The sequence below is a fragment of the Mesocricetus auratus genome, unplaced genomic scaffold (assembly GCF_017639785.1).
Source record: "Mesocricetus auratus isolate SY011 unplaced genomic scaffold, BCM_Maur_2.0 Super-Scaffold_100011, whole genome shotgun sequence".
Taxonomy (NCBI): Eukaryota; Metazoa; Chordata; class Mammalia; order Rodentia; family Cricetidae; genus Mesocricetus; species Mesocricetus auratus.
Window position 1 is genome coordinate 6,290,046 of NW_024429195.1, and position 72,089 is coordinate 6,362,134.

Below are 72,089 nucleotides of genomic sequence, written 5' to 3' on the forward strand. Positions count from 1 at the left end.
CCCAATTTATTCAGGAAATCTTGTCCTTTTCTCCTTCTCAAAGGTCCATGTATGTCTCTCTTATGTTCCTCCTTATTTCCTAGCTTCTCTGGAGGTGTGGATTGTAGGCTGGTTATCCTTTGTTCTATGTCTAATATCAACTTATGAGTGACTACATACCATGTTTCTCTTTCTGAGTCTTGATTACTCTCCCAGGATGGTTTCTTCTAGTTCCATCCATTTGCCTGAGATTTTCAAGATATGTTTTTTTTCCTCTGAGAAGCACTCAATTGTGCAAATGTATCCATTCTTTGGTTGACAGGAATCTAGGTTGATTTCAGGTTCTCGCTAGTACAAATTAATGCTGCCATGAATATAGTTGAACAGGTGTCTTTGTGGTATGAATGTGCATCATTTGGGTATATGCCTAAGAGTGGAACTGCTGGATCCTGAGGTAGACTGATTCCCATTTTCCTAAGTAACCTCCATACTGATTTCCAAAGTGGCAATACAAGTTTGTATTTCCACCAGTAATAGAGGAGTCTTCCCCTTTCTCCACATTCTCTCCAGCATAAACTGTCATTGGTGTTTTTAATTCTAGTCATTCTGACTAGTGTAAGATGGTATCTCAGAGTTATTTTGATTTGCATTTCCCTGATGGCTAAGGGTGTTGAGCAATTTCTTAAGTGCCTTTCAGCCATTTGAGATTCCTCTATTGAGAATTCTCTATTTACCTCTGTATCCCACTTTTTAATTAGATTGTTTGGTGTTTTGGTGACTGGCTTTTTGAGTTCTTTATATATTTTGGAGACCAACCCTCTTTCAGATGTGGGGTTAGTGAACATCTTTTCAAATTCTGTGGGCTGCCATTTTATCTTATTGACTGTGTCCTTTGCCTTACAGAAGCTTCTCAGTTTCAGGTGGTCCCATTTATTAATCATCAATCTCAGTGTCTGTGCTACTGGTGTTATGTTCAGGGAGTAGTCTCCTATACCAATTCATTCAAGGGTGCTTCCCACTTTCTCTTCTAAAAGGTTCAATGTGACTGGATTTATGTTGAGGTCTTTGATCCAGTTGGACTTAAGTTTTGGGCAGGATGAAAGACATGGATCTATCTGCATTCTTCTATACACTAGCATCCAGTTATGCCAGAACCATTTGTTGAAGATGCTTTCTTTTTCCACTGTATAATTTTATCTTGTTTGTCAAAGATCAGATATTCATATATGTATGTATGGGTTAATATCAGTATTTTCAATTCAATTGGTCTATTCGTCCATTTTGTGCTAAAACTAAGCTGTTTTCCGGACTATAGCTCTTTAAAAGAGCTTGAAGTCAGGGATGGTGATACCTCTGGAAGTTCCTTTATTTTACATGGTTGTTTGGGCTATCCTAGGTCTTTTGTTTTTCCATATAAAGTTGAGTATTATTCGTTCAAGGTTTGTGAAAAGTTGTGCTGGTATTTTGATTGGGGATTGCATTGAATCTGTAGACTGCTTTTGGCAAGATTGCCATGTTTCCTATGTTGGTCCTACCTATCCAAGAGCATTGGAGATCTTTCCATCTTCTGGCATCTTCTTTAATTTCTTTCTTTAAAGACTCACAGCTCTTGCTATACAGGTCTTTCACTTGTTTGGTTAGCATTACCCCAAGATATTTTATGTTGTTTGTGACTGTTATAAAGGATGATGTTTCTCTGATTTCTTCCTCAGCCCATTTATTGTCTGTATATAGTAAGGCTACTGAGTTTTTTGAGTTAATCTTGTATCCTGCCACTTTGCTGAAGGTGTTTATCAGTTGTAGGAGTTCCCTGGTAGAATTCTTCATATCATCTGCAAATAGTGAAAGTTTGACTTCTTCCTTTCCAATTTGTATCCTCTTGATCTTCCTTTGTTGCCTAATTGCTCTAGCTAGAACTTCACGTACAATAATGAAGAGATATGAAGAGAGTAGAGAGCCTTGTCTTGTTTCTGATTTTAGGGGAATTACATTGGGTTTCTCTCCATTTAGTTTGATGTTGGCTGTTGGTTTACTGCATATTGCTTTTATTATGTTTAGGTGTGTTCCTGTTATCCCTTATCTCTCCAAGACCTTCATCATGAAGGGGTGTTGGATTTTGTCAAAAGCTTTTTCAGCGTCTAGTGAGATGATCGCATGGTTTTACTTTTGCAGTTTTTCAATATGGTGGATTACACTGATGGACTTTCATATGTTGAACCATCCCTGAATTCCTGGAATAAAGCTTGCTTGATTATGGTAGATGATTTCTCTAATGTACTCTTGGATTTGATTTGCCAATATTTATTGAGTATTTTTGCAACAATGTTCATGAGTGATATTGGTCTGTAGTTCTCTTTCTTAGTTGTGTCTTTATGTGGCTTGGGTACCTAGAATTTTCCTTTTATACAGTACTATTTCTTTTATTCTGCTGACAATACGTAGTCGTTATTTTCATATTTACATATGCAGTAAGAATAATGTCTCCCTCTGTTTTGTGCATATTCAGTAACTATATTAATTATTAGCTTAATAAGCATCAGTCTAATCAATTGCCTATAGCTAGGGATGGGAACTTTGGAGAGTCCCTTTATTCTTGTTAGCATCTCAACTGGTGTTTTCATTGTGCAAGTCTTCTCTAGGTGATTTTATTGTTAAGATTTCAAGATTGCAGCTTCCCTATCATATGTAGAAGATAATATCTTTGCACCAGAGGTCCTGTCCTCTAACTCCTACAGTCTTGATACTTCCTGTTCTGTGATGTTTCATAAGCTTGTATGGCTTGTTATGGTAGATATATCAGTTGGGGGTAGGCACTTCACAGTCAGTTGTTCTGTGTATTTTGACCAGTTTTGGATTCATATGGCTTTCTCCATCTGTGAAACATAACTTTCTTTGATGCAGGGTAAGAACTTCACTTTTTTGTAGATATAAAACAGCTATTTAGAATACAATTAGGAATTGCAGTGGTTTAAGAAAGTGCCAATAGTAGGTTCCACTCTAGAGTCTGTGACCTCACCAGTCATGGGTATTTGGCTGGGTTTACAATGCCAGACATGAATCTCCTATTGAACATCTCTTAGATCCCCAAGAGTTTTTTTTCAGAGAATTAAAATCTACACTCTCAGCTGAGCTTTAGATAAGAAAAGAAACAGAGTCCTCATCCAAAATGACATAAACTTAAAATCTGTAAATCCATATACTTATACAATCTTGAGAAAAAATCTGCACTCATTAAGCAAATATTTGTTGCATCGTTGTGTTTCCTGTGTTCAGAAAAAGAAAACTAGAAACTGCAATGAAACCTGATGTGTACCCATTTCTTTGTGGAGCCTCCACAGACTTTCTGTTATCTCAGGTTCTAATGTACTTTCTGAATATTTTGTCAATGGACTGTTTTATCACTTGAAGTCGTTACTGCCATTCTTAATTGTTCTGAATTAATCCGTGCCATAACTTTTTTGCAATTATATGTTTTATTTATCTGAACATTCCAGTGCCAAGATAAAAGATCATTCTCCAAATGTTGCTTATCACTCTATAAGAATAGCTACATACAAATAAAGTTGTATTTGTAGAAATAGAATTACATAGATACAATTGAATAAAAGGATACAGAGGTAAAGACATCCAAACATACAAGGCAATCCTTAGCAAAAATAAAGTAATATTGGATATATGACAGTGTCTGATACTACAAAATCATAGTAAACAGCATGGTTCAAAAACAACACTTAGTTTAATTTAATAGGACTAAGAAAGTAATCCATGAAACTACAATCACAGGACTTTTCAACAAAGATGTCAAAAAATGTACATTCAATAAAAGATAATCTCTTCAATAACAAATGATACTGGGAAAACTGGATATCCAAGTGTAGAAGAATGACACTACCCCCTGCATAAATGAAACCAATCCCATATCAAAAGAGAATGACTAAACCGTTATCTGTTATGGAAATGAACATCAGCCTAGAAAACTGTCATTGCCCGAAGCTTTGGATTGCTTCTAGACTCAACACAAGAGGGCCAGAATGGGCTTCCAAAATCTCAACTAGGAAAACTTGAACTAATTTAATAAATAATTAAGAAAAACCTATCCAACCATTTGGCAAACTGAAGTAATAGAACTGCATATTCAAGACCAGCCAGGAATTCATTTGGAGAGTTGAAGGAAACCTAAGCAACTTAGAATGAATCTGTCTCAGAATAAAAGTAAAAATCCCTCCCTCCAGATAGGGATTCAACAACAGAATTTTAAAAAACGAAACAAAACCTCTATTCCACCAAGTTCAAATTAAATCTACAAACGAATTTATTAGCTTTACTTGCAGAACACTGGAGAGACTTCACTTAACAATAGTATGGGCTACTTTGGAATAGTGTGTCCCTCCCCAGTACAGACTTAACCAGAGCTGCACAGATGAAGTTCCCCATTAAGCTAACCTTCCATACTGTTTACATTTTAGCACATCCCCGAGGCTTTATGTCCAACACAGGAGAGTAAGCCACACATCTGGCTGGGAACTGAGAGAAGAGAAGTGGGAGTCTCAGGTGAGGAGGTCAGTGACTCCCCCACCTCCTCCTACAATGAGAAAACGTCAGCAATCAATGGGCCCCATCTTGAGGGTCTCTCAAACAAGTAATCACTGCATCTCAGATGAGGTGATGTCTGCTCTGTTCAGAGGATAACTCCCCACCACAAACTTGTGATAAAAATTCAAATAAAACTCATTATGGGCAATCAAATGTTGATTTCTAAACTCATACCATCCTCTATAGAGGGAAAATTTCCAATTCAGCTTCCTCTCTAACACTAAATTTCATCTGATGTATACTAATGATTTATCAAGAATTTCATTACATCACACAAAATTTGATAGCTGCTGTACTCACATTCTTGAGGTGTTGGTATATACTGTACAGTTTTGGTGTTTTGGTATTACAGCTTGAGTCTAAAACAATCCCAAAAGGGGACACTGAAGACTTCAAACTGTCTGCTGGCAGTATCAGGAGGTGATGGGAATACGAAGAGATGAATCTTAGCTGTCAAGATTAAGCCAGTGGGAGCACATCTGTGAAGGGGGAGCCTGCGTCACACCTGTGCTTCCTAGACACCATACGGTGAGCAGCTTTGCCTAACCATGGATTTCCTGTTTAACTATACACCAGAAACAACAAAGCCAACTGACCATGACCTAAAACTTTTGGGATCATGGGCCAGAATAAGCTTCTCCTCCTTTCAGATAGTATCCGTGAGTCTTTGTCACCACGACAGAAAACTCATTGCCACAGACAGTATTTCATGACAAATTTTATTTAAACGTATTTGTTAAATTCTTGTGATAACAACACAACTCTGAATTTTAACAGAAAATTCCAGTCTTAAAAATTCTCTCTCCATAGAAGGAATATGGGGGAAAAACAGCTAAAATTCAGGACCATTTGAGGAGTAATATGGAACCTAATAAAGTAGAAGCTTCCTAAAACACACACACACGTAACTAGAAACATGGCTAAGTTTTTGTTTTTTGTAGTCCTTAAGGCTGTATCATCTCAGCTGTTTTAGTTGTCTGACTGTTTGAGACATTGTTTTAGGAGGCCTTGTTTCATCAAACCACAGAAACCTAGAAGGAATTCACAGTTTTTTATTTTTTGTGGAAATATAAACAAAAACTCATTTTTAAAGTAACTGTCCTTATATTTAAATTTAGAAGTTAAAGTATTTTTAAAATATGTAAGTTGGATTAACTTTGTAGCATTTATAATCAAGTATACTTTAGCAGTCGTTTCTTTTTTAGCAACTGAACAACTGAAAAACACAATAGCATACAGTATCCAGACTCTTTATGTATTTTTTTTATCTTTACGTGGCCTATTCTTTCTTCATCTATTATTATCATTACTCTGTTTTTTATTTCTATTAATTTATTTTTTTCTGAGACAGAGTTTATATGGAAATCTGCCTGCCTCTACCTCTGGAGCAAATCCTACCAGTGTGTGCCACCACAACTGGCTTCTCTATTTTTTTTTACCATTACCCTGTTTCTTTTTCTCTCTCAAGCCTACATATAGTTTCAAACACATTGTCAAATTTTAATGTTTTTCTTCATCTGAATCTGACTTTACTGTAAACCTTTATATTTTTCTGGCCATGTGTCTGTTATCTGCTAAACAACATTGCTAATCAAGACTGCAACTGTTTAACTACGTTTTTTTCCAAGATGGTGGGTGTAAGTTTACCACCAGTGTTGGCCGGCAGTCTTTGCTTGTCTCGATCAAAACAGAGCTCACCCGAGAAAAATACTGTTAACAAGTATCCGTGCTTCTCTCTGCTCTTTTTTTTTTCTATAATCTCTTTTAAGCTTTTGTTGTTCTACATGGAAATCTATAATCCCTCTTCTGACACCCATATGTAATATGCTGTCTTCCCCGCCAGCTGCCTGGGCCCTGTCGAGCTGTCTGAACCCCCAAATAATACACAAGGCACTATATTAATTATGAAGCTGTGGCCATTTGCTTGGTTTCTTATCGGCTATGTCCGACTTGATTATTAACCCATAATTACTAATATGTATCTCACAAGAACTTATCTTTGCCAGGAGGCACTCCTGCCTTGTCTGTTCCTCCCAGGAGTCACATGGCAACCAGCTTCTTCACTACATTTCCCAGAATCCTCCTAGACTCCTAGTCCCACCTATCTTGCTTCCCTATTGGCCAACAGTCCTTTATTGACATATATACATGACTCTCCCATCACACACATACATATGAAGATGATCTAAATGAAATCACCAACAAATGGGGGATACAGAGCCCCAATATGCCACCTTTTATTGCCAAATGAAGCTTCCAGTCACAGGACTGGGTTACATCTAACAGTTGTTAGTAAAAAGGGTCCCATGGGAACCCCCAAACCACACAGGCTGTTGCCAAGATTATAGGTTGCTCTTTGGCCTTCATAAACTAAAAACAAAGCCCTATTGCTGAAGACAGCAACTACATAACTCATTGAACATAAAAAAGTTGAGCTGGTAGCTACACAGAATCTTCACCCTACATTCTTGGAAAATAATCTGTGAGTTTGAGTCCATTCTGAGCTACATGGCAATACCTTGCCTCAAAATAAGAATAAATAAGCAAAGTGAAAAATAAAAAAATGCATATGAAAGGTCAGTCATATTAAATTGTAATAGGATTTATAATAAAACATATTTTATATGTCACATGAAAACCAAAGCTTTTACTAACATAATCCATGGCAAATGAAAATATGGCTAAGGTATACAATGCACTGAGAGTTTTTAATTTAATTGAGGTGATGTTATTTATTATTTTAAGCAAAACCTCCATAGAGTTGGCATTCCCAGTCTACAATTCTGGTTAATTGCTAAACACTTCATATAAAATTGGGAAACTATACTATGAATATCCCATCTGTTTCAATATAATAAATGCTCCCAGAAGATGACAGAGACAGAAAGATCACTGTTGTATATGAAAGATTCCACTCTGTGCCAGCAAGATGTCTCAGCTCATACAGCACTTCCTATAGTCCACCAACTTGAGTTCAATCCCAGAATCCACATAAAGGTGGAATGAAAAACATCAATTTCACCAGCTTATTGTCTGTTTCTATGCAAGTACCAGGGCACACTCATGTTCACATACATATATCAGGCCCACGCAATAAAAATAAATAAGTAGATACATTTTTAGATCAATAAAACCAGGAAGTTCCAACCAGTCATTCTGATCTTTGAAGATGGAGAGAGACCATAAGCAATTCAAGAAGCCTCTAAAAATCTGGAAATTGGTGAAGCAGCCACTGATAACCATTCTCTAGAGACCCAAGAAAACCTGAGAGTCCTGTAAGCACTTTGTTTTAGCCCAGAAAGACCTACTTCAGAGCTCTAATCTAAGCAACTGTGAGATAATGAATTTGTGGTTTTTCATGTCACCATCTGTAGTCACTTGTTCCAACATTAACACTTCACTCTCTTCTCATTCCCAAGAAACCAGATCAGCACCAAACGCTTGCTGTGTAAAATATAAACAGTGTGACGACTGATCTAAATGAATCAAATCATTGGCATCTGGCACATAAACAGCACTTGGTGACTCGTGTGTTTCATCATTAGTATATGTAATAGCGTTCACTTATAAATTTGATAGTAAGGGAGATAATTTGGTAGCCTGAGTCCCTTGATGAGGTTTCTTGACTACGTCTACTATTAGTGGAGGAGTTTAACACTCCAGAGAGCAGTCAAAGATCATAAGAATCTGGGGTGAAGGCCAAGAAAAGATAAACAAAAGGCCGTGTCCAACTTTCAGCCGGAAACTGGTGAGAATCTGAGATTTTCTCTTACTCTGGAAATGACATGTGACCCTCTGCTCAATGAGAAAGTTTATCTGGGAGAGTTCATCAACTGTGTGAAATAAGGGAACAATGCATCTGTCTCCTTCCACTCTAGAAATGTTTCCCATGGGCTGCTAACTATGCGACTCTCCAAAATAAACCTTACTTCTTTCTACTCAAAAGAAAGAAGAGCAAGATTTGCAAAAGGCAGCACTTCACTGTCCCTATTTTTTCTTTTGGTCTATGGTTGCTTTGATGATTTTGTTGTTTCATATTTGGGGCTGGGGGCATCTATCAAGGTCATCCATCACCCCCAAATTAATTCTGCTCCTTTGCTTTTAGAACCTTTAAAAAATCGTAAATATTTTTAGATTAAAAAAAGTATACACAGTACAAAGAGATCCCATGCACTGCACCCTAGTAACCATTTTTATTAGCAATTACTATGATATATTTACTTCAAGATAACGATTTGTCTGTCATTTAATGGCTTAAGGTCTTAAAGACAATTACGTTTTATCCACTTCTGCCTTCTCACATAGACATTAAATTCATTGATAAAAAGTATTATGGATGATTTTACCTTCTAACATAAATTGGTGACATTTTACGTATATTAAAAATTAATGCTGATTTGAGGTCTCCACATCATTTTTCTCACTTTTTATTTAACATCCTCAAATATTGTTCAAGAAATAACATTAGCCTCTTACATACACTACATAGGTATCTCTAGTTCTCTCTTAGCAGAGGCATTTTCTCCAACTTTTAAAAACGTCAAAATTTTTAATTTTCATGTTTAAAAGTTTACACTGTCCAATCATAAAATGACCATATCTTATGCAAATTAAATAGATGTAGAATATAGCTGTATCTCAATGAAGCATAAAATGTTTTGGTGAACATGGCTGTGTGCAAATGTTTACACATCTACCTAACCACAACCCCCTAGAATGAAAATGCAGGTATCAGCAGATCATATTCAATAAACGTTATTGCTAAGATGTTCTGCTGAAAGAACATAACCTTCAGAAGTTATGCACATATACATCTGCTTTTCAATACAACTTTGACATTCATACCTTTTATATAAACCTTTGTATTAGTGCATACACTAATTTCCATTTGGAGAATTCATACAAGTAAACTAATAAACTGAGACTCTACTTTCTACGATGAGGAAAATGAGCATTGACGAAGGGATGGTGGAGTGATGGGACACAAGCAACGTGAGAGGTGGCTAAGGTGACTGACACGTGGAAGGCCACAAGTAGGGTCAGGGGGATGGGAAGGAAGAGTCGGGAAGTCAGCAAACAGTTTCTGTTGGAAAGTGTTAAAATTAAATATAGTATTGCATAGGCAAATTACATTTTAAAAATATAATCATGTCTAGGAACTAACTATGAGAACTACAATAAGAGAGTCAAGTTTGATCTCTCTAAAAAAATGACTAAGACTATGAAACTGTATAACAAGTGTTGGCTGTTGTTCATAAAACTTGGATGCTCTGGTAGTTTCTATAAAGCTTCTACTGATCATCGTAGCGAACACGCTCATGAATTTTTGAGTACTTTTTCGGGTTTCCAAGAATGTCTCTCAGCTGGGGTTAATTTGGGTGTCCTCTAGACAAACAATCTAAGAGTGCCGGCATCCAGGGAACTAGAGAGAGGAATGTCCCATGTTTCAGCTCTCTAGACCCAGCCCTAAGATCTATGAAGATAATCAATTCTGTCAATGACACATACCCTTCCAAACACCCAAGTTAAAAATGGTCATTTACATGCCCTGAAATGTACAAAGCCAATTCCATGTCCTAGTCAAGAAGGGGGGGGCATTTTCCCAAACTCAAGTAGGAGCGATTAGCATCATTGGTCGGTCCATTAGCATCGTTGGTTGGTCTTTAGCTGGTCAAAACTTTAGTTTGCTTTCCTCATGGAAGTGAGAAAAAGAAAGGGGCTTTCTGCAATGAAAATTTTATTTTGTATTTTGGTTTTTATGTTTTGTTTTTGCAACTTTACATGACAATGTGAAAATTGCTTGAAGCAGTGGTAATTGTTTCATCCTTCCCTGGAGGTTTCGTCATCCAGAATCCATGCCAAAGGAAATGTCCTTGGAGGTTTTGGCACGGTTCCATGTCAGGCCATAGTTTTTTGAGAAAAATGTCCTACAGATGCGTTTATAAAGTGACTAATATTTTCACCACAATAAGTAAAATTCCAAATTAACACTTTAGCCGAGTCCACCCTGAGTCCCGCTTCATAAGACAGATCAGACTGGACCTCTGACTTCCTTCAAACTTGACCTCCCAAGAACTTTGAAGTTCTTACCGCATCTGTTAAAACGAATTCCCTCATGTTCTCACTCCGCATCTCTCGCCCTTTCTGGAAGTCCACAGTCTTGACTCATCCTCTGTTTGTCACGTGCAAGAAATGCCAGGCTACTCAGACATCCATCCCAATTCTAACCTCCCTCTCCCAAGACGTTGCTGTATCCCAGCCCCCAACCCTAGAAGGCATGCCTTGCTAAACCGCGGACCACACCTGCCAGAAATCTTCTCTCAGAGCTTCCTCCTGTCTTAGCCAGTGCTCCCCCAGTCCTACCCCAGCCCCACAGAACACCAGACGCATCCATCCTCTCCCCACTGCCCACATCTCCTGGAGATTGCACAGACCCATCTGCCCTAAATTCTATCCCTACCATTTATCACTGTATCTCAGACCCCAACTCAGCATGCTCCCCCTCCTAACCCAAGGGTCTAAAATCCCAGGGCAACAAATAGATTGAAGGCAGAGCCACACCTAGCTCTATAGCAGGAAACCTGTTGTGATATCCCGTCCCCTCCAACCCCATCCTTAACCAATCAAAAAGATCTTCTTCTCCAACTTCCTTTCCCTCAGCTCCTCCCAGTCACCCGATTCCAACACACATTGAATCCAGTCTAGACAACACATAGAAAAAATAACACATGGAAAAAATAACGGAGATTAGTTCTGCCAGGGAGGATTTATCCTGGAAAAGCAATGTACACCAATGGCTTGGAAATCTACGAGGGAAGGTTGACTCCTGCCGATGCCCAGGCAGAAAACAACCCAACAAGTAGTCTGCTGGAATAAGGCACTGCCTTCTCACTAACATGGCTTAACAAGTTTGAATACATCCCTACATCTCACTAAATGAGAACACTAAGTATTCAGAACAAACAACAGAAAAAACAGAACAAAAGTACCAACACACAAACACACATATACATACACACATATATACATACATATATACATACATACATACACACATATAAAATAAAACCCAAGAGCAGATTTCTCATTAGAAACCAAGGGCCAAGGGAGCTCGGAACGAGATACTCCATCTGAATGATAGTAAGTGTCAACTCTGATTACCATCTCTATCAAAGCTACCCTTCATAACTGGAAGAGAGAGAGAGAGAAAATTTCCACGTTAAACATAACTGAAGAAGCTCATGGCCGTTAAGCCAGCTCTACTGAACTAGGTCCATGATTGAAAAGGGGACTCAAACTATTCTCATCTCTTCCCCTAAGAGGAGTGATACAGCTTTGTTTGTAAGTGGATACTTTACAGTAAACTTCCCTCCTTGGATGACCCCAGACTTGGTCCCTCCCCCTGCTAATTTGGGTAAATGGGAAACTATGGAAGTAAAATGGACTCCACAAAGCATGAGACAGTCATTCATCTGAGGTCTGTCTGTAGCCCATTTCTTTCTATTTGAAAGGTAGTTTTGGATACAAAACTGTATTAAATTTTATTTGGATATTTTTGTTTTCTTGATGTCATTTTCAGTTCCTCATGTATTTCAGATATTATAGCTCTCTTTAAGATGTGCAGTTGGTAAAGATCTCTTCCAGTTCTACAACCTGTCACTTTGTCCAAACAATGGTGTCCTTTGTCATAAAGAAGCTTTTCAGTTTTGTGAAGCCCCATTTTTAATTGATGGTCTTAGTGCCTGTGCTATTGGTATACTGTTTAGACAGTCTCTTCCTGTCTTGTGCTAAAGAGATCAAGAATATTCTCCACTTTCTCCTCTACCAGCTTCAGACTATCTGAAGTGTAGGGAGGAGAAGTATATGGGAAGGTTCGGATGGAGGAGAAATGTTGTAATTAACTTACAATCTCAAAAGAAATTTAAGAATCAGGAAAAATAAAAGTTCATAGAATCAAATGAAACTAAAAACAAAACATAAAAAACTGAACAAGACAAAGAGTTATAAATAGCTTTAAATGCACACACTAAGAAACTAGAAGTACCACAAATAAATAATTTGATGATGTACTTTGGAAACCTGGATTAAGAAGAGCAAGTAGTTCCAGCATTTGGAAGGCAGAGGCAGGCAGATTGATGAATTTGAGGCCAGCCTGGTCTACGGAAAGAGTTCCAGCATTGCCAGAGCTACACAAGAAATCCTGTCTCCAAGATACAAAATCCCAACACCCCAATTAGTAAATGGAACTACTATAATTGGGGCAAATTCTAGCCTATGCAAACAAAAGCAAAACAAAACCTAAATACCAAGAACATAAACAACCCACTGAAAACTTGGTCCTGTAACTAAATAGAGCTCCCAAGAGAAAAAACACAAATGGATTGTAATGTTTAGTCTTCCTGCCCACTGCCTGGGACCTATTGCTGCTTTCAGGCCCCAAATAACACACAAGACACTATATTAATTATGAAGCTGTTGGCCATTTGCTTGGTTTCTTATCAGCTAGCTCTGACTTGATTATTAACACATAATTACTAATATATATTTTATAAGGACTTATCTTTTTGAGGACGCACTCCTGCATGGGGATTACTCTCTTCACTACATTTCCCAGAATTCTCCTAGATTCCTAGTCCCTCCTACCTTGCTTCCCTATTGGCCAACAGTGCTTCCTTGACATATACAAAGAATGACTTTCCCCATCAATGGATGGAACTTTTTTCTCAACATCCTTGTCTGTGAGGAATACTCAAAATAAGAAATATTTTGAGACTTCACATTACCCCAGTAAGAATGGCTAATATCAGAGGTCCTGAGTTCAATTCCTAGCAACCACATGGTGGCTCACAACCATCTTGAGTGAAATCTGGTACCCTCTGCTAGCCTGCAGGCAGAAGGCTGTATACACAATAAAAAAAAAAGAATCGCTAAGATCAGCCAAACAAACAAACAAACAAACAAAAAAAGAAATGCTGGCATTGGAATGGAGAAAAATGAAAATACTTATTCACTGTTGGAGCAAGTGCCAGCTTGTACAAGCACAATGGTTTTCAGCATGAAGTTCCCTCAAAGTTCTAAAAGTTTATCTGCCATGTGATCCATCTACTCCACTCCTGTGCAAATCCCCAAAGGATTCTATACCCTACCCAACATACACTTGTGCATCCATTTTCATTGCTACTCTACCCTCAGTACCACAGAAAAGGAAACCACCCAGATAAGCACTAACTGATGAGTGGATAATGAAATGTGCACAAAGGAATTGAAGGAAAAATAAAACTGTGAGATTCTCGAGAAAATGGATGGATCTGGAAATAATGGTTCCAAGTGAGGTGACGACTTCTGCCTGTTCTCTCTCAAATGTGCATGTTATTCTTGGATCTTTAGGTGAATGTGTTCAAGCTGCTGTACACACGGGGAACCAGAACACTGGTGTGGCTATGGGAGGCTTTAAAGAAAACGGATGTTATAAAGTAACAATGGAATAGGAAGGGTTTGTGGGGTGAAGGATGGAAGGGCAGCATAAGGAGAGGTATGAGGAGATATAACAAGAAAAACCCTTTTAAATCCTCATAGAAATCTACTATTATAGATGCCTCCTAAAATATGTACAGATGATGTAAAGAATTTAAATTTAAAAAGATAATTTAGAAAGCAGTTTTCGTATATCAGGGGATGAATGCTTCTTCCAGACACCACCATCTATGAATGAAAAGAATCAGTGCCAAGTAGGGGAGGACTCTTTCCAAGTTGTCAGTCAGGGGATCCTGCAGTTCACCTCCAAGCCTTAAAGGCTATTGCAATTGCTCATGGATACACTCCAGAACTTGATGGTAAGACTCTATGGCTGAAGACATTTGAGTCATAGGCGTGAAGAAATGAAGCTGGTACTGACCTAGAAGCTTCCGCCCCGCTAGTTAAGATTTCACCATGCCTCCAGGTGCCATACACATCACAGGAAAGAATCACTGATCAATCAAGATATGCCTCCTGGTGTAATAGTGTGTGTGTGTATGTGTGTGTCTGTGTGTGTGTGTCTGTGTGTGTGAGTGTGTGTGTGTCTGTGTGTGTGAGAGTGTGTGTGTGTGTCTGTGTGTGTCTGTGTGTGTGTGTGTGTCTGTGTGTGTGTGTGTGTGTGTTTGTCTGTCTGTCTGTGTGTGTCTTATCTTTGAGGAAAGTCACCCCGAGCACTCTAGACAGGAACCTGGAGGCTGGAACTGAATGAGAGACCATGGAGGAGTGTTGATTACTGAATTGCTTTCTGTGATTTTTCTTGTCTTGCTTTCTTATATGACTCATGGCTATCTGACTGGGGATAGCATGACCCACAGCCGTCTGCCCCTCCACCAATCGTTAACTAAGATAATCTCTTAAAGGCATGGCCACAGGCTAATGCTATAGAACCAATTCCTCAGTCTAGGGTTCCTCTTCCACGGTGGCTCTTGATTGTGTCAAGGTGACAAAAAATGAAGTAGCATACTGGTGTTGTCATGATACCAAAACCAGTTACAAATTACATGAAAAAGAGAAAATGACAAACTGATATCCATGATTAAATATTTCCAAAATACTTGTAAACCAAATTCAAGAACACATGAAAATGTTCAGTTCATTGTGGAGGTGAACACATAAATCAATATATGCTGTAAATAATATAAATAAGCTTGAGGGAAAAAATCATAGGATTTTCTTAATAGGTATTGCCATTCTTTTGTTTAAGATTAAAATTAGAAGGCGCGAGACGGACCTCACATGAGCCCTAGAGAGTACATTAACATAGAGTTTATGGATCCAGAGAAGGATCCCCTTGTATCCTGCAGCTACCAGCAGTGGCAGGCAACAGGAGAGAACATGCAGAAGTGAGCCTCCCGGGTTTCACAGCATCAACATTGTTCTTTTGTTTAAGTTTACTGTGTCGAGATAGAACATGAGATACGAGAGATACATTAACCCCAGTTTATTATAGTGCAGGAGAGCGAGAGGGGGAGAGGGGGGACACGAGAGAGACGAAGAAGGTAAGAGGAGAAAGGGGCGTGCGAAGGTCAAGAAAGAAAGCAAGAAGGGGGGTAGACAGGAGAGAGAGAGAGGGAGAGAGAACGAGAGAGAGAGAGACAGACAGACAGACAGACAGACAGACAGACAGACAGAACGAAAGAGGGAGGGATTTACATCAGCAGCTGGGATGCCCTCCTAACCACAACGGAAAAGCCAGACAGAGAGCCCTGAAGCTTCAGCTTTAAAAATCTGGAAATCCCAAGGACATTTTTCCAGCGTCGGTGGTAGCAACCAAAGCCAGCGACAGATGAGGAGTGAAAGCCAACTAGCAGAAGTGGGCTGCTAGGTGCAGACTGTGGATGTTATACTGTAGTCTTCTATGGCTGTAGGAAAAGGCACCGTGATGTCTAAGGACTTTTGCTAATTTCCCTCTTCTTCTCCCCATCCCTCACCTCTCCTTCCTTCCCCTCTCCTCCTCTTTCCTCCTACTCCTCCCTCTCTCCTTCCTCCATCTCCCTCTGCCCCTGTCTCCATCCTTGCCTCATTTATGTTTTGGGAAAAGGTCTTGTCCCACAGTCAGACTGCCCTGGAACTGACGGCCCGGGTTCACTGTGATCTCAGGATTCTTCCCTTAACTCCCAGTTGCTGGGATTTCAGCTGTGCCCCACCACGCCTGACTTAGTTTAGTTTAGTTTTGTTATTTTGTTTCTTTCAGTTATTTGATTGGGAACCACTCTCCCCTTTAAAGGCTGCCATGTGACCCAATTGAGAGCATCTCACATGGCCTCCCGTTTTTCCTCTCTCAGGATTGTCTCATGTGTCTAAGTGGGAAAAGACTCCTTGGTTTAAGGGGTCATGTGACTGGTTAGGCTAACCCACCTGGCCACTTTCTCTGAAGGCTTTTGTTGTTTGACTAGGGTCTGCCCTTGTGTCTGCCAGCGACTAGGAACCTTGTAGAGTTGCAGAGCTGTCTTGCAGTCCTGCTTACTGAATGGTTTTGGCTTTGTTTCGCCGGCGGCTGTTGAGTCTGCTGTAGATTCGTCTGTGTTTACACTGCTTGCAGTTCACTGAGCTACTGGAGCGAGCGTGGGTTTGTGTCTTCAGTCAGTGCGTGGGTTTGTGTCTTCAGTCAGTGCGTGGGTTTGTGTCTTCAGTCAGTGCGTGGGTTTGTGTCTTCAGTCAGTTTGGAACTAAGTCTTGCTCGGTGCCTGCCAGCTCCTCCCTGGCCTCTTGTGTTTGCGACAATGTCAGCTAGGCACGCGCCATGAATGAAGTAAAACGGACAAAAGCATTGTCTCTTATGTCTCGTTACCTTTTCCTTTATTTTTTTTCTCTGATTCTCCTGAGATAAGTTTTGTTGGCGTGCCCTTCATGCCTTCATGTTTATGGTTTTAAATAAAACCTCTGAACAAATCATCTTATGGCTTCATTATATTCTTTCCTATTAGAAAAAAAAAAGATGGGGGGGGGAATGCCAGAAGCCAGTTAAAACCTGATTTTCTTTCTTATTGATTATAAATTCTTTTTTTGAAAATTTGAGGGTAAATGGAGGATGCATGACTGGATGGAAAGGGAGGATAATGTCCATCGGATTCCATGAGAGTTCTATGCCGTTCACGGGGGTTGGGGGAGCACATGCAAATGTGCCCTAATATTTTAGTAGTGGATTGCTGCTTCCGGGCCGCGCAGGTGGGATTGTTCGTTTGCAGCTCCTTAGCCCTCTTCCGTCCACAGTCCGTGTAGTTCTACCTCCCAAAACTGGAGAACGACTTTTTACCGACATTCTGGCATTTAGATAGGTATCAAAGCAGGCTTGAGTTGGGGTTACGACATGAAACAATTAAGAGTGCCAGGAAACAGCTTCTGCCCACATGTTATTGGGGACGGTGGGAGAGCTCTCATCCAAGGAAACCATTCTGTGGCAAAGCTGGATAAGAGAGGAATTTTCACAAAGGAACAGATGAAAGCCATGCTATACTCAAGTTTCAAAAGTCTTTTTATCTGATCTGACTATATGGAATACCAGGGTTTGACAAATATTCCTTTAGTCAATATGTAGTTTCCCATGATTATACTAGTAACTATATGGATCTACAAATTTTAAGTTGCACAGATGGTGAATCACATATAAAATTTAACCTTAAATGAATTTATTTGTAATTTGGAAAAGAATAGGAATTTCGTCTCTAATTGCCACTAAAGATCACTGACAGAGTAGATTTGAGTGTTCTGCAGTTTATTTTATCAATTAAAAATTTTCATTTATTTTACATCCTGATTAGTTTTCCCTCCCTCCTCTCCTCCTGCCACCCTGTCCCTACCCCGACACACACACCCCTCCCCCACCCTGTCTCTGTCCATTTCTCCTTAGATTCAGAAAGGGGCAGGCCTCCCATAGGCACCAACAGAGCATGGCACTTCAAGTTAAGACAGGACCAAACTCCTCCCCTGCATCAAGGCTGGGCAAGGCAATCCAGCATAGGGAATAGGTGTCCAAAAGCCAGCTCAAGTTCCAGGGACAGGTGCTGACCCACTACTAGGAGCCCCACAAGCTATACAACTATCACACATGCCTCTAGAGTGTCTAGCACGGTCCCGTGCACGCTCCCTATATGCTGGTCCAGAGTCCTTGAGTCCCCAGGAGCTCACAGCTGCCTCTGTGGGTTCCCCAGTCACGACCATGACCCCTCTGTCTCATACAGTCCTTCCTCCCTCTCTTTGGCTTGACTCAATGCTTGACTGTGAATCTCTGCATCTGCTACCATCAGTTACTGGGTGAAGGCTCTCTGATGACAGCTAGAGTCGTCACCAATCTGATTACAGGAGATGATCAGTTAAGACACCCTCTCCACTGTTGCTAGGAGTCTTAGCTGAGGTTATCCTTGTGGGTTCTTGGTGGTTTCCCTGCCACTAGGTTTCTCCCTAACCCCGGAAATGCCCCCCATCAAGAAGTCTCTTTCATTACTCTCCCTTTCCACCCTTCCCCCAAACCATGGAACCCCATCACTCATGTTTCCGTCCCCACCCGACCCCCACCACCCCCAGTTTACCCAGGAAATCTCTTCTTTTTCCCCTTCCCAGGGAAATCCATGCATCCCTCTTTGGGCCCTCCCTGTTACCCAGCCTTTCTGCAGCTGTGGATTGTAGCCAGGTTATCCTTTACTTTACAGCTAGTGTCCACTTCCTAGTGAGTACACAGCATGTTTTTCTTTTTAGCTCTGGGTCACCTCACTCAGGATGACCTTTTTCTAGTTTCATCCATTGGCCTGCAGGTTTCATGATGTCATGGTTTTTGACAGCTGGGTAATACTCCATTGTGTTGAACTACCACATTTTCTTTATCCATTCTTCGGTTGAGAGGCATGTAGAGTTTTTCCAGGTCCTGGCTATTACAAATAACTCTGCTATGAAGATAGTTGAGCAAGTGTCCTTGTGGTGCGATTGGGTATCTTTTGGGTATGTGCCAAGATTGATATAGCTGGATCTTCATGACCTCTGGTGTAGGTGTTAGCCTCAAGGTTGATTAAACATTGCCTAACATTCTATCTTGCTTTTAAACTCTTATTACTGCTCTTTGCAAAGGAGTAAGAAAAAAAGGAATCCCTTGGTTCTTTTTTCTGCATGGTCTAACTAGGGTCCTCAGCGCTTCTGATCTTCTGATGTTATGTGGTGGAAGAGGAGTTCACTGCCCTTATGTATTGTTTCTCATTGCTGCACACTTTATTAGACAGTTTGTAACAAATGTTATTCCACAAAGCTGTGCAGTTGCATAACCAGTTTTTCCACTGTGACTTAGTCAGAGAAGTGACTGTGAAGTCACTGCTGCTAAAAGCATCATTTTACCTCAGAGAATTCACCAACCTTTGCCTTACTGCTCCGTAGTCTATATATGAGATGCTGTCGACTATCACCACACACAAGTTCGGTAAAGATTTATCATGGGGCACAAAGCCCTGTGCTTTGGATTCTCCTGTGTTCTACTTGCTTATTGTGTGTATTCACCTGTTCCGGAGAACATTGAAGAACCCTGGAAAGTGAGACTCATGGATGCTCTTATAAAAATGACTTCACTTGTGGTAATATTGTTTTTTACTAGGGAATTGGGATGCCGTGTTATAAGTATATTTGGAACTTCTGTTACTTCAAAGTGTTTGAAAGAGATTTCAGTTTTCTTTCTTATTTTGTTTCTGTTTGTTTTGTTGATTGGTTTGTTTTGGTTTTGATTTTAGGTGTGGGGTTTTCAAGAAAGAGTTTCCCTGTGTAGCCCTGTTTGTCCTGAAACTTGTTCTATTGACAAGGCTGGCCTTGAACTCAGAGATCTGTTTCCCTCTGCCTCCTGAATGCTGGCATCAAAGATGTTCCCTGCCACCTGACTTTCTTTTTGACATGTAAACCAGATCATGTTGATATACATTTAATTAATCACTGATAGGTTTAAGTGATTACCGACAAACAGGGGGACTAACACTGTTTGCTTAACCACACATACAGTAACCACATATCAACATTAGAATAAAAGAAATAGTATTATCTGAAAAGAATACTTGGGATTTGTTAGGAGGATTGGATATGTTTGATGCTTTCAACAATACCCAAGGTCATACAGTCTTTGAAAACTCACTTGTGTATGTTCATTAAGTTCATGAAGTTCAAAATTTTGATGTATTTAATTGCTAATTGTTATAGATATTTTCTTTTTTTAAGGTAGTTTTCAAACTTTCTGTTCACAAAAACTTTGTGTTACTGAGGCCACCATATAAATTTTGATTTGGGTACATTTGTCAGTATTAACTAAGTGAAGAGTTTTCCCCATGGTGATAATGATATCATTATCAGTTAATACAGCTAATATATTTACAATTAGATGAAATGTGTTTTAATGACATGCAGAAGTGATAGGGGCGTTTATTCTGTTTTCTCAGATCTCTTTACTATAAATTCACTTTGAAATTATATTTTATACATGACTATAAAGAGTCAGCAAATGGGATTGAAAGGACAGCTCAGTGGTTAAGGGCACTGACTACTCTTCCAGAGAACTTGGGTTCAGCTTCCAGCACCCACCTGGAAGCTGAAAACTGTTTGTAACTCCAGTTCCAAGGGACCTGACACCCATTGCAAAACACCAATGCACATAAAATAAAACTAAATAAATTACAAAAACTCACAATTTTAAAAAGTCAGCATATGGAATTAAAGAATAATTTGATATCAGTCTAGTGTTTTGAATTTGTACACCTTGAAACACAATCATATTTTCCCTTTTTATTTAAATTAGAAACAAGCTATTTTACATGTCAATCCCAGTTCACTCTCTCTCTCCTCATTCCCTGCCACCCGTCGACCCCCTATCCCATTCCTTTTCTTCTCCCCAAGGAGGGTGAGATCTTCCATGGGGGATCTTCAAAGTCTGTCATATCATTTGGAGTAGGGCCTAGACCCTCCCCCATGTGTCTAGGCTGAGAGAGTATCCCTCTATGTGGAGTGGGCTCCCAAAGACCATTCATATACTAGGGATAAATACTGATCCACTACCAGAGACCCCATAGATTAACCAAACCTCCAAACTGACATCCTCGTTGAGGGGGTCCGGAATAGTCCTATGCTGGTTTCCCAGCTGTCAGTCTGGGGTTCTTGAGCTCCCCCTTGCTCAGGTCAGCTGTTTCTGTGGGTTTCTCCAGCCTGGTCTTGACCCCTTTGCTCATCAATCTTCCCTCTCTGCAACTGGATTCCAGAGTTCAGCTCAGTGTTTAGCTGTGGGTGTCTGCTTCTGCTTCCATCAGCTACTGGATGAAGGCTATAGATAAGGTAGTTATCAATCTCATTATCAGAGAAGGGCTTTTAAGAAAGCCTCTCAGACGATTGCTTAGACTGTTAGTTGGGGTCAACCATATAGATCTCTGGACATCTCCCTAGTGTCAGATTTCTCTCTAAACCTATAATGGATCCCTCTGTTATGGTGTCTCTTTTCTTGCTCTCCCCTATTCTTCCCCTGACTCAATCTTCCTGCTCTCTCTTGTCCTCCTCTCCCCTCCTCTTTTCCTCTTCTCTTTTTTCTAATTCCCTCTCCCCTCACCCAATACTCCCAATTTGCTCAGGAGATCTTGTCCCTTGCCCCTTCTCTGGGGAACCACATATGTCTGTCCTCCTTGTTTCCTAGTTTCTCTGGTGGTGTGGATTGTAGGCTTGTACTCCTTTGCTCTATGTCTAAAATCCATATATGAGTGAGTACATACCATGTTTGTCTTTTTGTGACTGGGTTACGTCGCTCAGGAGGGTTTCTTCTAGTGCCATCCATTTACCTGCAAATTTAAAGGTTCCATTGTTATTTTCTGCTGAGTAGTACTCCATTGTGTAAATGTACCACAGTTTTTTTATCCACTCTTCAATTGAGGGGCATCTAGGTTGCTTCCAGGTTCTGACTATTACAAATAGTGCTGCTATAAACATAGTGGAACAGACGTCCTTGTTGTATGAATGTGCATCTATTGGGTATATGCCTAAGAATGGAATTGCTGAATCTTGTGGTACACTGATTCCCATTTTCCTGAGGAATCTCCATACTGATTTCCACAGTGGCTGTATGAGTTGGCACTCCCATCAGCAATGGTGGAGTGTTCCCCTTTCTCCACATCCTCTCCAGCATAAACTGTCCTTGGTGTTTTGATTTTAGCCATTCTGACAGTAGTAAGATGGTATCTCAGAGTTGTTTTGATTTGCATTTCCCTGATAGCTAGGGATGCTTAAGTTTCTGTCAGCCATTTTAGACTCCTCTATTGAGAATTCTTTACCTAGTTCTGTACCCCACTTTTAATTGGATTATTTGGTGTTTTGGAGACTAACTTCTTGAGTTCTTTATAAATTTTGGAGATCAGCCTAATGTCAGATGTGGGGTTGGTGAATACTTTTTCCCATTCTGTGGGTTGTCGTTTTGTCTTGTTGACTGTGTACTTTGCCTTTCAGAAGCTTCTCAGTTTCAGGAAGTCTCATTTATTAATTGTCAATCTCAGTGTCTGTGCTACTGGTGTTATGTATAGGAAACAGTTTCCTGTAACAATTCTTTTGGGGGTATCACCTACCTTCTCTTCTAAGAGGTTCAGTGTGGCTGGATTTATGTTGAGGTCTTTGATCCATTTGGACTTAAGTTTTGTGCATGGTGATAGATATGGATCTATCTGCAGTTTTCTACACATTCAGTTAAGTCAGCACCATTTGCTAAAGATGCTTTCTCTTTCCCATTGTATAATTTTAGCTTCTTTGTTAAAAATCAGGTGTTTGTAGGTGTGTGGGTTAAAATCAGGGTTTTCAATTCAGTTCCATTGGTCTACCTGTCCATTTTTGTTCCAAAACCATGCTGTTTTCTGGACTATAGCTCTTTAAAAGAGCTTGAAGTCAGGTATGGTGATGCCTCCGGACATTTCTTTATTGTATACTGTTGATACTGTTGTCTTGGCTATCCTGGGTTTTTTATTTTTTCATGAAATTTGAGAATTGTTCTTTCAAGGTCTGTGAAGAACTGTGCTGGTATTTTGATGGGAATTGCATTGAATCTATAGATTGCTTTTGGCAAGATTGCCATTTTTACTACATTGATCCTTCCTATTCAAGAACATGGGAGACCTTTCCATTTTATGGTATCTTCTTTAATTTTTTTCTTTAAATACTCAAAGTTCTTGTAATACACGTTTTTCAGTTGTTTGGTTAGTGTTAACCCAAGGTATTTTATGTTGTTTGTGATAACTGTAAAGGGTGAAGTGTCTCTGATTCCTTTCTCAGCCCTTTTATCGTCTGTATATAGTAGGACTACTGATTTTTGTGTGTTGATATTATATCCTGCCCCTTTGCTGAAGGTGATATTTTTATTGAAAATTCACATACTGTATTCTGCTCATAGTTTCTCCTCTCCTATCTCCTTCCAGACAAACAGAAAAGCACAATACACATGCACACACAGCTATAAAAGCACAAAATTAGAAGCCATAAATTACAATGAAAACCCCAGTAAGATTTTTTAAATGCCAAAAAAGACCAGTGTTAGACAAAAACTACAAAACACTATTGAGTTCATTTTGTGCTGGCCATCTGTGATGGGTGTGGGCACACCCTTTAGTGTGCTTTATATGCCCAGTGAGACACCACTGGGGAAAACTAATTTTTTGCATTGCAAGCAGTGATTTGACGATAGCTTCTTGCTTAGTGATAGGAGCTCCTGTCCACTTCCCCCTCTCAGCTCTGGGACCACATCTGGTTTGAACTTGTGTAGGTCCTGTGCACGTTGCACAGTCTCTGAGTCCCCATGTGTGTCAGTCTCGCTATGTTCGGAAGACACTGTCATCTATTTCCTCTGCCTCTTCCTGTCTTCCCACCTCCTGTTCTACATAGCTCATTGGGCCTTGAAGGGAGGGGTTTGATGAAGACATCCCGTCCAAGAATGAATATAGAAGTCTCTCACTTCCTGCACATTGTCCATTGTCCATTTGTAGGTTTCTGTATTAGTTCTCACCTACCACAGGGAGAAGCGTCTCTGATGATGGGTGAGCAAGACGCTGAGCTGTGTGTATAACACAATTTCTTAGGAGTCATTTATGATGCTTTAGATGGTCAATAATATTTGGTTTTGATCCTAGGCCCATGATCTATCCAGTCTCAGAGTCTTAGCCAACTGAGCAGAGTCAGGCATGGGCTCCGTCACATAGAGTAGACCTTAAATCCAGTCAGGGAGGAGTTGGTTACTCCCACAATAATTGTACAACTACTGAGTGAGGATGTCATACAGGAAAGTCATCACTGTAAACCACAGGGTTTGTAGTTGGGTTGGCATTTACCTTTTTCACCTGGTAGTGAGCAGAGTATACCTTCCAGTACCATGAGCAGGGGTCATCAGGAGGAAGGACTCTAGTTATGCAACAATTCAACTGTTTTGTCTTGAATGAGACATGTAGGTGATAGTTTCTTACATAAGTTTGCAGGCCCATTTGGCTTGATGTATTGGGAGGTTTTCTAGGAACCCTTTTGGCCCATTTTTATCACTGAACTTTAGGGTTGGTGGCAAAAGATGTCCAGTTTGGGTGTTGTCTACTTTGTTATTTGGTAACCCCATCTATATTTCTTTCATATATGTGCAAATTTTAAGAATCTTCTATAATAGTGGATTTCCAATGACCCCTCGAGTGTTTGTTCCTCCCAGTATTCCCTCCTTTAACCCACTCATCCTTCCTCCTTGCCATTTAATCCGCTTGCCCCAGTTTCTCAATCATCACTCCATAACAAGATAATGTATTTCCTCTCCCTTGAGATATCCTCTACTTCCCCATAGTTACTTACTCCAGACTAATTTCTATGGTTAAACAGATTGTAGTATGTCGCCTGAAAGCTTAAAAACTAACTTCCACATATAAGAGAATACATGCAATATTTGAGTTAGTTCATTCAGGATGATTTGTTTCTAGCTGCATCAATTTACCTACAAATTCCATGACTTCAGTTTTAGAATTGAATGATATCCCAGTAAAAAAATGTATCACATTTTCATTATCCATTCATCTGCTGGTGAACATCTAAACTGTTTTCCAATTTCTGGCTACTATAAAGACAGAAGTGCTGAAAATGATGGAGCAAGTCTCCGTAGTAGGTGTTTGCTCAAGAGTTATTTAGATGTCCAGCTTCTAAGGAACTACCACAAAGATTTCCGTAGTGGCTACGCATGTCTGCACTCCCACCGTTAATGCACAAGTGTTCCTCGTTTCCCATTCCCTCACCAGCAGGAAGCTGTCATTTGTTTTATTGACTTCTCCATCCCAACAGATATAAGAAGGAATCTCAAAGTAGTTTTGATTTTCATTCCCCTGATGACTGAACAGGAGCATTTCTCAAAGTGTTTCTCAGCCATTTGTGTTCCATCCTGTGAGAACCCTCTTTTTAGTTCAGTACCCCATACTAAGTGGGGTTCTTTCTTGATGCCCAGAGTTTTTAATTCTTTATATAGTTTAAATACTAGCCCTCTATTGGACATATATTTGGTAAAGAACTTTTCCCATCCGGTAGCCGGATGCTTTGTCCAAATGATGTCCTTAGCCCTACAGAACCCTTTCGGTTTCATGAGGTCGCATTTATTAATTCTTGTTCTTAGTGTCCATGCCGATGATGCCTTGTTTAGAACACCACTTCCTGCACCAATGTGTTCAAGCCTATTCCCCACTTTGCCTTCTATCAAATTCAGGTATCTGGCATTATGTGGCAATCCTTGGTCCATCTAGAGTTTTGTGCAGGGTGAAAAATATGGACCTATTTGAACCCTTCTATGTGCAGCAAACCACTTTGACCAGCACCATTGCTGGAGACACTGTCTTTTTCCAGTGCATATTACTGTCTTCTTTGTCGAAAGCCAGATTGCCACAGGTGTGTGGATTTATGTCTGAGTCTTCAGTTTGATTCCATTGACCAGTATGTATGTTTTTGTGCCAATACCATGTAGTGTTTAGCAGCACAGCTTTGTCATGCAATTTGAGATTGGGGATGGTGCTACCTATAGCAGTCCTTTCATTGGTTAGGATTGTTTTAGCTATCATGACTATTTTGTGTTTTCATATGAAGCTGAAAATTATCATTCTGACTTCTATGAAGAACTGTGTTGGAATTTTGGTAAGGATTGCATTGAATCTATAGATTGATTTTGGTGGGGTTGACATTTTTACTGATCCATGAGCATCCTCCGATATCTTCTTCAATGTCTTAAAGCCTTTGATCACAAAAGTCTTTCATTTGCTTGGTTATACTTACTCCAAGATATTTTAATTTTTTTGAGACTACTGTGAAAGGTAGAATTTCCCTGATTTTTTTCCACAAACTATTCTTCAATTATATATAGGAAGGCTACTGATTTTTGTGAGTTAATTTTTGTAAACTATTACGTTGTTGGAAGTATTCATTTACCACAAAAAAAAATCCCTGGTGGAGTTTTTAGGATCATCTATGTATACAATCTTATCATCTGCAAGTAAGTATACTTTTATTTCTTTCTACTTATATCCACTTAACCTCCTTCAGTTGTCTTATTGCTCTAGCTAAATCTTCACATTCTATATCGAATATATGGAGAGAGTGGACATCATTGTCTTGCTCCTGATCTTAGTGGAAATGCTTTTATTTGTTTTTTTTTTCAATTCAGTTGATGCTGGCTGAGGTCTTGCAAGAAATTGCCTTTGTAAGTTGAGGTAGATCCCTGTATCCCTACTTTCTCTGGGACTTTTATTATGAAAGGGTATTGAATTGTGTCAAAAACTTTTTCTGCATCTAATAAGATGTGGGGTTTTTTTTTTTGGTTTTGGGGTTTTTTTGTGGATTTTGTTCCTTAGCCTGTTTATATGGCAGATTACAGGTATTGATTTTTATATGTTGAACTATTCATGCATCCCTTTAAGAAATACTACTTGGGTATGGTGGATGATTTTTATGTGTTTTATTAATTTGGTTTGTAATTTTATTGGAAATTTTTGTATCTAGGTGTAAAGGAAATTGGTCTGTAATTTTCTTTCTTTGTTGGAACTTTCTGTGGTTTGGGTGTCAGGGTAATTGTGGTCTTACAAAAAGAACTGAGTTGTGTTCCTTTTGTTTCCATTTTGTGGAATAATTTGAGGAAAATGGCATTAAATCTACTTTGAAGTTTGGTAAAATTCTATGCTGATGCTCTCTGACCCTAGGATTTTTTTTAGGGAGGCAGGGTTGAGAGATTTTTCATTATATACTCTATTCTATTAAGAGTTATGGATCTGTTTAAATTACTTATCTGATATTGGTTTAGCCTTGGATGGTTGTTATATATCAGGAAATTAATAATTTGTTTTAGATTTTCATTTTGGTGGAGTACAAATTTTTTTAAAGTCCTTGTGATTCTATGGATTTGTTCAGTGTCTGTTCTGATGTATCTCTTTTCATCCACAATTTTGGGGTGATTTTACTTACAACAACTTATTTTTGACAATTATATATCTCTATAATATATTCCAGTAACACTTACTCCTTCACCTTTTAAATCCTTCTCCTTCCCTTACCAATCCTATAGACCTGAGGTCAGGCAGATAATTTTCACTCTCCTTGGAGTACTCCACTGCAAGCCTTCTGATCTCACCCTCATCCCTGCATCATCTGGTCTACAAATACCTTTTCTGTGGTGATATATAATAAAACTTGCCTGGAGATCAGAATTCAAAGCTGGCTACAACCCCAGAGGCCAGGCACTGGAGGTACGCAATTTTAATCCCATGAGCCAGACTAGTTACACAGAGTCCAGACATTGGTGGCACACACCCTGAACCCCACGACTCATGAGACAGAGGCAGATGGATCTCTGTGAGCTCAAGGCCACCCTGGGGCTACACAAGAGTGAATCAGTCTAAAAGAGAAACAGAGCTTGCACAAAGATCTCAGCACTTGGGATACCATGCCTTTAATCCCAGCACTAGAGAGATACATAAGACAGGAGCAGAGTCTCAGGGCTGGCATGCAGTATTCAGTCTCACAGAAATGTGTGTGTGTGTCTGTCTGTCTGTCTGTCTGTCTGTCTTCCTCTCCCTCACTTGCTCTCTCTGTCTCTCTCTCTCTCTGTCTCTCTGTCTCTGTCCCTGTCTCTGTCTGTCCCTCTCTCTCTCCCTCCTCCCTCCCTCCCTCCCTCCCTCCCTCCCTCCTCTCTCCCTCCCTCTCTCCTCCCTCCCTCCCTCCCTCCCTCCCTCCCTCCTCCCTCCCTCCCTCCCTCTCTCTCTCTCTCTCTCTCTCTCTCTCTCTCTCTCTCTCTCTCTCCCCCCTGCACTGTGGTTTTAAGGCTTTCCCTACAGCCCCTCAGGCCACTGCTCTCAGCTCACAGTTGCAAGCTAGTTCTCAGATCAGATGTGCTGTGCCTCACAGTTCACTGACATTGTCTGCAGATTTAGTAAGAAAATTGGGAATTCTTAAAAGGGGGAATTAGTTAAGAGTGAGTTTTTCTCACGTTAAAAAATGGACACTGTTACAGTGAGGTAGTTAGGTCTCTGTATGACCAAGCAATGCATGATTTAAAATTGGAAAATTAAAGCCACATGTTGCTAACACAGCAATGAATTTGTGGGGGATGTGATTTGTGACAAAAAAGGTATACTCAGATTACCATGCCCCTAATCTTAGAAACTAATCATAAATTAACATATGTTTCTGGGGAAAAAATTAGAAGATATTATAAGGAACAGTCACAGGTCATTTAGGTTGTACAAGAACAGGACACAACAGCTGGTAAACTTCCCAGCCACCCATGGCCCTACCTTTAAGATGGCTGGCAGACAAACCTGTATGGATTGTACAATGGCCTTTAACAACAGAGAAATTGCAGGCTTTAGAAGAGCTGGCACAGGAGCAACTGAATGCTCAGCATTCTGAGGAATCAATCAGCCCTTGGAATTCTCCTGTATTTGTTATTAAAGAGAAATCTGGAAAAAAAAATGAAGAATGGTAACAGATATGAGAGCTGTTAATAAGGTGATTCAGCCAATAGATTGTCTACAGTCTGGAACTTCTTTGCCTTTCCTGTTGCCTAAAGGATGGCCCCTCATAATTATTCATTCAAAAGATTGTCTTTTCATCATACCTTTACAAAAAAAAAGACAGAAAAATTTGCCTTCATAGTGCCTACTTATTATAATAATTATCATCCTACTAAGAGACTATCAGTGGAAGGTTCTCCCACAGGGAATGCTAAATAGCGCCACCCTGTGCTAATACTTTGTATGATGGCCATTGGAAATAATAAACAAGCAATTTCCTCAATCTATAGCTTACCATTACATGGATGACATTTTACTGTCTGATTCAAATGTAGATAGTTTAGAAAGAATGTTTGATGAAGGAAAGAAAATTTTGCCTTGTTGGAGATTATAAATTGGACCTGAAAAAATGAACAGGAAATTCTATTAATTATTTATGCTATAAAATAAGTTTACAAAAAAAGTATACCGCAAAAGGTGTAAATTAAGAGAGACTGATTGCAGACTCTGAATCACTGTCAAAGATTGCCAGGAGACATTTTCCATCTATGTCAAACTAGGGATAAAAACTGATGAAGTGACTAATTTAAATAAAAGTATAGATGGTGACAAGCACTTAAACAGTCCCAGGGAATTATCAGCTGAAGCTGAGAGAGAATTGGCTTTGGTGAAAGAGAAATTACAGTTTGCATACAAGGATCCAAAGCTTAACTGCATTCTGGTGATATTATCCTCTAAGAATTCCCCTACAGGAATTTTAATGCTAAGGTACGATATTGTCTTAGAATTTCTCTTTTTTACCATAAAAACCAAGTAAAAAATTAAAAACTTATGTGGAAAAAAATCTCTGAGTTGATTCTAAAAGGAAAATTTGAACTTCTTCGATTATCAGGGATAGCCCAACAGAAATTACAGTACCTTTTACTAATAATGAAATTAATAAATTGTGGTCAAAAAGTGAGCCCTGCCAAAGAGCTTGTAGTAATTTTCTGGGGGAGAGCTTAACAACAATTGTCTCAAAGGCAAAACAATTAAACTTATAAAGAGAGCTAACTAGATCCTTAACAACAATTGTCTCAAAGGCAAGACAATTAAACTTGTAAAGAGAACTAACTAGATCCTTAACAACAATTGTCTCAAAGGCAAGACAATTAAACTTGTAAAGAGAACTAACTAGATCCTTAACAACAATTGTCTCAAAGGCAAGACAATTAGACTTATAAAGAGAACTAACTAGATCCTTAACAACAATTGTCTCAAAGGCAAGACAATTAAACTTGTAAAGAGAACTAACTAGATCCTTAACAACAATTGTCTCAAAGGCAAGACAATTAGACTTATAAAGAGAACTAACTAGATCCTTAACAACAATTGTCTCAAAGGCAAGACAATTAGACTTGTAAAGAGAACTAACTAGATCCTTAACAACAATTGTCACAAAGGCAAGACAATTAAACTTGTAAAGAGAACTAACTAGATCCTTAACAACAATTGTCTCAAAGGCAAGACAATTAAACTTATAAAGAGAACTAACTAGATCCTTCTTCATATTGTATGGGAAACACCAGTATCTGGAAGCCCTACTTTCTGTACTGAAGCAAATAAATCAGGAAAAGCAGGTTGCAAATCAGAAAATTTAAGTAGAGTGGATCCAAATCTGTAACATGTACTCTTTTTTTGCCAGCTGTCTGGGTCCCGCCACTGTCTCTGCCCCTAAAATAACACACGAGACACTATATTAATTATGAAGTTGTTGGCCATTTGCTATGGTTTCTTAATGGCTAACTCTGACTTAATTATTAACCCATAATTACTAATGTATATTTTTATAAGGTCTTATCTTAACGAGGATGCAGCTTCATGTGTACTCTCTTCCAGGGATCACATGGCAACGCTCTACTCTTGAGGACATCTCCCAGAATCCTCCTATCTTGCTTCCATATTGGCCAACAGTGCTTTATTTATCAACCAACAGGACAACATATACACAGAAAGACTTCTCCCATCACAAGTCCTTAAAATTCCATCCAAAAGTCAGAATTATATGCTATTCTCCTGGTATTAATAGATCATATATAACATCTCAACTTAGTTACTGTTGTTGATTCACAATCTGCATATTGAAACCACTGAATTTATACCAAATGATACAGAATTAACTTTATTATGTATTCAGTAAGAAACAATCAGGAATAGGAATCATTCCTTATATATAATTCACATATGGATGTGTTCCATTTTGTAGAATTTGGAAGAGTAAAACATGTATACCACACCATTGATACCTAATCAAGTTTGCAATGGGCAACTGCTTTGAGTTTGGAAAAGGCTGATTTGGCAATCACACATTTGCTAGAAGTTATGGACATCATGGTTATACCTACACAAGTAAAGACAGACAATGCTCCAGCATATGACTCTAAGAAAATGAAACATCTTTCTGCTTATTATATTATAAAGCATATTACAGGTATAGCACACAGTCCCACAGGTCAGGCAATTAAAGAAAGATCAAACTGAACTGTAAAGGATATGCTAAATAAACAGAAAAGGATGATAAAGATCCCTAGAGATAGATTGCATAGTACTTTATTAACTCTGAATGCTACTGAGAAAGGAATAACAGCGGCATAGAGACTTTGGGTAATAGAAAAAAACTACATAGTTAAATCAGCTGGTATACTTCAAAGATATATTGACCTCCGAATGGAAACCAGGCTATGTGTTACATTGGGAAAGAGGTGTTGGTTTTGTTTCCAGAGAAGAAGAAAATCTACAGATACCAACAAATTGATAAAGATTCAATTTAAACAAGAGACAACTCTTAATTAGGAGAGATGACAGTTCATCAAGCAACATGCCCATTTAATCTAAACTAGGCTACAAAACTAATAAATGCTTTTTATTTGATCAGATATAACTTGCCAAAAGAGAACCTCCCACCCCAAAATTAGGGTTGGGGAAGGGTTTTGTTTTTGTCTTTTCAGGAGAATAAGGCCATCCAGCTAAGGAATTCAAAGACCACTAGACAAATGAGACATCTAAAAAAAAAACATTTTATCTAGAAAAAAGAGTAAAGTGGCCTATTGGTATATCATGTTTCCAACAGGATAAAAATTTCAAAAATCTTCCCAGATGCTTGTTTCTGCTTTTCTCTACAGACATATAATACAAATCGTCATTATGTAGTTCCAGTCCAATTAAAGATTAAAGCTAGCATTTGGAATTGGAGAGGGGCTCCCTCTTTCTCTAAACTCAAGCATGCTTGTTAAACTGAAATCCAAAATCTCTGTCTCATGTCAGAAGGGCCACCTGATATGGGACAGAAGCAAAACAAAAATCAGGGACTACTGTATTTCTACTAATCTCATAGTCCTTTGATTTCGTATTGAATTTTAAACAGGGAATGGTAGGAAGAAGAAATTCTAACAAAAGATTTTACTAAGGTAATGTAACCTGAAGAGACAAGGATGAAAGTGATAAGGAGAAGCCAGGTCTGAACTGAGAGTTGTGGTCTCCAGTGAATGGATTTGAAATGGGAGGAAGGACATCTGTAAGCCAGTTACTACCTGGCTGAGGCTGAGGATGGAAATATATAATGGAAGAGAAGAAGGACACAGCAAAAATACTTACATGAGTCACTGCCCAGTACATACACTTGGGAGACCTGGGTAGAGAGTATTTCTAAGTGCCAGGGGCTGACACAAAGGAACATGGATGGGCTAGAAGGAATGGCAGAGAAGGTTCATGAGACAGAATAAAACTATGTATGCACCAGATTTATTGGAGTACCCTGGGAATAGAGATAGGGTAGGAGAAAAGTGTAGTATGAATAATAGAAAAACAGAGAAAGATAATGGGGTTCAAACTACAACAGAAAAATCTCAAACTTGCACAGAATCTTGGTTCAAAAAAACAAAAGAAAGCCTACCTAGCCAGGTAGGGACCCCAGTGGAAACCCTGTGTGTAGCTCCAGCCTAGACCGGTGGCTTCAAAGCCACAGGCAGGTGACTTTTCTCTGAATTCATACATTTTCATTGTGTGCCAACTTATAGTACAAATAATAAAAATGCAGAGACAGATGTTGTGTTTCAAGCTGAAGATCAGAGAAGCAAAGCAGTCAGCCACTAGCTCTTACCTCTCCCTCAGACTGGGATGATCCTGTCTCCATAAATCCTCAGTATGGCTAGAGACTAATTGCCCTGAGACTGAGTACTGAATGCCAGGGGCTGGAGACTGAATACTCAATGTCAGCTCCGAGACCCTGCTCCTGTCTCATATACCCCTCTAGTGCTGGGACTAAAGGCGTGGGATCCCAAGTGCTGAGATCTCCTTTGTGTGAACTCTGTTTCACTCTTGTGTAGCCCATGGTAGCCTTGAACTCACAGAGATCCATCTGCCTCTGTCTCATGAGCCCTGGGTTTAAAGGTGTATGTCACCATGGCCCATCCTCTATGGCTGTGGCTAGCTTTACATTCTGATCTCCAGGCAAGTTTTATTAGATCATAAACAACATATCGACACACAATTTCCCTTTTTTGTCTAATACAAAAAGGAAGGTTATAGGTAATATGCCTGAGATTATATGACAGACTCTGAAAATCCATCATGGAAGGCCTTACCCTTCCTGAGGAGCAGAAGGGATATGGAGTGGCGTGGGGGTTGGGAGAAGTGGGGGCATGGGGAAGGAGGGGAGGGAGAGGGAACTGAGAATAACATGTGCAAAAAGTTAAATAAAAACTATCATATATATAAGAAAAAGAAAAACTATATACAATAAGTACAATAGCCATATACAATATATATAGGGAGTAAGTATATAGCAATGCCAAATCCACTTGCATTTGGCAAATTCAGGGACAATACCCCATATCTATCCTATATTGGGGACTCCAAAAGGTTGTACCTAATTAACTTTCTATTCTAACTTTTATTGCCAACTCAAAAATATCTTTTTACGTCTATCAACCTTTTACACTTTACACCTCCTTAATGAGTTTCTTTTCTGAGTCTGGTAAACAAGGAACACTATAACTATAACTATCTAGTCTTCAACTCCCTTAGAGACTCAAATAGGAAATAATAGTAACTTAGTAATCAGGAAGTGCAAGCAAGCGACTTCCAAAAAATTTGAGAAATGACAAAAACAGCTGGCTGCCTGGACAGTCACCCAAGGTTGAGGCATCCATCTTTGGCCTACAGGCCTAGAACATCTGACAGACTTTTCTGTGAAGCAGGGTTTTTTGAAAAGCTGCCCTACCTTGTCTTGGCAAGGTTTGGCAGTCACTTTCTTTTGTGTCCTGCTTGTCCAATTAGGACACCACACTGTCATCAGTTAAGGCAAGGGCATTTTCTTGTCCATGGATTACTTTTGCCACAAAGAAAGTAAAGTTCACATATAGATCCTTCGATGCCCTCATCTTCTCTGAAGTAGATTGATGCTGCCAGAAGCAGACATGTCTCATTGTCATAAAAAGGAATTTATATCATTAAAACATCTTAACTACCATATTCTAAAGATTTCTGAAGTGATTGAAGATGGCCTGTATATTTAAAATATACCTCATTTTGACCTTGAAAACATACTTAATGTGATTACAAGTTCAATTAAAATAGGTGACTGATTACTAACCTACATAGTTGACAATAATAACTTTCAAGAACTAGAAATTTTCATTACATTTTTAATGAACTTTATAAGTACAATACCTTGAAGAAGATTAGAAATGTATGTTCAGTATGTTTTAACAAATTAATCTCAAATTTGTATCAATATACAAAATTTGATACAATTTACAAAAGTTCAACCCATTGTAAAATATTTAAAACTAATACTTGCTTCTTAAAAGTATGTTCAATAATTCACATTTTATCATATCATATCTATATCCTTCCTGTTTTCTTTTCATAGTAGATTGCATGATATACCCCTTTGATCCTATACTATCTGTATCCTCTTTTTCAAAACAAGAACTCTGAAACTAATACCCTTTGTTTGACTTTTTGCTTGACCATAACCAATAACAACTTGCAATCAATTCCCCTAAACAATGACAAATATCTGTAATCTGATGAATGATCAAAACTATGCATCCCACCTCTTGGGAATGTGGCCATCCTGTTCTTGAAGTTACTTCCTGCTCTCTGGAGGTGATGGCATCTTTAGGGAATCCTGAAAAGAAATTTTGGGTTAACTGTCAAGTCCTGGTAGAGGCAGATATAACATTGGTTGTCCAGTCTCTGTGTAATGGGAAAGTCCAGGGCTTGTCTGAAGTCCTGACTAGAGCAGCCTATGAGGCTGTATCATCTCAGCTATCCAACTTGAAATTCTTCTGAGAAGTTTATAGTTCAGAGCTGATCTTCAGCTGATATTTTTCAGCATAGTGGTGTTATCATAGTCTTGGTAGAATTGTTGTTGTGGGACCCCATCCTCCTTTTGGAGACTTCAAAGTTCTCTGTTAGGCATGATCATGGTTCATAGTAGAAAACTGATAGAAATTCAAACCCAAAATCATGTGCAGGAAGGCAGATGAAACCTTTTTCACAAAACTTTAAATATATATGTATAAAACTTTAAATATATATATAAATGCATTAATCTTATACATTTGAGATAATATTCATACCTTAAGAAAAGCTGTTAAAGAGTCAATATAAAACCAAAGGATTATGAGATTAGTGGTAATAAAATAATCCCTAAATTTTATTTTTTTTCTTCTGTCCCATATCAGGTAGCTCTTCTGACATGAAACAGAGGTTTTTGATTTAGTTTAATAAGCATGCTTGGGTTTAGAGAAGGACTGAGCCACTCAACAACTCCAATGCTAGCTTTAATCTTTAATTGGACTGGGACTGCAAAAAGACCATTCGTATTATATGTCTGTATGGAACAGCAGAAACAAACATTTGGGAAAACTTATGAAATTTTGTTCTGTTGGAAATATGATAGGCCAATTTGTTCTTTTTCTTGGAACATTTTATCTGGATGGTATGTCCTTTGACTTCAGGCTTCTCATTTGTCCAGTGGTCTTTGGATTCTTTAGCTAGATGATTGATGATTCTATTCTCCTGAAAAGACAAAAAAAACCCTTCCCCAACCCTAATTTTGGGGTGGGATGTTCTCTTTTGGCAAGTTATATCTGATCAAATAAAAAGCATTTGTTAGTTTTATAGATTAGTTACTAGATTAAATGGCCATGGTCCTTGATGAACTGTCATCTCTTCTAATTAGGTTTTCCTTGTTCAAATCTGATCTTTCAAGTTGCTCTGGGAAGGATATTCCCCCACAATAACAGGGAACAACTGAATTTGGCATGGGGTCCTGTGAGAGGCCCCTGAAGGAATCTCCTGATGGCAATTGGTTACCTTAACTGTCCTTTGTTGGTCTACATTCCTTAGTCCTAAACCTGCCTTTGCCACACCTTCTGTATAATTCAGAAGGGAGGTGCATTCTTTTGGATTGTGCTTAGAGAAAATATTGCTTCTAGGAATGCCACATTTATAGTCCCTTTTAAGGTGACCTGTTTGCCACAATTAAAACACTGGGCATTTCAATTTTTCTTCAAATCTCTGCAAAGCATCATCATGGTCATGAGATTCATTATTGATTGTATCTTGGATCCATTCCTCCAAAGATGCTGACTTTTCTTTTAAAGGCCTAATTATGCTTTTTGCATTGTGCATCAGTGTTTTCAAAAGCCAGACATCCAATTATTATTTGTCTAGCTTCTGAATTTGGTAGCATTCCACTTACTGCTGAAGTCAGTCTATGTAAGAAATCCATGGAGGCTCCATTTGGGTACTGTGTAACTTTAATACGTGACTCAATTTTCTTTACTGCTTCTCCAATTCTGTCTCAAGCATTCTAAGCTGCTGCATGGCATAAAGCCAGGGCACAGTCATCATATAGAAATCGCCTTTCTAAAGTAGCAGAATCTCTTTCTCCGAGAAGTTGATCTTGGTAGATTTCCATATCTCTAGCTCTACTTCATTGTCCATGGTCTTTTTTTCTTCTTTTTTTCTTTTTATTCAAATTAGAAACAAGCTTGCTTCACATGTCAATCCCAGCTCCCTCTCCCTCCCCTCTGCCCCCACCCCCAAAATTTTGCTTATTTTTATTTCGCGTACTTTGGTGCTTTAGCCTACATGTCTGTCTGTCTGTATGGAGAGTGTCAGATCCCCCAGAACTGGGGTTACCAACAGTTGTGAGCTGCCATGCAGGTGCTGGGAATTGAACCCGGGTCCTCCAGAAGAGCAACTGGTGCTCTTAACTACTGAGCCATCTCCCTAGCCCTGTCTGTGGTCTTAGCATATTTTCTCAACCAGGCACTCCATTGTACTTGTTGGCCATGCTCTAAAACAGCTTTCACCAAGTGTGTCCCATCTCTAGGGAAAATTCTACTACAAACTGACCAGGAGTTTAACTTCTGTTTCACAAATGGTGAATGCGTGTCACACAAGACCATTATTTCCTTGAATCTCCTTTAATGTGATATTGCCATAGGAGTCCAATCAGCTCTTATAGAACCTCTACCATCTGGCAATTCCTGTAAGGTTACTGGATAAATTAAGGTCCGTCGTTTGAAAACCTTAGGCTGTTCCTGTCTCACCTCTTACTGCAACACTGAAGTTGGTTCTCCTTTAAATGCCTCTGTCTAGGTTTGAATATCTCTGTGATCCATTTTATTAAGTTATCCTAAGGCCTGTATCTTAGCACTCATACAAAACAACATCTTAAAATATAAACCAGGAATTATTAAATTGACAACAAGGATTATCAAAATGATAAAAAAAAACCAGCTTGTTAATCCCAGTTGATTATCCCTTCATTTAATTGTCCCATTTTTAAGTCACGCATTTCATGATCATAAAGAGACCTGACTCTCTCCATTTGTAATAGGGTTTCCCATTTGGGGGGGTTCCCCATTTTTACTGCGGAAAAAACTCCCTCTTTAAACTAATTCCTCCCCTTAAGAAGTCCCAATTTTCTCACGAAATTTGATGATGATGATGAAGAAGATATGAGGCTTGCTGCTGAGTAGAACAGTAAAAGCCTCGTTTGGCAGCAGCCTGAGAGATGGGTTCAGGAAAAGACTACCAGGAAAGAAGAAAGGAAACCTAGCTGGTAGGGTGGTGACTCCAGCCTCATGTAGATCCAGCCTATGCTTGTGACTGCAAAACCACATGATTTTGTGCCCCAAAAGTTGGGCACCAGATATTCATGAATTCTAATTAGTCTTAATAATAAATACCCAGCGACAGATAAAACTAAAGATAAGAGAAGCAAAGCAGCCAGTCACTAGAGAGTTCTCACCTCGATCAATGCTCAGACCAAAGGGGTAATCCTGTCCTCAGATTGCATCTCCAGATTCATCTTGTTGAATAGTACTAAAATCAAATAAGAATATGGTTGGTTGTCCCCATAATATCCAAACCACGGTTGCAAGAGTAGGTAAGTCTTGCTAGTCCAGTGGTTATTGTAGTTCACGGGGTTCACAGTAAGGTAAAACTGGTGATTGCTTTTCTTCCCTGGTAGAACGCAGAACACCTGTAAACCCAATGAAAGCTAGCAAGTAGGGATGAAACTCCCAGATCAATATAGCTTAATATCTCTAAGCAATTATTCATTTATTTATTGTTTAACAGATTTATGCATTTACCTGATTATTTCCCTTCTCTCATTCCTTTCTGGGTCTAGTGGAATTCACTTTCTCAGCAAGTTCCCCTCCTATTTCCATGTCTTTATTCTTCTTGTGATTCAATCAGTTTAATTTGAGTTTCTTATTTGAGCATTGGGAGGAGACTATTTGCTATAGCAAGGGTAACTCATTAACAGAAAATGACTCCTCCTTATTAATCCATAAACACCAATAGTTTATAAGAGAGGGATGGGATTTTATTGATTCATCTACCATCCATAATGTATTACTCATGAACTCAGTCTTGTGCTGGTCTGAAGCAGATAAACATATTGAGAATTTCATGCTACCAAAATACTATTAGGAAATAAAATCAGTCCTCTAGAGTATTAGCGCACATTTTAGTTATCATTAGTTATGTGTGTACATTCGTTGCTAGTAAAAATGTTTAATATTTAAATTTTTGTCTTGTTTTTACAGGCCACATTATTTGAAAACATAGGTCTTATGAAATACGAAGAAGTATTTTCAACTTTAGCAACAGTTCACTTGACAAAACCAATTTCAGATGAAAATATTACAGTGATTGACACAAACTTTAGAGACATTCCTGTTCGTCTGTACTTGCCAAAAAGGAAGTCTGAAAGACAGAGACCAGCTATATTTTTCATTCATGGTGGTGCCTTTGCCTTCGGAAGTTGCAGTAAGTGTATTTCTGATGTGTGGGTTGTTTATATATTCATATTCAAATAAGTGCTGTGGATTGATGGAGTACTTACCAATAGAATGTTGACTTGAGTAATATGTGCTTCTTAACAGAGATACACTGGAATATATGGGTCATGAGTCACACATATTTCACATTGGTAAGTAAAACATCATGTAGAAATAAGATTGTTTCATTAGAAAAACTTTGCTTTTAAATAAACATATAGATAGCCTTGAAAGTGTAAACAATAAACTCTGAACTCAGACTAAAATAACCAAATAACATAAATTATATGAAACACAAATGTGAGCCATGTGCTTTAATCGTCAGATCCGAAACAATATTGTCTTTGCCATACTCAAGTTGAAGAGTGTTGCACGACAATAATATAGATGCCTAGAATCCAAAGCATAACTTTGTATTAAAAATGAAATAAAGCTGAGTAATCAGTTACTGACTTAAACCTCTGCATTCCTCTCTGGAGATAATGTAATAAGTAGACAGACATACACACAAATAGCTGTGCATATGCATGCACGAACAGCCTCCCTCCCCCGACCCTCCCACAGAGAGAGAGGGAGAGAGAGAGAGAGAGACAGAGAGAGAGACAGAGGGAGAGAGAGGGAGAGAGAGAGAGAGAGAGAGAGAGAGAGAGAGAGAGAGACAGAGAGAGAGAACCATTTAATACTTTTCATGACTCATGGATTCACTATGCAGTGAAGTGTTGTGTTATCATTCTGTGTACTTAACAGAACCTATAACTTAATTGCTACATCCTGTAAAATGAATAAGTGACATAGAGACAAATATTGGGGCTCAAGCTTCAAGCTGAAGATCAGAGAAGCAAAGCAGGCAAATCAGTTGTTGGGGAAAGTCCGTCAGTGTATATGTTTCTTTTATTGGTTGATGAATAAAACAAAGTTTGGCCAATAGGAAGAGAGGTGAGTCTAGGAAACGAGGAGAATTCTGAGAAAGGTAGACAGAGAGAGGTGCCTCAAAGAGAAATCATGTAGCAGAGGAAGGAGTAACAGGTTCCGACCCTTCTCTGGTAAGATAAGACCACATGGAAATACTTAGATTAATTGAAATGGGTTAATAATTAAGAAAGCTAGCCAGTAAGAAGCCTAAGCCATTGGCCAACAGTTTAACAATTGATATAGCATCAGTGTTCTTATTTGGGGCAAGGTGGCTGTGGGACCAGGCTGGTAGGAAAACTCCAGTTATAATCAGTAGATCTTACCTCTTCCCAGGTGAAATGGCAGTGTTGTCTCCATGAATCCTCAGCGGCAAAGTTCTCAGTTCCTGTCTCCTTCTGCCTTTTATTCCTTTCTTCTGAGCCATATCACTCTTATCTCCACCTCCCTAGTGCTGGGATTCAGGCCATGTGATCCCAGGCGCTGGGATCAAGGGTCTGAGCTCTGTTACTCTTTTAGACTGATTCGGTCTCATGTATCTCTGGGTGGCCTTGAACTCAGAGAAATCTGTCTGCGTTTGCCTCCTGAGTCCTGGGATTGACGGTGTGTGCCACCACTGCCTGGCTTCTATGGCTAACTAGCATGGCTGCTTTGCTATTTTGATCTCCGGGGGCTTTAATAAATCATAAACAGTGTGTCCCCACAATATCCAGTATTTTGTCTCCATGAACTGGAACATTTCAAGATAAGCAAAAATGAGGGGATGGGTCTAGTCTTAACAATACTTGACGTGCCGTGGGTGGTCGGCACCCCTGGGAGGCGTGCTCTTCTCTGAATGGAAAGTGGAGGTGGGGGAGAAAATTGCAGTCAGGATGCAATGTATGAGAGAAGAATAAATGGAAATAAAAACTAAATGAAAGTGCTGCCGTGTTCAGCTGGGCAGCAAACTGAGTAGGCATTTTTTTTTCAGACAGGTGATATCATCAGCGCTTTAGTGGTGAAGAAGCAAATCATCACCGAATGCTTTCAAAGTCTCACAGTTAGAAAAGGGAGGAAGTCCTATCAGCAGAAGTCAGGGCACGCAGGCTCCTGCTACTGCTGAGCCCGCCATCCATGCCCTCGCTGTTTCTGGAATATGCCACCCCTCAAAAGCAGTTAGTCCCTCTGTTTTGCTCCAGGGGCATTTCTAAATTGACATCCTGTTTGTACCCTTAGCTGCGACTTCCAGCACACAGGTCCTTACGTTTGGCATCTCCCAGGCCAAGTCTACCCCTACCCAACTCACACTATCAGCATCTTACTGACGTCTTACTGATCCCTTCTTCACTACTCTCTACAGTGTCTTGGGGAAAGACCTGTTTATCTTTTGATCAAGACCTGTTTTCCTTGGGGGCATTTCCTTCCAAATCATCATCAGATTTGTGTTACTTCTACCTGCAATTGTACCCCTTTTGTTGACTCCTAAGCAAGTACTGCCTCCTCTTCCTTGACTTCTGTAGACTCTTGTTGCTCTTTCCAGTTAATAACCTAATTTACTTTCAGAGACACGTTTTTGTGTCTGTCTCTTTCTCTCCTTTCAATTCCCTCTTTGAGCTGTGTAATCTGAGAGTAACCACTACCCTTTGCTACACTTACATTAGCTTGTATGAAATAAATTTCTTTTTCCTCCTTTATTTTATCCCCTCATTTGCAACTCAAATTTTAAAACAAAAGAAAAGCTGAATCCATAGTGAAATGAGTTATTGTGTAGGTTTTGAAAATATTAATGCCCCCATATTTTAGTATTTCACTCTTCAGTTGTCGGTTCCACATTTTTTCTCTACTTTATTTCTTACTTGTTTCTTCCCTAGCCCCCATACCCATCCTGTTTTCCTTCTCTAACTTTGTTACTGAAATAAAGTTCAATAAATTCAGCAGGGGAACAGACTGCTTAACCAGTAGCTAATGGATCATGTGAATTCCTTAACAGATGCATCATATTCTATTCTTAAAGAGTAAACATGGAAATAAATAAAACTACTCAAACACAAGAAAGGCTAATTCCCCCAGATCTAATGACAGCCATGCTCTACTTTAATTCTCTTTGAGCTCCTACACCTTATGATACGTTCTGGACACAAAATTTTGAACATCTTTTGTTGCTGTCCTCACTATGTAAATTATCATTTAGATTGTTTCCTGTTCTTTGTTTCTTGTTGCTTACCACCATTTCTTTATTTCTGTTATCTTCTTTCTCTACCTTCTGTAATGTGAAAATATGGCCACATAAATTATTGATAAACATTTCAGATATATTGTCCACCTAGTGAAAAATCTTTTGTTAACATTAAAGTGTTTGCTTCTGCTCTAACTTTATATTTTAACTGTATTTGGTTACCTAAATGTCCTTGAACATTGCAAATTCGCATAAATATTGTTTCTTTTTTTAACTAAATATTTACAATTTTTCTCCAGTTTGCATGCTGGTGGTTATTATGCTTTTATATTTAACATGATAAATGCCAAGTTATGCATTTTAGGTGAATTAATATATGTTGATAATTAAAAAGAATCCTGACATTGCTATCTATTAAAAGTTTAGTAAAATATTTTCATTCTTTCTACTTTCTAATTCTTTTAAGTTGATTATAACTCTATTTAATCCCCAGTTAGCTTTTGTAAGGAACTACAAATACAAGAATTTGCTATTATTTTATTTTAATAAAAATTTAATTGCCAATTCTATAAAGAAAGGTAAATATGCATGACTTCATGTAAATATGTAAGCCTTTGGCAAAGGAAAGTGTCAATTGTTTTAATTACACTCAAAATACATCTTGCTTTAAGTTGATGTCCCTTCGGTGAAAAGTTCCTTAAAAAATTACTATGGTAAATCTCTGAATCTGTGAAAATTGTAACACTGAATACAGTGTTATTTTCAACTTAATTCCAGATTTTCTAGTTCTTCTACCAAGAGTTTTATGAAATACGATGATAATGAGCTGCAGACAATCCTTATTGCTCCATCATTAATCACTCCACATTTCTATCACATTCCTAAGTATTGGTGGGTTCCATTGTTTTCTGCTTACAGTGCATCAACTTACATTTCTTTATTTTGTTTCAGAAATGTCTGCATATGATGACCTGAACAGATGGGCAGCAAACAAGCTTGATGCTGTTGTTGTGGGAATAGAGTAAGAGAACTATAATATGTTTTTTTTATTTGAATCAGAAGCAATCTTATTTTACATATCAATCCCAGCTCCCTCTCCCTCCCATCCTCCCCTGCCCCCACCAACCCCCTCGTCCCATCCCCCATCCACTCCCCAGGGAGGGTGAGGCCTTCCATGGGGGGATCCCCAGTTCAGGAATGGAATTCAGAAGCCCATTCCCCATGGAGGGATGCTCTCTTAGCCTAGACACTAGGGAGAGGGCCTAAGCCCTGTCCCTAATGACTTGACAGACTGATGAGCCCTCATGGAGGACGATAATATTTCTTATCACAGCCATCATCTTCACTACATAAGCGTGGCTTTCTCAAGACTTGACACACATCTAGGTTTCACACGTGGTTTATTTTATCTGCAAGTAGAGTATTCTCATTACACACTTGGGAGGTTGGGTTTTATTTGACCTGGTTATAAAACAGTGTAAGGTTAGTGTTGTTCTTGGTTCCAGAATTTTTTAGGTATAAATGCTGGGAAATTTTGAATACTTTAAGACATTATCTAAATAACGTCTTGTTATCTCATGACTTTTACCAACATTTCCAATAAACAAGCAAACAGAATGATCAAGTGCTTGTTACTTTATGAACTATTGTGTCCTCTGAACCACTGAGACTCCCATCAAGGGGATAGATAGATGGCTGCACATTTTGCCAATTCCATGGTACATAGTGTAGAAATAGACTTACAGAACCGTAGGCCTCTGACAAAATCATCATAAGGAATTTCATAGATGAGAGTATATTGGGGGCAGGTAGGACATACTGGAGAGATTAGTTCTGTCCCGTTCATAATTGCCTTAGTTTTGAGAAATATCTAAATATAATAGTAAGGATGGTGTGCCTTTCCTGCAATAATTTCAACCAAATTTAGCACATTATAATTTTAAATAAGCTTTTTAAATGGTGTGATACATTGTGCAATGTTTAAGAATTCCACACAATTTTAGGTACTTGCTGCTCTTTACCTTGAAGAGTAATGATATTGATATGTCATTTGCTCATATTATGCCAAACTTTAAATATTGCAAGGACCATGTGATGGAGTTGTTTGATATAAGCATGTGCATAATTCACTAATTCTAATAGATATTGAGGTGATATAATTTTAAAATGTGATACCCAATTGAGGTGGGCTCTAAAGATAAAACATACACACACAGACACACATACACGCACACACGCACACGCATACACACACAGCAAAAATGAACAGATAAAATAGTACTTAGTCTTATGAAACAATTCAAAAATTTGAGTAAGACCCACTGGCACACTTAAAATGTTCATATTTCATAATGACTAGGTTGTTTTAAATTCTGATGTTCAATTTGTAATATGAAATCCTACAATTTTGTAAAATGTCGGCCTACAGACATTTATAATTGAAGTCACTTGTCAGTATTTTATTCTCATGCTGTCTGCATTTAAAATGTCTCGATAATCATAGCAGTGATTCTTTTGAGTCACCGTGCACACTAAGGGCCACTGAAGCTCACAGGTTTCCCGGGGAGAACTCACCTGTCTCACTGGTTTCCACCTGCCTCACTGGTTTCCTAGGGGAGAACTCACCTGTCTCACTGGTTTCCCCCTAGAACCAACACCTGAAACCCTCAACTGGAATTTACTCCTCACTTTTTCGGCAGAAGATACCAGTGATCTTGGGGTCAATTGGCGAGACTTAGGATTCAGTGTGTCTGTTGGTGAGAGGGAAAAACTGTCGAGCTGCATGATTTTAACAAGGGTTTGTGTTTTCTTTACCTCTAAAGCCACAGACTGGCTCCTCAGTACCAATTCCCAGCTGCCCTGGAAGACTGCGTTTTTGTGATCAAGTTCTTTCTCCGGGATGAAGTCCTTGCAGAATTTGGAGTGGATCCCACTCGCGTCGGCATTATGGGAGAGAGTTCTGGGGGCGCCTTGACAGCAATAGTGAGCCAACTGGTACGTTGTACGTGCAACGTACGTTTTAACCCTAACACAAAAGAAGTCGTGTTTAGGTGCATTTTGCATCACTTTTAAACGATTGTCTTAGAAATTTAGAATCCGATCATCTGTTTCGCATGCTAATACTCTAGATGTGGCTTTCACAGTCTAGTGCTAAGGAAGGATTATAAAACCCTACTTATGTCTTTGGGGGGAAGGGGTCTGGGCATTGAACCTAGGGATATGTGCTTGCCAGGTAAGTATTCTATCAGAGGACGGTGAGACCTTCCCTTTTAAACTTATTGTTTCAAAACAGACTTCTGATGAGTTTCCCTGAACTGATCTGTGCGGGACTTGAACTTGTGAGCCTCCAGGCCCCAGCGATTCAAGAACACGGTGTTAGAAAAACGCAACATCGACACTGGCTTACCCTGCCAATGTTAGGGTTCATTACAACTTGTTACAATGAGGGACTCTGGGTTCATAACTTACTGATTTTTCTATAGATAGACTATCAGAATTGTCAGTATTTCGCATCACTGTCATGTATGAGTGCTTACCTTTTTCCCGTGAGACTAAATATCTGACAGGAAGCAATTTAAGGAAAGAGAGGATATAAGGGCTCCTGGTTTGAGATACTCAGCTCATCACGGCAGTGGCGCCATGGCAGTGGGAGTTGCTTTTGGCTGTGGAAATGGGAGTGCAAGGCTGGTTGCTCTTATCCCTCAAGTCCAGAATTTCTCTCAAGTCCAGAATTCACAAAGGAGTGCTTAGATGGGGGAACCGCCTTCTGTATACGTGTTTCTATTATTAGTTGACGAATAAAACACCGTTTGGCCAGTAAGAAGATAGGTGGGCCTAGGAGACAAGGAGAACTCTGGGAAAAGTAGGCAGAGAGAGAGACCACAGGAGACACCATGTAGAGACCGGGAGGACAGGATGGGCCAGGCATTCTCTACCAAGATAAGGCCATGTAGAAATACTTAGATTCGTAGTTATGGGTTAATAATTAAGACAGAGTTAGTCCATAAGAAACCTAGCCATCAACCAGCAGCTTAATAATTACTATCGTGTCCTGGTGTGTTCATTTGGGGCTGAAGTGACCGGGTCTGATGAGACAAGAAACTTCAACTACAATGCTTTGTGGTACTTAACTTCATTTCTGACTAACACTCTTTTGTTCCCCTGAAAGCTTCAACTTGTAAGATGGTACCTCCACATTCAGGGTGAATTTCTACCCCTTAGTTAAATTCCTCTGAAACACTCCCATAGATTTTCCAACAGCTGTGCTTCAATCCTTTATGTGATTCTAAATCTAGGCAAGTTGATATTAACTAGCAACCACAGCAATGTGATAAACACGTAGGTTGTGATAAACACGTAGATTGTCATAGGTAACATTGGGCAACATATCACACGTGTATTGAAGAATTCCTACTGAAATAAAATCAAGTCACCTCATATTAATACCCTTGCTGAGGCAAGCTAAATAAGCCTTGTCCAATAGGCAATATTTTGAAAAGCAGTCTCAGCCCAACACATTACTCATATTCCCCCAAACGCTTTTATAGAACAAAATGAATATTTTGCCTCATTTCTATTACATATATTGGCTTCCTCTTATAAAGTAGATGTAGTCTCAATGTTTGTATTTATTGAACACCTCTATTTTAATTGAAATTTACTTCAAAAAATAATATTTGCTTCCATTTTCAATACTAGTTAATTCATTTTAAGACATCTATTCCTCTGATTATTCAAATATTATGAAATGCCATCCCATATAAGCCCTAAGATACTCATTTTTTTTCTTGAATCACTTTAATGGTCTGTTTGGTGAGGCAATCAGTGCATGAACAGGCTCTCAGAATAACAGAACATTTTAAAAGGAACTTCTAAAGCAGTCCATGGTTTTTCTAATAGAAAAAACAATACATGCATGGACTATAATACAAAAGATGTGTGTTCTCCTGTCTTAAAGAAATATGATGGCCTGATGCGATATTGCAGAAGGTAAAGACACCCGCTGCCAAGCTGAAAGGTCTGAGTTCAGCTTCCAGGACACACACGGTGAGAATAAAACTAACCAAATCCCAAAAGTTGTCATTTTCAGGCAGTTGTGGTACACTGCATTATTCTCTGATATACCATCGGGGGGAACAAAGAACTGACACTATCCTACACTGTGTGGTTCAAAACTAACAAATAATTAGAGATTTAAAAAAATGTGTCACTTCAGTAGGGGGCAGTGCTATGATGTCTCCATATGAATCCCGAAGTTCACAAGGTTCCCCCACATCATTTAGAAAGATGACAGGATGATAAAGATGTATGAATAAATAGGCATGTTTCTGATGGCTCAGAACATGTCAGGAGTAAAGAAATTTAAAAAAAGAAAACTAAAGTGATAAATCAAGTCAGATCACCTTCTCCTTAATTGAGTAAGCTTTTAGGCATAAATGTATACAGCGTTTAACACAAGGTGGGAAATGGTCATTGAAATCGAGGTAAATTTGCTCTGTGAGTTTAGGAAACAATTCTCTTGGGTGGGTGTCAATGTGCAAACACAAGTGTGCAAGATTATATGGAAATTAATATATACTCAAATACGTGGAATATTTGCAACTAGGCTTTTGTCTGGCTAGTATAGAATCATTAATTTGGCACATTTTAACCTTTCAGTTAATTTTTGAAGATTAAATTTGGCTAATGACTTGAAATAACACAGGTAGGAGCGATGTAAGCTAGATAAGCAAGCACCACATGGAGGGTTTGGGAATCCTAGGGTTGAAATGTCTGTGACAAAATGAATTACCATTAGCGGAAAAGCTGATTTACTGTGTAAAGGCGCTGGCTACCAACCCTAACAATCCGAATCCTGCCATAGAGTTCTACGTGCCAGAGGGAGAGGATAATTCCTGCAAGATGTCTTCTGACTTACCCATGCACAATGGTACATTTGCCCCCAGCCCTCCACTGTCTCTTCAAGGATCCCCTTGTGTCCACCCTATCTTGGTTCTGGCCACCCGTACTCAGGCCTTCAAACTCGTATCAACAAATGCTTTACTGACAGAACTCCCTCATTTCTCTTTCATTTTGTTTTCTATTTCAATACAAAATTAAGACAAGACTACATTATCACCTCGGTGTTCTTCAAATGTAGCATGGGCGCTAACTTACTCGGGAGCAGCACTCCTGCTACCCAAGAGTTATGACAACTCTGCCTCCGTTTTCAAACTGTGCTCATGGCAGATTTGTTTATTCTCTGCGTGTAGCATGGGCGCTAACTTACTCGGGAGCAGCACAAGAAAGAGTTATCACAACTCTGTCTCAGTTTTCAAACTGTGCTCATGCAGATTTGTTTTTTCTCTGCTCTCTGAGAGGTGGCATTTTATCTAGAAAATTCTCATTCTGAAGCCACTGGGAATGAACAAGGACCCTAGGAAGAATCTCTTAGGGAATTTTTTTTTATTTCTTCATTTCTTCTTGAACGGTAGGCCCGCTTTTCTACTGTCCTCCTAGTAAGATGGTTAGCTGTGTGATGAACTAATGAGATTTCTTTCATTTCCTTCGCTTTCATGAGGTCATGGTCTTGGGAACACTCCGCACACCTTGGGATACCCAAAGCACCGCGGTAGACGCAGCCACTGGGGCACAGCTGCTGTAGAGGATGGTGCTGTTTACGTACTCATGCTCACAGGTGAAGCCTAGGCTCACTGCCGCAGAGTGCAAGAAGAAAAGAATGAGCCACACACTCGGTCTCCTCTTATTTCTGATAAGCAATAGAGCCTGCACACGTTCAACATCCCACATCCTTTCCTGCTCTTCGGGGTTTGATAAATAATTGCTATATCTTCTAGCACTTCTATCATGACGCCCTACTCAGATAAATATTACGTGTTTCCTTTAGCATGCCAAGTTCCATCAGATTTTATATGCAGGTTTGGGCATTTTTAGGCCATTATATTGGTAGTTTGGGCTCATTATATTACTTAGGTCAAAAATTATTTCAAGGACACTAGACATAATACTACGTTTTTATTCCTAAAACACTTAGTAGACTGAGATGGATGAACAGTATAGTCCAGAACAACCTAAAATGTGCAACATGACTTTATTACAAACAACAAAAGATACATATCTTTATTGGGTGGTAGGGGAGCAGGGGATAGTGGGGTGCAAGATAGGATTTCTCTGTGTACCCCTGGCTGTCCTGGAACTTTGTAGATCAGACTGGCCTCAAACTCAGAAAACTGCCCCTGCCTCCCAAGTGTTGGATGAAAGGCATGTGCCACCACCACCTGGCTAAAAGCTAAATTTCTTAAAGGAAACACAAAAAAATCATCATCTTTATTCTATAATCTTTACTAGTATGCTTCTGACATCCCTGATCATCTTTCTTTATTCTACAATCTTTACTAGGATGCTTCTGACATCCCTAATTTTCTTTGTTTATTCTACAGTCTTTATTAGGATGCTCTTGACACCCTAAATCTTCTTCCTGCTTGGTTGTCATATGTGAATAAATGTGTGAGCAGCAGAATACACATTGTGTCTGCACAGATGCAAGTGCAACAACACACTCTTGTGTCTCTAAATTAATGGATAACTTTTACGGGGAAAAATCACCAATAACATATCAGCCTAATAAATTTATTTTACCCCAGGGTACTAAAGTGAAGCTGCCAATCCTTTCATTCGAAAGTTATTCACTCATTAATATCCATTGTGTTTCTAGCTACAGAATGATCCAGAATTCAAAGACAGAATTAAGGCACAAGTCTTGATATACCCTGGCCTACAGTCAATAGACACTTATCTGCCGTCTCATCGAGAGTATGAACATGGTCCAATTCTGTCCAGGGAGATGACAATTAAGTTGGCATCCCTATATGTGTCTGAAGACACAGCACTGTTCCAGGCCATACTGAAAAATGAGCACATGCCTGAAGGATCAGGACACTTGTTCAAGCTTGTCAACTGGAGTGACTTCCTTCCTGAGAAGTATAAAAAGAATCATGTTTACACGGAGCCCATCCTTGGAAAACTGAGCGCTTCTTATCCAGCACTTGTGGATAGCAGGCTGTCCCCTTTGATAGTCAGTGACGCCCAGTTACAGAATTTGCCACTGACCTACATCCTCACTTGTGAACATGATTTAATAAGAGACGATGGCCTCATTTATGTCACACGGCTTAGGAACGCTGGGGTTCAAGTTTCTCATGACCATGTAGAGGGAGGAATCCATGGAGCCCTGTCATTTACCAGAGCTCCAGTGTCTTTACATCTAGGATTAAGAATAAGAGATAAGTATATTAGCTGGTTAGAGGAAAATCTATAAATCAATAGTACATGTAGCTAGGCAGTCAGTAAAGTAACCTGAAAGTTATGTTTTGAACTGTTGTATGACGAATGAGAACAAAATGATCCGGCTTTGGATAAAGCTGCATTTCAATTTGAATAAAGATCGCTGTGTGTGTTTGAGAAAATGGTCTCATCTCCTCAACAACAAAAACATTACTAAAATGAGGATACACACTTCTCTATTCCCATTAATTATTATTTGTCAGGAAATGCATACTCTGAGTGTTCAAAAATGGTAAGGTAATGCAAAAAAATGTGATAAGATTCAAGGTTGTGATGTGAATGAAATCATGAGGACTGGGTGGGTTGGCACATTACTCCCCAGCATTCTAGAGGCAATATGTCAGGCAGATCTCTATAAGTTCAAGGCCAGGCTGGTCTGTGTAGCTAACTCTAGTCAACCCATTGCTATACAGTAGCATGCTGTCTCGAAAAAAAAATCTTTCCAAAGAGTAAATAAAAGAAACCACAAATGAATTTTTTCGTATTCATTGATAGACAGTGTCTCTTGACACATGATGGTACCCAGCCAACTGAGGCGTGCAGGTAGAGTTATTTATAATTGAATTTCTGTAGTGAATCATTGTGCACACAGAGGCTGCAGATCCGGGGATTTGTCTGAGTTAGTGATGCCCAGACCGGTTTGCTTCCCTGTGATGAGGGTCCCCTGCTCCTATCAGCACAAATCAACTCATCAGCATCCGCATTTCTGCTGGGGAGCATTGGAACCCACGTGCAATTTCCCGATGTCCTGGTGGTTCTGCTGCTTGTGTACGGTTGTTTGACCCATCCGTGCTTTTCCTTAATGCCGAATAAACTTGTGAAATGAAAGTTAAGTGTGCCTCGTGGATTTAGCTGGCAACCTGACCCTCATCTCCAGACATGTTTTCACTAGTGCTTTCCTGCAGCTTGAACCTTTTTGTTCATCTCGACTGTGAGCTGCTCACTGATCTGTCAGACTTCATCACACGAGCGCCTTCCCTGACATCCAGACACTAAGCCTTTACAAGAACATCAGGAAAGGTTGATGAAAAGATTTCTTTGCTGTTGTTTGTGATGCTGTACAACATCTTCAGTAACACCACTCCACTTGTTTCATTCATAAAAGAGAAAGAATATGGGTCATTTTGTGTCAAATCAGACTAGATAAAAATTGCTTATCTTCATTAACTATTAATCACAAATTGAGGGAGGGTTAGAAGGTCATGGATAGACATGGGAAGTGAATGTGAGTTCCCTCCAGTGACACTTTGTCGTTTGAGAAGAATATTTGGAGGAAAAAAATTGGGAGAGGGATTGAAAGTTTAAACATAACCAAAAGTTGAAAGGGGAGGACCCAGAGACCCCATAAAGCTCCCAACACAAGCCGGATCAGCAGATTCACAACTTAAGATCATTCCCATATCAAAGAGCGCTTTTTAAAATAAAGCTGTTGCCTGGTTTTCTCTGTGGCTTGATCTTATGTCTTTCCTGAATGTTCCATTCATGTTGTTGAGTAGAGATTGTTTTTTCAGGTTCTGACTGAGTCTAAAGTACTGTTTAAAGAAAAGGAAAAAAGATTGTCTGGTTGTCTACGAGTTTGCTGAGCTCATTCCAAGGAAACAAGTGCAAACTCCCTATTTTATTAGTGAACTTGCTCATCACACTTCTGTAGCTTTGACAAAACTAGAACCTATAAATAGAAAACTAGAAGATTGGTGTGATGGCTACTCTCCGTGGTCAGCGTGGCTACGTCAGGAATGAACTTCGATACAGAAATGAGGGCACACCTGAGAGGGACTTTTCTGCTTGGTTTGCAGTGGGTAAATCCGTTTCTATTCCGGACCTCTCAGGTGGGATGACACACTCCTTTCATCGGGGTCTTGAGGCAGACACACTTTTACTCTGGGCCACACCTTCTGCAGGAAGCCTGTACAGGGACATGGAAGAAGGAAGCTTTTGCCCTCTGCCTGCTTGCCCTTGGCTTGCTAGCAAAACTGTCTCTTCACTGGCACTGGAGTCTACTTCTTTTGGATTCCAGCATATGCTGAGGTCCAGCTGAAACATCCACCCTTGTGAGAGGGAGCAACTATTAGAGTCTTAGACTTTCTGTTCACAGCTAGCCATTGCTGAACTACTAGACTGCAGCTTGCAAATCTTTCCAAGAAATCCCCTTTGGGCGCTCTGTCCTGGCTGCCTTTTCTTGTTTCTATTCATAGCTCTTTTCTTCTATTTTCTAGAATTCCCCTGATGCAGCTCTCACCTCTCCTCACTCCTCCCTCTCCAGACCTCTCTCACATTTAAGCTCTGCCTTCCTCACCTACCTCCCCCATTCCCTGCCAGCTTTGGTTTTCACAGCTGCAAGTCAGGGATGCTCTGTCAGCCTGGACTCTTGGGGGAGGGTGTAGGCCCTGCCCTGAATGAAATGACAGACGATGGACACCCCCCATGGAGGGCCTCACCCTCCCTGGGGAAAGGAGTGGGGGGTTGGGAGAGGAATGGGGGGATGGTGGGAGAGTGTGGGAAGAGAGGAGGGAGAGGCAGAGGGACCTGGGATTGACATGTAAAACAAGCTTGTTTCTAATTTAAATTTTAAAAAAAGGATTAAGATTTCTCTTAACTATCAATTCCCAGTGGAGTATTTGTCACCCATGAAATCTCTATGGCAAAAAAGAGAAAGGTGTAGAGAGAGATATGACCACCCCTTAGTCCAATCCCTGAGAAATATGTATTAGGGTTCTCCTGGGAGACAGGAAATGGGGAGAAGTCTTAATGGATCAATAAGTCAATTAACTTTAAGTAATTCCTTTGTACATTGAAGGAGGCTAGTGAATCTATAATCTTTAGAACAGTGGATGGCGGGACCCAGAGAAAAGTTGGTGGCCATCTTTGAAAAATGTGACAACGCAAACTTCCCCTAATCAAGTAATTACTGGAAACCTTCAGCAAAAAAAAAAAAAAAAATTGAAGATGAGAATTTTAAAATATATTGACACATATTTTATATCTGCTGATAAGAGTGGAAGAGTAGGTCTAAATGTCACATACTCTCACAAAGTAGAAATTAAGCAATTGAGAAAATAGTGAGACCCTAAGGAATGAAGAAAGTAGGTATTGCTTGTGACTGTATAGGAAACAGGTAAGCACTTATGCACCCCCCCAGTAGAAATAATCTAAACCAGCGAGAATAAAAAGATTTTAAAAATGTGATTAAAGACATAAATACAAAGACAACAGGAAGAAAAAAACTGAACCCTTTTAGGTAAAATACTAAATATGCTAAATGTGTGTCTTACCGAGAAGCACGCAGCAAATGTAAAATAGTCATAAAGTAGCGTAACTGAAACATACTAGCCATTTCAATATGTGGAGCACTCCCTGACCAGCAGGAAAGACTACCACCAGACAAGGATTCTTCCCAAATCACGCTTTATTGGAGCCTCTTGGTTGAAGGGAGAGCAGGAAGCAAGGGACCCCGAACAAAGACTGCAGCTGCTTATATAGGAGCTGAGGCAGCGTGCAACTGTCCTATTGGTCGAGCACCCCTGGCAGCCACCTCAGGCTCCCTGATTGGCCCAGCAAGCTGAAGACACTGAGCATGCTCGAGCTGGTGACTCTGGTTATGACCCTATATGGAGTTGTTTACTCCAGCCCTGCAGGGGCCCAGTGCCATCTTGGAATGGCGGCCATAACTCATGGCTCCCTGCATCAATATATATGAATAGTGCTACTCTCTTATTTAAAAAAAAAAGAATTTCCAACTTGACTTACAATAAGATCAGGGTCTATGGGGGTAGATCTGACTATGAGCAAGCCAGACCATAGTGCTTCAAACTGACCAAAAAAGTAAAAGAATTAAAATTCTGCATCCAGGAAGAGGGAGCGGTTATGGTCTACTCTGTTTTCCCAGCAAATATAAATGAAACTAACAAGTGATAGACGCTGAATACACCAACCAAGAGACTCAAACCGTAAAGCACATCACCGTGGTCTGCTGCTCCGGGTCTGTGTCCTTGTAATCTCACCAAGAGTTTGAGCATGAAATAACCAGTAGCTACCAAAACCATGGGGCACAGCCAAAACGAAGACAAAAATCCTCGTTTCTCTAGGAAGTCCAGTGGGGGAGAGTGGACCTCTGCTCTCCCGGGCCTTCGTTTCTGTGAAGAAAGTGGAACAACCCTTTGAAGAACCCAGACCCAAGCACGGTGTTGGAACACAGAGCAAACACATGGAAATCAGCATTGCCTATCAATTCATTGAATTACAAAGTTACATTTCGATTTTGCAATGCCAGACTTAGAAATTCAAGAAATATTTGTTTTTTTAAAGGACTGTTACCAAATTACTGGGATACCAAAGGAAACTGGAAAAAAGAATTGTGGAGGCAAACAACAACGATGTTTTCCTTGTACCACAGCAATCCTTTGGATCCTGGGAAATTGGTAAGCTTGAACTGGGCAGGTATTATGTATGAAAGAGTCATTATTAAAGGAGTAGCAGTAGGTTTGAGCTTGTGGGGTCAGGATGTGTTTGAAACCATTTAGCCCATGATTTTGGCACCCTCTGTTGGAATCTGGAAACAGTCGGATAAAATATTTGCTGTGTCTCTGACCAGACCAGAATGGTTTACATTAGAGTTAGCATCCCCACCCACCCCCTCCCCCCACCCCAAAGATGCCAGGCCCTTTGCTTTTTACTGTTATTGTTGTTTTCTCTTTCTCCTCTCTGGTGATCTTGGCCTCTCCTATTTTGAAGTGTAGCCACTGCCCAGGAGTCCACCTGGCCTTGAGTTCTGACAGCTTTGACAGGTGTCATCAAGGCTTTATCGTTATGTTTCAAGACAAAGAAGGATAATATATATATATATATATTATATATATCACTGGTATGGCTACAGCCCACATCCCTGTAACAATACCTGCTACTCTACTTACTTCTACAAAGGAGGGGAGCTGTTTGCATATGTTGCCGATTAAGCAGAGGACACTGGAAAGCTTTCAGGGACCAAATCTACATTTGAGGGTAAGTATGTGAAGGTACAAGTCCCAGACTCATTGGTAGGAAGACAGAAGTAGGCTGAGGTACCAAAGAGGAAAATGCCCTGTTCTGATAGGTAGGTGATTTGACGAAAGAAGAAATGGGGTAACCCTGGGAAGAAGGAGGAAAACAGACATGTGGGTTGTGGCTGGTCGTCGATGTTGTCATGTGGAGTTTAGAAAGAATGCCATCTCACCCCAGAAGTGGCATGGGAGTGGATAACCAAGAAGCAATGAAAGAAGGTTAGCGTGCCTCAATCACAGGAGAGGGGCTATGTGTCCGGGGGCTTGAAAATAAAGCTTCAACCCCCACAGTAGATGAAAGATGGGACTGTTTGTTCTGAATGTTCAACTGAGGTCAGTGCATAGCCTCCAAGTGTAAAATAATGAAATTGGCTTACTATCATATATGGTGTTACCCTAGCAGTGGGACAACCTGAACTGTTACTCAGAATCCAGGCTCAGGAGGTCATGAATGGGCAACCCTGTTTCACAGTTAGGTGTTAGCAGGTGGCCTCTGCTAGGGAACTCGAGAAAAACTCCTTCAGTGCTCCCTCATGGAACATGTTCTCAGAGGAGTTCCTGGGTTAGGAGATAGGCTGCAGCTGAAGCAATGTCCTGTTGGTGGTCTCTTGTGAGTGGAAAGATTATCTCTGGCTGTCCTGGATGGCAACTGTGGTTAGTTGTTCTTCAGGGATAACTTGTCTACTCTCATATCTCGCTCTATCACTGTTAAAGACTTTGAAGACTTATAATTAAATTTTTGGTAGGGTGAACTTCACCACCCTGTTTGAGGAGCTTTTTTCTTGGTGTCTCAGGAAGGCTGGGGGAAAAATAAGTGGTAAGTATAGGCTCCTACCTCGGAGTTAGGATTTAGGTTAGCATATTTAAGGACTTAATATATTACATTTACAGATCACAAAGCCTTTTGCTAGGTTTTCATTAGTCTGTCAGGTTATTTCTTGGATCTTGCCATAATGTGCTACTTCGAGAAAAGCCTTCTTCGTTTTTTTCCTTAGGTGGGTTATGAAATACAACATTCCTGTCATACTGGGGATTCAGACCTACAATTTCATTTAGAATCAATAGAGGGCACTGACGTATTCTTGGTGGATATTGGTGTGACCCTTGGGTATGAAAAGGATCTACAAAAGCCACTTCTGAAGCCCAAATATGGCTGTACTTTGTTTTGTTGTTATTTTGTTTCTTTATTTGCTGTTGCACAAGAGGAGACAACCTAGATGCTCTAGAAAGTCACATTGTAGCATGTTAGAATTCCATAGTGTTTGACAAGGCTCTGCACACGAGGAGCCCAGACAATTGGAATTTGGGGAGGTCAGGAAGGAATAAAGGGATACATTAATGGACACCCTCCTTGGCTTGGATGACTTCATGCAAGTGTAGCTGGGAAGCAGGGAATTTTGAAGAAATCTGGAAGCACTGGATGCTTAGGTGACTGCATGGAAAGGGGAAGGTAGAAGTCAGAGAGATGGCCTGCAAGAGTGTTAGAAGCAAGAAGCGAGGTCAAGAGAGGACTTGACTCTTTGTGGCAGCTTTAGGAGGGGCAGGGAAGCTACAGCAGGAGCAGGGCAAAGAGGCTGGAAAACGTGGCTCTGGGGACTAGGGCAAGGAGCCAGTTAGGGACACGTGGAGGCAATTTTCAGGAAGTTGTGGCTGTGTCTGAAGAGGCATATGAAGGGAAGGAATGATCTACAGGATCAAACTATGAGTAGAAGACACAGGTTTTTCAGGTTCATGGGCTGTTTCCTGACTGTCAATATAGACTGGAAACACCTAGGAGAAAATGAAGGGCAGGGGGTACAGAAACGGACCACAAGGCAAGATTCTGATCAAGTTGACAACCTTTATTTATCCCAAAGGGATTTATATGGGGAAGAGAGGAGGGGGAAGGAATGGGGGTGTTAACTGTAGCTGCTGCCAATGGGCCTGGCAGAGCAAAGGTCAGGGGGATGGGTAGGTCAACCTGTGTCCTCTGGTAGCCTAACTGCAGGTTCTGACTTTATCTTTCACAATCTGCCCTCTATTGTTCAAGCCTACACCCTAGTGACTTGGTAATTTGCACTAGGCGATAAACTGCAAGTCTGTTTACTCGGAACTTGCTTTCTGTCTTAAGAAGCAGTATTTTTATATATATTAGACATAGATCTGGGGAGTGCCAGCCTACAATCCTATGGCCAGAGAGTCTGGGAAACAGAAACTTCATTTAGTGGCTGATCGAAGAAGAGGCAGACTCCCTTGGTTAAGTACTGAGCTGAACTCAAGAAAGCCAGTAACAAAGAGGGAGGACTGATGATCAAAGGGATTAAGACTGGGCTGGTTTAACCCCCAGAAACAGCTGACCAGACAAAGGTTAACTCTTGAATCCCAGGCTGATGCCTGGGAATCCAGCATGGGACTGATCAAGACCCCCTGAATGTGGGTGTCAGTGAGGAGGCCTAGGGAATCTATTGAGCCTTGGGCAGCAGATCAGTACCCATCCCAAGTATACACACGGACTTTGGACTCCCATAGAACAATGTGAGGTGCACTCTCACCCTGAACTCTTGGGGAAAGGTCTAGGCCCTGCCCTATATGAAATGACAGACTATGGACACCCCCATGGAGGGCCTCACCCTCCCTGGGGGAATGAGGGGATAACGGGGGGGGTTGGGGGAGGGCACTGGAGGAGGGGAGAGAAAGGGAGAGGGACCTGGAACTGACTTGTGAAGCAACCTTGTTTCTTATCTAAATTTAAACTGGAAAATAAAATAAAAAAATTAAAAAAAGAAGCAGTATTTTTGCAGTGTGGTCTGGAGTCCCGTCTTCTCTATAAGGACATGACGGTGCTATGGCTGGATTATGGCAGAGGTACCTGACAGTTTCCCAGGTTGGATGGGTGGTCTTCGAATGGAACAGGATTTCCATGTAGTCACAGAGTTTGAGATGCAGAACGGCACTGACAAAGATAGAGGTGGTGATAGAGTTAGAAGGAAGCTTGAATGTAAGGGACGTCAGACCACTTGCCGTTCTTCTGAGCTTCCTGGGTCTCAGGGGATTTAAACTAAAAGTTACCTTCATCAGACTGTTGGCTGTCCTTATCCAGTTTGCATTGTGAACAAACAGTATGTGCAGTGAAAATCGGAATCTTGTGTTTTAATAGCACCCACAGAATGAAGAGGTTGTGAATAAGGAAGTCTTTGGGGGTTATGACTGAGTAGCAGCCCTTAATTCTGGTATTGCTGGTGAATTCAAAAATCTGGCAAATGGAGAAAAGGGAAACAACATCTGGGGCTGGGAAGATGGCTCAGTCGTTAAGAGCACTTGCTGATCTGCCAGAGGACCCAGGTTCAATTCCCAGCACCCACAGAACAGCTCACAACCATCTCTAACTCCAGTTCTAGGGTATCCAACACCCTCATATGAACATACATGCGGGGGAAAAAAACACAATGCACATGAATAAAAATAAATAATTCTCTTTAAAAAAAAGGAACCAACATCTTTGGGACTTTCAGCTTCCGGTTTGGAAATTTGGTCAATGTCACAGGGAAGATCAAAGGCAAATTCTAACCTTGTAAGATTCAGCAGGCCTGAGTAAAGACAGGCGTAAAAAGGTCTTTAATCATGCTACCTGAGTGAGAGTCTAAGAGCAGCGAGTTAGGCCTACCATCCAGAGGAAGCTTGGTCTCCATTTCTAAAGAATTACAAGGCAAGGGAAGGGTGTGTTTGTGGGGGTGAGGGGGGGTGGGTGGGTGGGTGTTTGCTCCTTGTGGCACCAGGTTCAGTTAATGTATAACCTGCACTACAGGGCATATATGACTTAGACTGTGTGAAGGAATCACACAGGTGGGATGGCACAAATGAATTTATGACCATAGTCAAGCTACCCAAGACCTTGTGTGGTAGAGAGTTGAAATTGTTTCCCACTCTCCTTGAGGAATTCTCTGCTTAGGGTCTAAGGCACCTAGGTGATCTAACAGTAACGCTTTCCCCACATTAAGAAGAAAGCTAACTAGTTTTGCACCTTACACTCTAAACCTACCCAAATGTCCCACACAATCTTCAAAAGAGCTCTAACTGTTTTATATTTGATTGCAAAGATTTTGAAACAATACCATTTATACTAAACTACTTGTTGGACAACAGAATAGACATAAAATAAAGCAAAGCCAACACTTAACACATGTTCAACAACACTAATTTTTTTGTTATTTGCTGCTCTAAGAGAAATTTCTTCCAAGCTACTACAAATAATTTCAAATGATAATAATGATTACTCTGACAAGAACACCATTCTCACTTTACAGACATGGCCTCCTCTCTAGACACTAGACCCACAGTGAAACTACTCCCAACCCTGCTACGTACCTGTGTACTATGTAGACCATGTCTTCCTTCTGACCCCCACTTCCTATACCTCCCTTCAGGTAAGGATACTAGACTTAAACTGCCAACTTTACCAGCAACAGTTGCATGAGGAACCTCCTGAAGACTGGGTGTGAGACTCTTCTAAACTCTGCCAAAGGTGTACCTCAGGGCTTACAAACCTCACGTAGCACAAGGTGAACCAGGAATACTTATGATACCCCACTTAAACATCAACATAGAACTGCCTAAAGACTGAATCCTAAGCACTTTACAACTGTCCAGTCTCCTGACAAGTTGGGATAACAGGAAACAAAAATTCAAACACACACTCAACAAAAGTGTGACAAGATTTCCATACCAAGAAACTACTGACACACCAATCCCAGATGCCTAGGCACCACTACAAAAACACAAATAGCCAAGACCATAAGTTACTGCCAAAAAATCAGTGTCCCCATAGTAATAATGTTCACCAAAAATGTGACTCAGATGATGCTCAAGACAATAATTTTAAAATACAATCAAGAACTCAAAAGGATATGTATAAATGCCAGAATGAAGACCATGAAAGCACAGTTTAATGAAACAATGAAAACAATTTAAGACAATGAAAAAATTTAATAAAGAGACAGAATCTCTGAAGCAAAGCCAATGTGAAATAAAATTTGACATGAACAATTAATGAATTCAAAGGAAAAAAGGTAGAGGAAAACTTTCCTAATAGACTGGGTCAGGTGGAAGAGCAGATGTCAGGTCCTGAAGACAAAATAGAGGAAATGGATCACTCAGATGAACAAAACATCAAATCCGGGAAAAAAATGTGCAGGGACCCTGGGGCGCTACAGAAAAAGGACTAAACCTGTGAATAATGGGTGCAGAAAGACAGACCTAGGTCCAATGCAAAGAAAATATTTCAAACACAGTCATATACTAGAACTTCCCCAGTTTAAGAAGAGATGCACCTATAAAGATCCAAGAGGCACAGAACACCAAGCAGACAGAGAAACACTCCTCATTGTGCACTAGCCAAATTGTCATATGTATGGAACAAAGAAAGAATATTTAAAGTGGCAAGGAAGGAAGAAAAATTATCAAGTCATATACAAAGACAGGTCTATCATAATAGCAGTTTTCCAGGGGAAAATAAAGAAGTCAGAAGCTACTGTTAAATATTAGTTCCACAGTTACTGGATTCCTCCGCTGCCACAATAAGCCAAGTGAAACTGAATTAATCAATCCAGATTTAATACACAGGGAAATGCAAAATCAGGGCACTCCCAGTGGCCTTTAGGAAGGGCCTAACAGTACAGGAGGGCACAGGCAGCAAAGTGGATCTTGTTTTCTGAGCTAATTTTGTTGGGGGAAAGTCCTGTGCATTTGTCAATAAAGCACTGCTGGCCTATAGGGAATCAAGATAGGTGGGACTAGGAGTCCAGGAGGATTCTGGGAAGGAGAAACACAGGAGATTCAAGATGTAACGCCATGGGGTAGGAGCCCGGAACTATTCTCCAGTAAGAGACATACTTAGATTAACAATTATGGGGTAATTACTTAAAGCAGAGCTAGCCAGTAAGAGACAAGCAAGGCCAACAGCTTCATAACTAATATAGCCTCTTGTGTGTTTATTTGGGACAGATGCGGCTCTAGAACCAGGCTGGTGGGAAGGCTTCTCTCAAAGGAAAAGGTTTCTCTTTACATAATTTGAAAACCTGAATCTCTTTATTGAGCTACGAGACCATTAATATTAGGAGCTATTGTTGAACCATGTGTAATAGTTCCTATCGCTTTTATTGCTTTTCTGTTGCTCTGTTAGATTGGTTCAGTGTTCCACAAGTGCCTGTTTGCTCTTGTACCTTTTCAGCATGCTTAACTTTCTCTCTAGACCTACATACTCCTTCTAGTGTTTTCTGTACAGATGGCTTAGTGGTCACGAATCCCTTGAATCTCATGGAATATTCTCCAAAATATATCGTATATTATGACACAAATCAATTGAAATCGCATTCTGCATCTTTCTGACCACCACAGATTAAAGGTAGATATAAACAGGAAAACTGGATAAGGAAGATATCAAGAAGGAAATTTTTAAATGTCTAGAATTGAATGAAAATGAAAACACAGTATACCAAATATGGGGTACATAATGAAAGATGTCATAAAAGGAAAGATTACAACACTGTGTGTATATATACAAAAATTAATAGATCTTTAATTAATAACTTTATGAAGGCCCCCAAGAGCCTTAGAAAAACAACCCCAAAAATTGGACAGGAAAAGTTCAGCAAAATCAGGGCTAAAAGCAATGAAATAGAAAATTTAAAAATACAAGCAATATATGAATGCAAGATTTGGTCCTTTTAGAAGAAGATGATTCACATGCCATTATGCAAAATAATCAAATGAAATAGAGGTGCCAAAGTAATAAAATTAGATATTAAAATGGAGGAGACATTGCAGTAGGCAAAGTAGATATCCAGAGAATCTTACGTACTAAAAATTAGAAGCTAAAAAATCTAAAAGAAAATGATGACATTCTAAATATATATTACCTACCATAACTAGATTGAATTAAGTAAATAATCTAAATAGACTTCATAATATACAGTGAGATAGAAGCAGTAATTTAAAATATCACAGCTAGAAAATAAAAACTAAGTCAGGTATATTCAATGCAGAATTCTCTGACCTTCAAAGAAAAACTAAGACCAAGTTTCTTCAAACAATTGCATAAAATATAAAAGGAACAAGCTACCTTGATACCAAAACCAACAAAAGATCCAACAGAAAATACAAGCTATAGGTCAATATATTTGATGAACATAGAGAGAAACTTCTCAATGAAATTCTTGTAAACTGAATTTAAGAATGCATTAAAAATCGTATCCAACATGATGAAGTAGACTTTATCCCAGAGATACAGGAATGGCTCGACATAGGTAAATCGATAAACTACATACCTATACTAAAAGGCAGAAAATATGTATAAGAAGCTTATGACAATATCCAACATCCGTTCATGATTTAAAAAAAAGTCTTGGAGATAATAGGGATACAAGGAAAATATCTTAACATAATAAAGGCAATCTATAACAAGCCCATTGCCATCATCGTCCTAAAGAAAGAAAAACAAAGCATTTCCACTAAACTCGGGAAAGATACAAAGATGTCTGCTCTCCTTACTCTTGTCCAACATAATACTTGAAGTCTCAGCTAGAGCAATAAGGGGAGCCAAGATGAAGGGGATACAGTTAATAAAGAAAGATGTCAAAACATCTTTGTTTGCAGATGATATAATGCTATACGCCAAAGACTCCAAAGTCTTCATCAGAAAACTCCTATAGCCGGTGTCTTAGTTAGGGTTTTCTGTTACTGTGCAGAGACACCACAGCCACAGACCACAGCAATTCTTATAAAGAAAACACTTAGTTAGGGGGCTCACTTAGAGTTTCAGGGGTTCAGTGTCATCATGAAGGGACGCATGACTGCCTTAAAGCACACAAGCTGCTGGAGTTGAAAGTGCACATCTTGCAGGCAACAGGAGTCAATTAACTCACTGGGTGGCATCCTGAGCACTGGAAACCTCAAAGCCCACCCCCACAGTGACACACTCCCTCCAACAAGGACACACCCATTCCAACAAAGCCCCACCTCCTAATGGCGCTGCTCTCTGTGAGTTTATGGGGGTCAATTACATTCAAACTACCACATCTGGGATTGGTATCAAATAAATATCAATGTAGCAGAAAACAAAACCAATAACCAAAAGTTTGTCCTCCTCCAACATCCAAATGCCAAACATATTAAGAAAGAAATTAAGAAGAAAAAAACATTCGTAATGCCACCACTTCCACACAAATATCTTGGAGGAACGCTAACCAACAAGCGATAGACCTGATCAGTGGAAACTTCAGATGTTGAAGAGTGTAACTGTAAAAAAATAGGAGATGGAAAGACTTCCTGTGACCACGGATTGGTAAGATAAATATGAAAATGGTCATCCTGCTAAAAGAAATCTACAGATTCAATTCAATCTCCATTAACTCTTAGTAAAATTATCCATAGAAAGTAAAAAAATCATAATATCATAGAAAAGTACAAAATACCTAGTCATAACAGCCATAAACAACAACAACAAGCTGCTGGAAGTATCACCAGCCCAGACTTGAAATACATAGGCAGAGATATATACTACAGAGCTATATACTGCAGATCTGTATACTACAGAGCTGTATACTGCAGAGATATATACTACAGAGCTATACTACAGAGCTATAGACTGCAGAGCTGTATACTGCCGAGATATATACTACAGAGATATATACTGCAGAGCTGTATACTTCAGATCTATACACTGCAGAGCTGTATACTGCAGAGCTGTATACTGCAGAGCTATAGACTGCAGAGCTATAGACTGCAGAGCTATATACTACAGATCTATATACTGCAGAGATATATACTACAGAGCTATAGACTGCAGAGCTATAGACTGCAGAGCTATTGCAAAGAAATCAGCAAGGTAATGGAATAAAAGCAAACTCGCTGACCAATGGAATAGAATTAGTTGAGGACATCCATATACACTTGCAGTCCTACAGATGGCTGATTTTTGACCAGTGGGGACAACAGCACACCTTAAAGACAATGCAGTATCTTCAACAAATGGTGTTGATCTAACTGAATACCTGCATGCAAAATAAGTAAAGTCCATCTTTATTTCTCACCCTGCAACAAACTAAACTCCAAATGGTCCAAGGACCTCAACGTAAGGCTTAACACTTACAATACAACAGAAAAAATACAGGGAATAAATTGTAACAAGAAAGGACATTCTGAACAGGTCCCTGATAGTGCAGACATTCAGATCAACATTATCTAGACTATACAAAGAACTCAAAACATTAAAAATCAGTCATCCCTGAAAACATACAAGTAACACTATATGGACTCAAGAGGCTATATTTAGTAATGTATATAGAAATATTTATTTGCACACAAAAACAACTGATAAAAAAGAGACTGTGGATTTGAAGGAGAGTGGGGAAGCATATATGGAAGAGTTTGGAGGGAGGAAGGGGAAGTAAGAAATGTTATAATTAAGTTATGATCTCAAAAAGGAAAAAATGGGGTATGGAATTAGAAAGTTCTCAAAAGATGAAATATAAACATCTAAAAAACATTTAAAAACAATGCTCCACACCCTTAACATCAGGGAAATGCAACTTACAACCACTCTGAGATTTCAAATCTTACCTCGGTCAGAACAGCTAAGACTAAACAAACAAATAAATAAATTAAAAGATAAATAAATAAATAGGAGATGACAAATGTTCCCATTAATGTAGTAAAGGGCAAACCTTTTCCACTGCTGGTGGCAGTGCAAACTGGTTCACCCTCTACAGAAATCAGTGTGGAGGAACCTCCAGATCTAGAAATAGTTCTACACCACCCAGCTGTTCCACACTTGGGTACACACCCAAATGACTCCAATCCTACTGTAAGGATAACTGCCTATTTATGTACATTGCTTTACTATTCACAATATTCAGAGAAAGAAAACAGCCTAGATGTCCATCAACTGATGGATGGACAATAAAAAGCATGGCGGATTGACACAGTGAGATATTATCTAGCTTTGAAGAAAGATGGAAGTATTCAGTTCATGGGTAAATGGGTAGAGATGGATGCAATCATTCCAAGTGAAGTAACCCTGACCCAGGAAGCTTAAACATCACATGGTTTCTCTCATTTGCAGAGGTTAGCTTTGACACCTCAAATATGTTTATGTTTTATCTGAAACACAAATAGAGGTCAGGAAGCTACCAAGGGGCAATGAGAAGTGGCTTTCAGGGCAAGGAAGATGTGACACCCTGCAATAAAGGGTTAACAGGGACTGGTGGAAGAGGAAGGGTTAAATTAAGAGAGTACAGTGAAGAGTGAAGGAGGGAAGGTGAGGAGGGTCCAGTAACACTAAGGACCTCTCCAAAAAGTCAGATGGAAATCCTCTACTGTAGAAGCGTGTGTGTGCGTGTGTCTCTGTGTGTGTGCATTATATGTATGCAAGAGTTACATTACAGTTGTATAACAATGCCCCTACTAGGCACCAGAGGCTAACAAACAAAAAAGCCTGGTGTGTCAAAAATGGGTTACTTCCTATTTAAAGTTGTATCCAATTAAGGTCACATAAGTGCTCTAACATTACATTGCTATTATTGCCAATGTCATTGGTTACTGTTAAGCGCCTATTACTGAAGACATCAAATACTTGAGTCTTAAATACAAAGAAATCAAGATGGCACCGGCCTGGAAATGTCAGTGCTGGATCCCCAGTTGCTGGGTTCCCCCACTGCCCATGTGATAAGCCAAATCAAACCTAATTAATAAATCCTGATTTAATAAGCAGGGCAATGCAAAGCAGAGCACTCCTGGGTAGCCCTCAGGAAGGCAGGGGACGGAACACCAGGGCACATGTGGCAGATCTGTGGGTCTGGTCTTAAATAGCCAGTGGGAGTGGTCCTAGGCATCTCCAGAGGAGGGAGTGCTGACAGAGGGCTTTCTGGAAAGGAGCGGAGTTTGGGGAGAGAGAGGTGGGGGAGGGAGATTAAGGTGGAGCTTCCGCCAGAACAGGAAATGTCATCATCCCTTGGCATGGACCACGTGGTGACCATTGCTGTTTGGCAAAGCTCCAGCATCTCCACACCTCTCTATCCCCTTTCCACTTTCATTTTTAATGATCATCAATAGCAACGCCTTTTCCTCTGGAAATTTTGTGTGAGCTTTGGTAAGGATTAAAATGCGCACCATGATACTTCTCTAAACAAAATAACTCCTGGGGGGGGGGGGGGAATCCCTGCCACTGTGGAACCAGGAATTCCATTGTGCCCTCCTAATTTACACCAAGAACAAGAATGCTAGAGATTCACTAGACACGCCGGATCACAAGGACGAAATGCAGCTACCCCAATTCACCCTCAGATCATGTCCTTCTCCTCCTTGTCTTAGAGCTGCTGACTCCACACATCCTCTTTGGGACTTGAACCCAAGAAGTAAAAGTAGCATAATGCCTCTTCAGGAAAGCTATTGATAAATTATGCTTTAAAAAATTTAATTATGTGTGCTCATGTATGTCTATATGTAGGTATGTGAACTTAAAAGTACAGCTGCTTTTGGAAGCCAGAAGAGGATGTTAGATTTTCTGGAATCTAAACTCAGTTACTTTGCCTCTGTAAAAGCACTATGTGATCTTAAATGCTGAGTCATCTCTTTAGCTCTCTCTCTCTCTCTCTCTCTCTCTCTCTCACTCACTCACTCTCAGTGTGTGTGTGTTCGTCTGTCTGTCTGTATTTTTTCTGCATTCTGGGTGTGGTGTTGGTATTGAATTCAGGGCCTTGTACATGCTAAGTTAGCACTATTCTACACTGAGATACATTCTCATCTTAAATGGTATTTTTACAGTTTTATTGCACTTTAAATTTATGCTATGTTTATATGATCTCCTTATCTGTGAGTCTGGGGCTAGGTCTCCATAAAAAGACATAAGGATTGTTTTATAACATTCCATCCCTGTTATAATTAATCTTGACTATCAACTTGACAACATTTAGAATCACAAGGAAAACCAATATCTTTCGTATTAGCAAGTATGTGGATTGGGTTAAGCAAGCTGGGAAGACTCTCCCTAAATTCAGGCAGTACCATTGCACCAACTGGTGTCTTGGACTAAACAAAAAGGAGACAGTACACTAAACACTGGGTTTTCATGTCTCCAGCTTCCTGGTTATGGAATCAATGGGACAAGCCTTGCTTTTGTTGTCATGATGGACTGCATCCCCTGGAAATAGAATCCACACAAATTCTTCTTCCAGTCAGTTGTTTTAGTCAGATATTTTCTTCTCTTTTTTATTTTAATTAGAAACAAGCTTGCTTCACATATCAATCCCAGCTCCCTCTCCCTTCCCTCCTCCACCATAACCCACTAATCCCCTAACCCCCCACCCAATCCCCACTCCACTCTCCAGGGAGGGTGAGGCTCTCCATGGAGGATCTCCAAAGTCTGTCATTTCATCCATGGCAGGGGGTAGGCCCTCCCCCATGTGTCCAGGCTGAGACAGCATCCCTCCATGTGGAATGGGCTGCCAAAGTCCATTCCTATGCCAGGGATAAAAACTGATCTAGTACCCAAGGCCCTATAGATTGCCGAGGCCTCCCCACTGACACCCACATTCATGGAGTCTGGATCAGTCCCATGCTGGCCTCTCAGCCATCAGTCTGGGGTCCATGAGCTCCCACTTGTTCAGGTCAGCTGTCTCTGTGGTTTCACCCACTTTGTCTTGACCCCTTTGTTCATCACTCCTCTCTCTCTGCCACTGGGTTCCAGGAGTTCAGTTCAGTGTTTAGCTGTGGATGTCTGCCTCTGCTTCCATCAGCCACAGGCTAAAGGCTCTAGGATGGCATATAAGGTAGACATCAATCTCATTATTGGGGAAGAGCATTTAAGGAAGCCTCTCCACTATTGCTTAGATTGCCAGTTGGTGTCATCCTTGTAGATCTCTGGAAATCCCACTAGTGGCAGATCTCTCCATAAACCTATAATGACTCCCTCTATTACGGTATCTCTCATCCTGCTCTCCTTTATTCTTCCCCTGACTCAACCTTCCTGCTCCCCCATGTCCTCCTCTTCCCTCCTCTTCTCCCCCTCTCTTTCTCCCATCTCCCTCTCTCCTCCCCCCATGCTCCCAATCTGCTCAGGAAATCCTGTCCCATTCCCCTTCTCTGGGGTACCATGCACATCTCTCTTAGGGTCCTTCCTGTTTCCCAGACTCTCTGGTGATGGTATTGTAGGCCGGCACTCCCCTGCTTCATGTCTAAAATTCATATATGAGTGAGTACATACCATGCTTGTCTTTTTATGACTGGTTTACCTCACTCAGGATGGTTTCTTCTAGTGCCATTTTTGTCAGGTATTTTGTCTTAGCAAGACAAGTAACTAGGACAGTGTTCTACCCTCATGGCTTCTTAATATTCACTATATAGGATAGAATTCAGGCACAACTTCCCCCAAGTCTGCCATGTAGTTTTATCTTCTTCCTGTCCCCCTTCTCTACATTAATATATCATTCATTTGCCCCTTTTAATCATCAACTATGGACATTGATTTTCAGGTCCAACATTTCTATTTCAGTCCAAAATGACATACTTAACTTCCTAATCCAAGATGAAAGAGCAGAAGTCAGGAATGAGAAAAAGAGAGGGGGAGGGCAGAGAGAGGAAGGAAGGGAGGGAGACACACACACACACACACACAGAGAGAGAGAGAGAGAGAGAGAGAGAGAGAGAGAGAGAGAGAGAGAGAGAGAGAGAGAATGTACCATGTAGAGAATGTCTCCAGTAATCTACTTTCCCCAAGTAAGGACAGCCTCCTAATGGTGCCTTCAGCTACGAATTAAACCACTGATCAAGCTAAAACCCCCATGATCTACTAACCAGTCAATGGCCCCAACTCTAAATCCTGCTTTCTGGGATTAATTTCACAATATATGAGTCTTCAGGGGACATTTCAGATCAAAACCATACCAAGTTTTGAGTAACTTTGAATTGAAAATTAAAACACTTAATTCTAACAAACAGTAGTCATGCAATAATATTTGTTGTAAAACACATTTATTGCTGATTTTGTTTTGTATTTCAACTCATGTCTTTGTTCCTTAATTCACTGACAAAACATGTGTTACTATGTGTCAATTTCTATACCAAGATTTGCAAGGTAAATCAAAGGCTGCTAAGGAAGACGGTATGCAGATAAAAACTACAATTCATCACCACAGAGTAGAATAATATTCCCACAGCAAACTACATCTACTGGTACTAGAAAGGAAGAATTGGTTTACCTTGCTTTGGTAGGGAAGGATGACTAGACGTATTAGAAGAATGTTTTTATAGTAGATTGTTTTCAAGTAAAAACTTGTGCCCTTTCTCTTAACAAATAGCATTTAATGACTCACAGTCTGTTGTACCATCTACCAAAACTGTCACATCTCATACCATAGCGGTCCCAATCTAAGTGCTTAGCGTTCCCTTATCCTTGGAGCATGAAAGTATCTAGGAAGCAATGAAGTCATCTTGTCAGTGGACTGAAGTAGAGATGCTGGAACCCCCGATGTCTTTGGTCTTCTTTGATCCCTTTGTGGAGAAAACGAGGATCTAAAATGCAGCTGAAAGTTCATGCTGTAATTCCTGATTGTCTATAAATAATAGCCTTGGAACAAAATGATCAGCCACGGAAAAAAAAACCACTAAGGAAAGTTCAATAGATATTTGCCATTAAAATCAAAAGGACTGTGAACAGCTTTCCAGAACACAGAAACCAAGCTCTAGGAAGAGTCAGGAATGTTTTTTTCCCCAAAATCACCGGTTGTCAAGAGCAGAACTGGCATTGAGGACAGATAATCCCGCACAACTCCTGAGCAGCATAGAGAAAAGACCTTTCCTCTAGTCTCCAGTGGTGGAAGGCTCGCTGGCCAAAGGCTAGACACAAAATGTTACTGCTCCTTGCTTGTGAGGACATTATTAAATGAAGCTCTTCCACACCCATGGAAAGCACTTCTCAATGTTTATAGCAAGACTTCTCAGTCAAGTTGGGAAAAGCATTTTAAGGGGACTTATTCTCCCTTTGATAGTCAAACCACCGTTTCTGACCCAACTCTAGTTTAACAGCAGTTTACCTGGCTGAAGTCAGCTGTCTTATACAGTGACAAGGTTTCATGTGTCTTACTTCTGTGGAAGTACTAGGTCTAAGGACTACATGCATTGATGACCTTCTAGCTAACAGAATTCAGGAGACCCATCCCACACCAAGAGAAAGGAATATGCTGGCTACTGTAAGCCTATTTGTCTAGCCTCCCTCCCTCTTAGAATGAAACCAGGATTAAGTGCTCTTAACATCAGGATTCAATCAATCTTTAGTACCTCAGAGGTTCCATATTATGAACTTCTCAGTCACAGAAAGTTTCCCAGTTTTGATTCTGCCAATGAGTGATTGAACTTTAGCATGAATGTGAGGGAAACACCATACAAATGATGACCTACCAAATGTAGTTCATAGAAATCATCCCTCGCAGAAAGATCTGTTTAAATTTAAAAGCAGAAAAAAACAAACCCAAAGTTTGACTTGATGTTCATTTTGTTCACTGACGTTTCAGGGCTAGGGAGACTGTGAGGACCCTGGGGAAGAAGGAAGGGAGTGAATGAGAATGTGTGCTTTGTTTTTGACACATTGTAATTCTATCCCAAGTCACTTTCAAGTATATCCTCCACCCCCTTTCTTCAAAACAGCATTTTCCCCAGTCTATTCATTTTTCTGAATGAAACCTTCATCTCCCATGTCTGCATACAGCTTTGAAGTAGGGGAGAGGGAAAAATGAGACTTAAGGGCTGGGTGGTGACGCACGCTTTTAATCCCAGCACTCAGTAGAGACAGGATGAGCTCTGTGAGTTTGAAGCCAACTTAGATTTTATCTTGGTCTCTATAGATCCAGTCTTATTTAATAGAAAGAAACACTTATTAAAACACGTATAAGAATTAAGCACATTTTCCTCTCCTCAAAATCCATCTATTGAAGGGTAAGCCTCCAATATGACTATAGAGACAGACAATGAAGGAGACAGCCATTGTCATCTGGAGACCCAGAACCCCATTTTTTCCAGTATTTAGTGTCATACCTGAAGAGAATTTGAAAACAGACTGAGAAAGAATCTTGAGGAGAATCCTATGTGGTTTGAGAGGAAAAGCAGCACGGTAGCAGGTTAAGAGGGCAGCCTCTAACCACCTGAAGAAAGGAGACAGAGAAGAGGAAGAACTTTGGGGCTCCTGAGCGAGAGG

The 72,089-nt window shown here is 39.9% G+C and overlaps 1 protein-coding gene across 1 annotated transcript; it reads left to right on the forward strand.

The window, feature by feature from the left end:
• Window positions 1–19,433: 19,433 nt before the first annotated feature.
• On the forward strand, window positions 19,434–50,962 carry LOC101837800 (arylacetamide deacetylase-like 2). The gene is made up of 5 exons (XM_005077916.2): window positions 19,434–19,643; window positions 39,194–39,416; window positions 43,443–43,512; window positions 45,314–45,485; window positions 50,206–50,962. The coding sequence occupies exons 1-5, from the start codon at window positions 19,506–19,508 to the stop codon at window positions 50,806–50,808; spliced, it is 1,206 nt and encodes a 401-aa protein (XP_005077973.1). The 5' UTR covers window positions 19,434–19,505; the 3' UTR covers window positions 50,809–50,962.
• The last annotated feature ends 21,127 nt before the right edge of the window (window positions 50,963–72,089 follow it).

Bases quoted from the DNA above. Each gene is read 5' to 3' on its own strand.
- LOC101837800 (XM_005077916.2), top strand. From the start codon at position 19,506: ATGGGGCACAAAGCCCTGTGCTTTGGATTCTCCTGTGTTCTACTTGCT. The intron at 43,513-45,313 runs GTAAGAGAACTA...TTACCTCTAAAG, and splicing joins GCTGTTGTTGTGGGAATAGA to CCACAGACTGGCTCCTCAGT. The intron at 45,486-50,205 runs GTACGTTGTACG...TTGTGTTTCTAG, and splicing joins CAGCAATAGTGAGCCAACTG to CTACAGAATGATCCAGAATT.